The sequence below is a fragment of the Dermacentor silvarum genome, chromosome 1 (genome assembly GCF_013339745.2).
Source record: "Dermacentor silvarum isolate Dsil-2018 chromosome 1, BIME_Dsil_1.4, whole genome shotgun sequence".
In the NCBI taxonomy this organism is placed as follows: Eukaryota; Metazoa; Arthropoda; class Arachnida; order Ixodida; family Ixodidae; genus Dermacentor; species Dermacentor silvarum.
In genome coordinates this window covers 296174868-296246956 of record NC_051154.1, presented here as the reverse complement: position 1 = coordinate 296246956, position 72089 = coordinate 296174868, and the positions used below count along the sequence as shown (strand labels likewise).

Below are 72089 nucleotides of genomic sequence, written 5' to 3'. Positions count from 1 at the left end.
AAATAGACGAGGCAAGTCTGCCACTTCAAGCCTGCCAGTACTGTATCCATGACGCGTTGGAAAGTCGCAGGTGCCGAGCAAAGACCAAACGGCATGACCTTGAACTCGAACAGTCCGTCTGGTGTTATGAAGGCCGTCTTCTCCCGGTCCCTCTCGTCGACTTCGATTTGCCAGTAGCCGGTTTTGAGGTCCATCGACGAAAAATACTTTGCGTTGTATAGTCGATCCAAGGCGTCGTCAATCCGTGGAAGGGGGTATACGTCCTTCTTCGTGACCTTGTTGAGGCGACGATAATCGACGCAGAAACGTAGGGTTCCATCCTTCTTCTTCACTAACACCACGGGGGACGCCCACGGACTCTTGGACGGCTGGATGATGTCGTCGCGTAGCATTTCGTCGACTTGTTGCCTTATGGCCTCGCGTTCGCGCGCCGAAACTCGGTACGGGCTCTGACGGAGTGGGCGGACATTTTCGTCGGTTATGATGCGGTGCTTGGCGACAGGAGTTTGTCGAACTTTTGACGACGACGAGAAGCAGTCCTTGTATTGCAGGAGCAGAGCTTTTAGTTGTTCTTTCCTATGCCTGGGAAGGTTCTGATTGACGTCGAAAGTTGGTTCAGGTACTATAGTCGTCGTTGCAGGTGCACTGGAATCCGTGAAGGCGAAAGCACTGCTGGCTTGTACTATTTCGTCGATGTAGGCGACCGTGGTGCCTTTGTTAATGTGCTTGTATTCGGGGCTGAAGTTCGTGAGCATCACCCTTGCTTTCCCTGCACGTAGCTCAGCTATGCCTCTAGCGACGCAAATTTCACGGTCGAGCAGTAAGTGATGATCGCCCTCGATGACGCCCTCCATGTTTGCAGGCACTTCGGTACCGACGGAAATGATTACGCTAGAGCGAGGCGGAACGGTGACTTGTTCTTCTAGCACATTCAAGGCATGGTAACTGATGTCTGTATCCGGTGGTATCGCGTTGTGCGTTGAAAGCGTTACCGACTTGGACCTTAAGTCGATGACTGCACCGTGTTGGTTTAGAAAGTCCATGCCTAGGATGACATCCCTGGAGCAGTGCTGCAGGATTACGAAGCTCGCCGGGTAAGTGCGGTTGTTCACAGTGACTCGTGCTGTGCAGATTCCAGCCGGCGTTATTAGGTGGCCTCCCGCTGTACGGATATCGGGTCCTTGCCAGGCAGTCTTCACTTTCTTCAACTTGGCGGCGAACGGGCCACTGAAGACGGAATAGTCGGCTCCAGTGTCGACGAGAGCAGTGACGTGATGACCATCGATTAGCACGTCTAAGTCGGTAGACCGTCGACTGGCGTTGCGGTTAAGTCGTGGCGTCGGATCACGGCTGCGTCGGCTTGCTCTGCTGCTGCTACGTCGCGTCGGAAGGTCTTCGTTCGGCGGCGATGTGCTGTCAAGGCTGTTGCTAGGCGGCGTGCTGATATCTCGTCGTGATGATTCGCGAATCGTCGTCGTCGTCGGCGGCGGAGGATCTTCGGCATTGCGTCGTACAGCAACCGCACCTCCATCGGTTGCTGCTTTTAGTTTCCCGGGTATGGGCTGGGAGATCGGCCCCGGGTTGGGCCGGCATACAGGCGGCGATGTGGCGAGATGTAGCGGCCTGGTGACGGCGAGCGTGAGGGCCGTCGTGGTTGCCACTGGGCTCCGGCAAGGTAGTCGGCGATGTCACGTGGTCGCTCGCCAAGCTGTGGACGTGGCACGTTGACGGCGAACCCTCGTAGGCCCATCTCGCGGTATGGGCATCGGCGGTAGACATGGCCGGCTTCCCCGCAGTGATAGCAGAGCGGGCGGTGGTCGGGGGCGCGCCAAATGTCCGTCTTCCGCTGGGAGCTGCGCTGGGCGACGGGCGGGCGTGCTGGCGGCGGCGGCGGTGGACGACGGAACTGCGGCGTTACGGGGCCCTGGCGCGAGCGCGGAGGGGGGCCTTGACGACGGGCGACGGCGGCGTAGGTCATCGCTTGCGGCTGTGGTTGAGGCGATACCGGAACTTCTGGCACTTCTAGTGATCGCTGAACCTCTTCTTTAACTATTTCAGCGATTGAAGTCACCTGAGGATGCGATCTTGGGAATAATTTCTGTAGTTCTTCCCGTACAACCGCTCTGATCGTCTCGTGCAGGTCGTCGGCGCCTAGAGCTTGAGCTTCGGCGTAGTTTGTCAGTGCACGGCGGTTGTATTGCCTGGCTCGCATTTCAAGGGTCTTCTCGATGGTTGTGGCCTCCGAAACAAATTCTGCCACAGTCTTGGGCGGGTTGCGCATCAATCCAGTGAATAGATGCTCTTTGACGCCCCGCATCAAGAACCGAACTTTCTTTTCCTCTGACATATCGGGGTCGGCGTGGCGGAAGAGGCGAGTCATCTCCTCCGTGAAGATTGCGATGTTCTCGTTCGGCAATTGCACTCTGGTTTCTAATAAAACTTCGGCCCTTTCTTTTCGCACGACATTCGTGAAAGTCCTCATGAAGTTCTCACGAAATAGGTCCCACGTCACCAGGGTGGTCTCTCTGTTCTCAAACCAGGTCCGAGCAGCATCATCTAATGAAAAATACACATGGCGCAGCTTGTCGTCGTCGCTCCATTTGTTGAACGTCGCGGTCCTCTCGTATGTCTCCAGCCAGGTTTCAGGGTCTTCAGCCGATGATCCACGAAAAGTCGGTGGCTCCCGAGGTTGCTGCAGCAGGATGGGGGACGCTGGTGCTGCCATTTTGGTCGTTGACTTGGCCTTGATTGCAGTGGTCTTTTCGGGAAGAAGTCCGAACTCCGGCACAAGTCCTTGCTGCCTACGGCTAGCTCGCTGGTCCTTGGCGACGTTGGTCTCGTTCTCCGGTTTCGGGCTTGGGTCGCGGCTTTGCGGGGGCGTTCGGTGCATGAACGAACTAGCACCTCCACCAGATGTCACGTAGTAGTGACGGTAGAGAAAACAGTCACAAAACTGTGTATGACGAAACTGGTTGTTTATTGGGCGAACCTGTGCCCACAAAAGCAAGCTACACTCAAAGCACAACGATAGCGGCGAACACAGTCGGCGATCGTCGAAAATCTGATCAGCGGCGAAACGCGTCGGCTTTTATACCTGAGTCATCGAAGGTTCCAGATTAATCCCTGATGCCCGCGTGTCTTCCAGAAAGTTCTAGACAATTCGCGTCGCTCATACAATCAGATTGCATGGGCTTCGGTGACCACAGACGACGGATAGAAGCATTGATAACGTCCGAGAAGCTTCCAATGCAGGCGCGTCCTGCGCCGAGCGATAACGTTTAACATTTGTCAGCCAATGTTGAAAGCGGCTACCGGTGAAAGATAAACATGTGTACGTGTCAATATGCAATAATTTGCTGCGCCGCACCTGTGACGGAAAGGGGGAGAGGGGAGGAGTGCGCACACCTGCGTAGGAGAGGAGAATGAGGGAGAGTTGCGCATGCGCTGTATGGGTGTGGACGCCGCAGAAAAGACACTGCCCCGAGCATAAGATGCTCTCGCATCTGATAACAATCCGGCGCTATCATGTCTGTAGGTTGTGGTTAAGTAATACATTACAATTTTCCTTACGGATTTTACTTTGAGAAATTCAATTAGTTCACTAGCGCCTCCGCTCCACGCGGAAGGCCTGCGTGGTCGGGTGGTTCGGGATGATTTTCTCAGCCGCGAACGAGTTAAAATGGCGCTTGCGCACAGGTAGGGCCCATGGTATCCGGTTTTGTGTTCCTTGTGTTTATTTTAATGGTGCTACAATGGCTTCCCCATGTAGGTATTATCGTTGCGCATATCTTGCAACCAATTCTTGTCGTCGTTGACCTGCCTTGTAAAGTGTTCCCCACCCTAGTCAAGCTACTTGTAACAGCTTTGAGCTGGCGAATTTCTCCGGAGTGTTTCTTTATGTGAAACTAAGTGAAATGAATGAATCAAGGGTGGAGACCTGGGCATGTTGATAGTTCATGTTTAAAATAAGAACAGCACGAGAAACAGGGACAAACGAAGAAAGACACACACACCACTGACTTCCAACCTGGTTGGAAGTCAGCGCTGTGTGTGTCTTTCTTTGTTTATCCCTATTTCTCGCGCGATTATTATTTTAGAAATGAATTAAAACTGCGGTCTCATAACTTGCCCATGTGTACATCATCCTATTTTAAAGGACAGACTGATGAGGTAGTTGGTATTGCATTAAGTGTTGTGTTGCGCAGATGAGGCACGCAAAATGTCGTCGAGGACGAATAAGACACAGCGCTTATTTTTGTTTTATTGTGTTCCTCACTGTAGTTCATGCTGAAACGCGCTTTTAGATTGTTTTACAACACTGTGTTGTGAATTTGCAGGTCAAATCAATATAGTTTCCGGCAATTGGGAGTACGCAGACGCGTTAATTGAAGGTAAGTATCCTCCAATCTCTGTATCTCTTTTCACATTTCGAGCAAATCATATTAGATATAAAGAAAGATGCCTAGAAAGCTCTAAACCACGCTAGGATAGGAAATTTCGTTCTTACTTCACACATCTCATGCACTGTCCAGGATAGTTCTGAAGCCAGCATATTCAATTTCGGAAAGCTGCCCCCAAAAGTGCTTGAAGTGCAGCATCTGTCTCTGGGTAAATAAGCGTTGTCTGACATCCATGCCACGCAATGTTAGACTGTGAAAACACTGGTGGAGACAATGTTATGGAGTTCTGTATGGCGCGCATATCCTCTGGCACCGTTCCAGAATAATGGGACCCTAAAAAGCAACGCTACGATACGGTTTAGGATGGTGAAGTCTTTCTTAACTCATGATTTGCACTTTATTTTCAGAAAAACGTTTCGGTAAATGGATTGGTTACATGTGATATGCGGACCCTTTCCACAATTCGATTCGGGTTATGAAGTTCAAACTGCGTAATGTAGGTGTATCCTATTCTGCCTGGTAACCAATAAACTGTTCAGTTCGGTACTGAATTTTGCACCCGAAGCGAAGCGCGGGTACGCTAGTATGACGACAAATAGCTTAAAGTATTTTGCCTTTTTTGGGTCATTGTAGTACATGAAAAAAAAATTAAGCCAGCTAGACGCCTGTGAAATCTGAAGAAACAGCGGAGCTCTACAAGCGTGTGTGTATAGGGTAGTGGGTATGACGCTCGCCTTCGGACCGTGAGTACCCTGGTTCAAATCCCGCATCTCTCTCTTTCTGTCTTTCTCTCTCTTTCTGTCTCTCTCGCTCTCATTTTCTCACACACTTGTTTGTTCGTCAACTTGTTTCCTGTTTCATGTACTTGAGGGGTCAGGAGAACACTTTCTTACCTTCAATGATGCAAGTACGACTAAGAAGTGTGCTTCCTGATTTTATTGTATCTAGTGTGAGCGAACTGAACGGAAAAGCCAAGGAATATACAAAGGAGGTGGTAGCCTCGAATAAATTCTTAACGGCTCGATTCTCGTTGGAGTATCTAAGTGTTATAACCAAAAATATTCTCTACAAATATTTGATTGATGTGATGTTTCCAGTTCCCATGTGTAGGTCTATAAACTATGGAGGTCCGGAAAATGATGTTTTACATGATGCCTGTGAAACCAGGCACAAAGTCATTCTTTTTTAAGTTGCACACTAATACTATCCCAGTTAAAACGTGGCTTGCGGAAAAGGGCATATTTGTGCCATGGACTACAAACTGTCTACTGTGCAAAAAGACAGAAACACTTGGGCATGCATTCATAGATTGTTGGGACGCGATATTTTTGGGGGGATGTGATGCAAAGAACCCTGAAAAATGAACTACCCATAACTCATTTTGGCATAAGATACTCACCCGTGAAAAATGAAATCGGCATACCCTCCGATATGATCATGCTTCTGGGCCTCCATGGTTTGTGGAGAACACGAATGGCCTTCAGACACGCTGACGTTATCACTCGATCAGCCAAGGGAGAATTTTGTGGAAAATGTGTGTTACATACGTGATGTGTATCGATCACAAGCTCAACCTCCTCACTGGATCAGTGTACTTGATAAACTGTCACAAATGAAGAAATTTAAACGCATTAGGTGAACCAAAGTAGGCTGACCTTTTTTTTAACTATCCCTTTGCATCTGGTTGTTGCAATAAAAAGTCTAAAAAAAATGGTTGTATAGCCTAGTGGTTATAACGCTCGCCTTCGGACCGAGGGTACCCTGGTTCGAATCCCGCCTCACCGAGAAAGCTTATTTTATTTCTTTATTTCTCTTGCTTTGTGTCTGTCTCTCTTTCTTTCCCTCTCTTCACCTCCTCTCCTCATTTCACGCTCTCTCCACTTCGCTCAAAACTGCGAACACCATCGCTCCGTAGGGATCAACCTCGACATTAAACAGCTCCGCTGTTAAAAATATGGTTCATACCTTTCACAGAAGCTGTTGCCTGTTTGCTTCGTGATCTCTCATGGTCCGCTGCAGCGAAAGGCGCACGATTTGTGGGTCGGTGACCATCTTGCAGGTTTGCTTCGCGCGCGGCGTCCTATTGTCGAGCGGCGTCCTGCTGCCGAGTCGCTTCGGCGAAGTTACGAGCATTTCGGTCCGGCTCCGTAGTGTCTTTGGCGGCCAGTTGAGTTGCGAGGCGCTCAGCAGATGCGAGTGACAGAGTTCGCAGCGTGCTCCGAGAACGCGCGAAGGCGTTCTGCTTCACGCTGGCGTGTCTCTCGCCTAACCAAAGCGAGATTCGCTCGTCGACGTCGTTGCCTATCTGCGCCGCAGAGCGCAGCAATTTTCTTATTAGGCGGTGTGTAAGGACTGCTGATGCATTTTGAAGCTGCACGCCGTAGGCGGCGAGGCGTTATAGGCTAATCGGACGTGAAAGACAAATCATGAGCGGAAACTGAGTCGTCACCTCAGCAGAAGGCCTACACCGCCTACCCCGCGTTGGAGTCTCCGTGCGCTGAGACTACGGAAGCGCTCATTGTCAGCGCTCGTTAGTGTCATGATGCAATACTTCGCTTTACCGCTTCTAGATGGCGGCACCATGCATACCTGTCAAGACAGAGCATATTACAGCGAAGCTGTATACTTCTACCAGGCAAGGAAATTTTCGTGTCGTCGTAAGCAAAAAACGCCAGGCTAAAAATTGAGTACAAACAGCATATCTCCTTTGAAATGAGGCATACAGCATTCAGCTCAGCATTCGTTTTCAAAAGAAAAACCACAAAACAAGCAATCAAAACCACATGATGGATGATAAGGCACGTGTGAACAATGGGAACACCCTCCGACGCGTTCCGGTAAAGATTAGGTTTGCAGCTGCTTCAAAAGGGGTTGACGTCATTCAAAACGCTCGTGAAACCAGTGTCTCTGGTTTCACTCTTTGTAGAGCCATGTCTGTAAATTCAAGTGACGTCTCAATGGGTAATCGTTGTGGGTGTCGTTTACAGCGATCCTTCTCGCGCGTGTGTTTCCCGGTAAAGATTACGGTTGCGCAAGCTACTCCGGGTGGAAAAGTACCCAACAGCACCGAAATTATGTAGTGACGTCACCATGGTCTAGCAACTCATTCAGTTCATTCCAGGCTACCATGGGTAGACCACGGAAAGTAAAGACGCCAGAAGAACAGCCTGAATATAATGTCGTTGTGAAGTAATGAAGGGTGTGGTTAAGTACATTTCACTTGTCTCTGGTTTGACTTTTTGTAGAGCCACGTGTGGGAATTCAAGGGACGTCACAATGCGTGCACGTTAAAGAACCCCAGGTGGTCCAAATTTCCGGAGTCTCCCACTATGGCGTGCCTCATAATCAGATCGTGGTTTTGGCACGTAAAACCCCATAATTTTTTTAATGCGTAATCGTTGTGGGTGTCGTTTACAGCTTCGCTGTCCAACCACCTTCACAGCGTGGATTGGAGCCACAGTTTTTTTTTCCCGCATTCGAGCCGACTACACTTCTGCTGTAGGAAGTTGATGGTAGACCCCAGCGTAAAACACTTTCCGGTTAAAAATGTTATCAAAACTCGGTACGTTGAGCCTTATTGGTTCCTTTAGATTACAATGCAGTCACTATTTATCGATAGTTATTAATTAGTCTTGAGCCGACACAATTCAAATCTCATGACGTCACGAGAAGCTAGTGTAGGAACTTCAAGCCTGCCTTTCGTTTTTACTGCTTTTAAATCCAAATGAAATTCAAGGGTTTTACGTGCCAAAACCACTGTATGATTATTAGGAGTTCTTTAACATGCACCCACTGCACGGTACACGAGCGTTTTTGGATTATGCCCTTATCGGAATGCGGCCGCCGTGGTCGGGACCGAATCCACAAGCTCGAGCTCAGCAGCGCAGCGCCTTAGCCACTGGGCTACCACGGCAAGTTTTACGTCTTTCCTGGCTTACGAAAATTCCGCTAACAATAAGACAGACGTTTCTGGCACTCTAAAACTGCAATTTACCAGTCCGGCCGAACATTCCTCTTCAGCGTCCTTTTAAAACGAAAGAAGTCCCAGACATCCGGTGCGCGCCTTACAAAACACGACCAGCGAACACCCCATATTTATGTGGAGCTTGAGCGCTCTCCGGGATACACGTATAGCGGGCATGGTGCTTGAGTCACAGTGACCAAACAGCGCCGCTCTCTCCACATTCTGAGCACCGAGTGTTAAGCCTCGCTTTCCTGCCGTCTGGCACGCGGTGGTTATAGAGGTAATTAGAGCCTATTTTGCCATTCTGTTCTATGTGAAAGTAACCGCGACCGCGAAAGATTTCGGAGTACAGAATCTGAGAGCAGCAAACAACAAAGTTTTGTCGCATCTAACGCACTTCTTTAAGAATCCTTGGATTGACCATAAAGTTTCAATGGCTTCCGTCGCATGTAAGCATAGTGGGAAACGAGGTGGCTGATATACTGGCTCGAAATGTCTTAGAACTCAGGCCAACAAAAAAGGTTCCTAGAAATCTCCGAACATTGTCTAAAGCAAGCCGTCCGAAACTCGTTTTCACTCTTTATGGTCGCCACCTCACCAGCTATGTGTGAAAAAGGGGCTGTGAAGGCCAGAGGTGTCCGTTCTGTGCGGCCTCCGCCTGGGTCAGCACGTACTATGACATGGCTATACATGATCAGACTCGCCGCGTCTCTGATGCGTGTGACTTCTAGGACTTTAGGTGATTTTGACCACTATTTGTTGCAGTGCCTTGGGCTTGTTACAGAATGCAACTTTTTGTTTCACGCACTCGAACTTCAGGCTCTCCATTTGCTAGTGTGAACGACATGGTGTTTCCTCGTCGGTCATGATATTCAAGGAGGAGGCGTCCTGAGGTGGTGTAGACTGAGCCAATGATTGGTAACGATTGTCAAGTTAATTTCAGGGCGTTGTGTGGACGGCCCGGTGGACGACCTGGTGGGGCTCCGTGTGCGGGATGTATCATGGGCTACGGGCTTGTGTCTTGCCCCGCTTCACGGTGCCCATCGTCTTGTTCATCTGTCGCGTGCTGCACTTCTGAACAGTGTCGAACTTTTATGAAAAAGAGGCGATCGGGTGGAGCAATTGCCGGCATGTCTCGCAAGGCTAGATCCGTCTGCAGCCTACAACTTCCTTCTTCTCCTCCCTGCAGCCGACACATCTACTATGGAAACGAAACGTGCACGCACCTCATATTTCCAAGGGGATGGTACTTAATAAGTCCAACTCGCTGAGAGCGCACCAACCAGGTGCGTCTGACATGCCCTGCTGGACATGTCATGGCGCTGCTGACAGCCGGCGTCTAGGGACTTTACACGTGTCTGGTTGCCGCATGTAAGCTGCATGCTTCTTAATATTTCGGGGAAGCCTCTTAGCATTGTCCAGCAGCTTCCAGAAGTTGGTTCAGAAGCCGTGTTCCTTCAATGTTTTCTGGAATTACAAGGAGGTATATTCTCAAGATACCGTAGAATTCTTGAAATGCAACCCGGCATCGTGTGCTCATAGCTGCTGTTCGCAATAATTGAGTCAAGTGAAACAAGAAGTCACTCGAGAGCATCTATCTTTTCATCGGTTACTTCTTGGAAAATGACTTGTGAAGGTCCTGTCCTACGGCATGGCGCCCACGCGAGCTTGGGGTACCCTTTCGAAGTACAAGTGGTATTATTGATGGGAAAGCATCAAATGGCCCATTGAGCGTAAAAGCTGGTGTCTGTAGTAGCAAAGCCACATGTAAATTCCCATTGGCTGCGACGCCACGTCACGCGCGCTCCTCGACGAAGCAGAGCGGGCGAAAGTGGACACCTGCTGCCGCGCTGACGCACCAGGTATTGCGTGAGGGGAAAGGGCAGCGCTGCGACGTCACGTCACCCTCACTCTCGGAAGCATGTGTTATCCGTGGGTTCCTTGTCCGCGCTAGCTATCGCCTGCGTTTTAACTACGCATCGGTAATCGCTCTAAAGAAATTAATGTATAGAAAATAAAATAAACTCGAAAGGAAAAGTGTTGGCGATAGTGAGTTTCGAACCTATGAGCTCACGATAAGAAACCGAGTTTATTACTCATTGGGCTAAACCAGCGCCTCCTAGATAGCAGGTCTGTGCACTCTGCTTAGTGACATACTGCAACTTGGGCCTAAATTTCTATTGCAAAGCCCGGCGTGAGGAAAGCGGTGATGTCAAAATCCCCGTGGCTTACTCGGGAGCATCCCCATTAAATTCTATGACAGTAGGGCAAGGTAGCATGACGTCCCGGATCAAAGTGACCCGGCCTTGTGGTATCTAGGAGGCGTTGGCTAAGCGTCTAAACGCGCTCGCTTGCCCGCGAGGAGTTCATAACTCGAAAGACCACTCAGCGGCGTTCAACTGGACAATAATGCTTTCGCATTCACAACTCATAAGTGCTTAGGTGTCCTCGGATTTTCTTATTCTCGTTTCCTCGTTTGTGCAGATCATATCAGAAAGCGTTGGACAACATATAATGCAACGTATTGCAAGTACAAAGGAAGAAAATTCAATGGTATTCTTCAACAAAGTAGTCCCTGTGAAGAGTGGACGTGCGAATTCGAGCTCGCAAAAGTCCACATAAAAAGGTGATATATGAATAGTGTTTATCTCGCCATTATCTGTTCTTCCTCGAAATACTTAAGGTTCATTCGTTGTTTTACAATGAACACCCCGCTTAATCTATAGGTGTAAAAGCAATGCCTATGTAAGCCACCTTGCTTTGTTTTCTTTATTGCGTCTACTGCATCCAACAATCTGTGCTTTAATATATGCTGGAAGATTATCAGAGGAGACAAAATCGTAGGAATAGGAGGAGGATAACGATAACAACCACAACTTATTTTCGTGTGATAAATATCACTCACACTGCAGCCGGTGACGCAACACCGTGGGTACTGAATGCATCGGCAATGTTCCTCGAGAAATTCGCTTTTATTTGTTTAAACCCCTTATCACTTGTTAAAATATCCACGGACTATCAGACTTCTCTCAATTACGTATATAACTGTTTACACCAATGACAGAGTACCGATTGGTGCCTACACCCAAGGAGGTTTCCTCCCTGCTTACATTGCATCCACTCGTTCAGGTGGTGTTAGCAACGATTCGGTGACTGCTTGTTGTATCATGACACATTGATTTTGTCCGACGATGCTGGCTAGCTCAAGACTAGCTTTAGAAAAGCAGCACCTTTACGAACAGTATAAAAAGTCAGGTCATTCAAATAAAAATAGTTATTCGGATAAAGCACATTTTGGAATCTGTCTGAAGCGAAGCTTTCGTGGAACGGTTAATTAAACGCTGTAAAACATTTTCTACAGCGCCTTTTGCAGTGATAATAATTACGTGCGTGCCCTGCAAGACCGCAAGACGCACAGATCACCACCACGTGACCCGCGCGACCACGGATTAGAGTGTTTCCCGGATCGGCCCTATTTGCTAAGACACTTGTCTCTAGGATCGCGTCACCACTTTCGGTAAGAAAGGCATAGAGAGCGTCGCATTAATAAAGGAATTATCGTTTTAAGGAGTATAATTGTTGCACTGAGGATATTTAGGTACTCCAAGACAATTAGCTTTCAGGTCAGAGAAACATCACACAGTGTCACAGAGGACGAAATATAAAAAAATAATAAAACGATTTTGAAAAGTTCGCGAGAGTTAAACCCGAGTCTTCTGGTTTTTGGCAAGCGCCGCTTTTGCCGAACTCGTAGTTAGAAAATATCATCATTGCTTTCCTGTTTTCCTGTAATGCTTAAAGGTCTGACTCAATAATTTCACCGTTCTTGTGATTTACTATTGCTTCATTTAGATGCGCCAGCAATCAGCTTCCAGAGCACTGCAGCTGGTCTGGTGGCAACAAGACGCAGAAATTCCCAGGCTGTTGCCTTCTACGGACTTGCGAGAAACGCTACACACGCTACATATCCTACCTGTGAGCGCGGACTTCTCCAGCTGCTGTTCCATTAAACTTAGCATTCCTGCTGTAATAACAGATAAATCGCACATAAGTACGCACTGAGTGGTCCTGCTCATATCGCAATTACTGGGGGGAAAATGTGCAGAAACCATCGACTGTGATTGTCAATTTAAGCGAATAGCCGAGCGATTCTAGAAAGCTACTTGCTTTATCGAGGGAATGATGCGCTTGAAGGCGTACATTTGTTGCACTTAGAAAATTTAGGTCGTCTTTGTGTTTTTATCATTTTTGAGGCTGTGTTAGGAAACACAGCCATTAACAAGTATATCTGTAGCGGCGCCGAAGCCATCTTCTGCAACCGCCACAGGGAGAAAAGGCGGCAGCGCAAGACCAGGGCTGTCCTTCCCGAGCACTCCACCACAGCAATAAACCTTCAGACAACTCAAAGTTCTCGCGCGACAGCATTTGTTGGCAGGCGAGACAACACTGTCACGCTTACCACACGTTGTTACGTAGGCATGACGGAACCGAGTTATACCTTCAAATTGTCGCTCATTGGCTAATTTCACAACCTCCGCAACACCTCGGGACGTTCACTGAAATTTGACGAAATATTTATTTTATTGTTGCAAATGCCACATCTTGAGCTCATAAGGTTCCGAAAACTACCTCCCAATCAAAGATTTCGTAATCTGGCATTTTTATTGTTGGCGTTCGTTGCCGAACGCCTACAGCACACGCTTTTTTGCATCGGCGCCTTTGCATCGACTATGAATTCTTCTTCTTCTTTCTTGGGTTTTACGTGCCAAAACCAGTTCTGATTATGAGGCCCGCCGTAATGGAGGGTTCCGGATTAATTTTGACTACCTGGGGTTCTTTAACTTGCACTACAACGCAAGCACACGGACGTTTTTGCATTTCGCCTCCATCGAAAATGCGGCCGCAGCGGTCGGGATTCGATCCCGCAATCTCGTGCTCAGCAGCGCGCAACGCCTTAGCTGACTGAGCCATCCCGGCGGGTATCGACTATGAATATCCGACCACCAAAAGCTGTCCACGAAAACGGGCGAAAAAGCCAAAGAAATCCATTCGCTTTAAAAATTATCAAGTGGTTGAACGCTGAAGCCTCGAGGGTAACATCTGTGCCTGGCGTACTTGTCATAGGACATAATTGAATACACTCTCTTGTGAGATATCATTAGTGGGGCTACACAGAACCTTCATTCCTGGCTCCTTTTTTTTTCTTTTTCGGTATTGTGCGAAACAGCTTGCCTTCACAATGCTTACTGTTTGGGCTAGAAAATGTCACTGCAGTATACAGGGCCAAGGCCATAGTCGATGCAACGAATCGAGTCATTTAGCTTAATCGCGTTGATTTCTTATCATTCACCGCTCCCGAACGGCAGTTCCTAGTGCAAACGTAGGTGAAGCACCGATTGGACCACCATAAAGGGTCGAAATTGAAAGTAATTGGAATACAATCGTTATATGACTGCACGAAAATTTTATCCCAGATTACGACGGGGACGACGGCAAGAAGATACGCAAGCGCTGCATCTTATTTTACCCACGTTTAATGTATATACGCAATTAAGTAAGCAAATGTAATGCATGCGCACAGCTGACGCGACGAGCACGATCAGCAGCTTTCTAGCAAATAGCACAGCCACAATATGTGAACTTCTTTTCAGCCAGCTTACGGTCTGCTGACACAATTTTGCCCGAGAGTTTGTTTTGTCGTTTCATCTTCTACGACATCGGCTATCAGCTAACGTGGACGCCATTTAACTGCAATGAACTTCTCAGAAAAGATGTCTACATCCACACACTTGGCAGTGATTGGCCTGATGTACAGTCGTCATCAAGACAAAAGGCATCAGCAATTTTTTAAAGCGAAGCTTTGTACCTCTACCAGCCAAGGGTTCTGTCGTGTCCGTCGTTGTAAGCAAAAAACGATCCCGACGAACCGCTAACAATTGCAGGTATAGGAATATAGCTTACTTGAATTCAGGCATTCAGCGTAGAACTAAGCACTCGTTTTCGCAAGAAAAACCACAAAAACAAGCTTCAAAGTGATGAGCCAACATGATGGATGATAAGGGCTGCGGGCAAACAACGGAAACAGGCTCGGCGCGGTCCGTAAGATTAGATTGCAGCTGTTGCAAAGCTTATGCAGCTGCTTGAAAGAGGGTTGACGTCATTCGAAACCCTTCCAGCCTAGTAACTGCTTCGGTTCATTTTCTAGACTACCCCACTATGGGTAGACCACGGAAAGTAAAGACGGCAGAACGTGCATTCGCGGAACGTGCATTGATTTAACCTTGGCAAAGAATGTAACTACAGTGAAAACTGAAAATTTGAGTGTATATCACACCGATCATAAAGCAGTAGTAAACATTGTTGTGAAGTGAATAATAATAAAGGCCGTGGTTAAAGTTACGTTGTAGTGTGTGAAATATCAAGTGCGCCGCAGTCACCATGAGGGTGGCGTAAAAAGCTTTGCTTTCCAACCACCTTCACAGGGTGGACTGGCGGGCAATTTTTTTAAAACAACGATAACTCGTAAGGGGGGGGGGGGCAGAGTGCGGCGAGTGCTGATAGCTTCGTGTGCGCTGTGTTCTCGCAGCTTAGTTCGCGTTGGAGCGAGAGGCCGCACGAAGGACCATTCGCTCGCTGCTGCGGGCCCTATCTTGAAAGCGATCGTTTTATGTGATGGATAGATAGATGAACGGGCTTGCGGGTTTCCTCGTTGGGTTGGCATAGAAATGTTACGCATTTAAAATAGCTAAGATATTGTGGCTCTGCTCTTTGCTATAAGATTGCCGATAGTTCATGGCTTAAGTGCGTCAGGTGTGAGCTTGCCTTGAATGTGGCTTAAGTAAGCTCTGTCTTCCTGTAAAATTAGCGTTTGTCCTGTGTTTGCATTTTTCCTGTTCTTTTCCTAAAGTGCACGCTTTGTAAAACATGCAAGTAAGCAGCAGTTAGCCAAGCAATGCGTTATTTCAGGTTATAATTATAGCGCTTGCGTTTCTACCTGTCGTTGTTTAAGTTTTTTGATCTGCTCTGCGATTTCGTAGCGATCATGAATTACCAACTCATCTAATTACCAACTGATCATTTTTACATTATTCCTGTTCATTTATCTGCCAATTTTGCAAGCGAAGTGGCGTGTTCCTCGCTCACGTTATTTTAGCTTTAATGATCGAGCGTAGTAATTGGAACAGCGACACTATTATGTACCAGTCCAGAGCACTCACTGCCATGCAGAGCATGGAGCCGAATGTCGTGCTGCGCTCACTGGCACTAGGCGAGTAAAACGATGTCTAGGCTTTTGTATGTCTACATTAACAAGAGAGAACCGCACAAGTGAGGATAGTGCTGCTGCACTGTTTTATGTCCACTCGTCTTGAGAGCAATGGAATTGCGAATTTTGCAAAACATATCGCAAATGCATATGAAAACTCCAAGCCGAAGAAGCGTTATTGTTCGTAAGATTGAGTTCACGGTTGAGCGTTGCGGCTAAAGTCACAAAGCTTTCGAAATGCTTAGAGAAAGCACCGTGTTTTTTGGACTATAAGTCGCATCCTTTTTTTAATTTGTCTTGTTCGTCATACACAATGGTGTGACCTATATATGCCTAAGCCCAAGCTCGCTTGCACGACCAACATGAGTGTTTTTTTCCAGAGCACGCCACGCTGCAGAAGCAATTCAAGTTGACCGTGCCTACAATGTTTCTAAAAGCTATTCAGAGGCCGATGACGGTGACCCAGCGAAGCTGCCGACCGAAGTAGTTAACTTTTTGAATGCTTAGGAGGATGAGGCCTTCGATGGTTTCGTGTGAAGTGCAATAAATTTTGGTTTTCGGTGCCGAAGAACATTGGTTGAAGTTTTTACTGACAGAATTTATTTATGGTATAAGTGTATTAGCATGCATAGTCGCGTTTCATCATGCCGATTGAGCTGAAATAGGCGCGTCTTATGCATCGGTGCGATATACGTAGAATTTTTTTTTCTTGGAAACTCGCGATAAGTGGGGTGTGTGACTTATACAAAGGTGCGACGTATAGTCTGAAAAATACGCTAGCTGGGGTTAGGCCGCATGCCAGGACTGGTAAATCAAACTGACTCAAAAAAGAACAGACAAGAAACGCAGGAATAGAACGAGAAGGAAAGAGGACACAAGGATGAACATACAACATTGTGTAGTCTCTGCCTTTTGTACTTTCGTACTCATTTGCATTTATTACGGTGATTTTCCTTTCGAAAGTAACATATCCGACAAGAACGGCTAATAACTGATGGAGTAATAAGTTTTAAAGGTACACATGGACTGAAAGAGAGTCTGCAGTAGAGGCAGGAGGGATGTCTCGTTTTTTTTATGTGAACCTAAATCTCAGAAGGCCCTGAAAAAAGAACATGGATATATTTGTATTCATTCCGACTTATCTATATGCAGCCGTGGCAGAGAAGCTTGCCGATTTTATGTAATAAAAACGAGATGATATTTATTCTTCCACCACATCCCGTGGTAACACGGAGGACGAGCTTTGCCAAGTTCCATGGAACTCATTACAATGTCTTTAGTTCCATGAGGATGTCCGCAGCCTTCTGAAGAGTTGAGTCATCCTTGAAAAACAAATGAAGAGAGAAGGGTGTACAGCTTAATATCAATACGAATGCGTATCACGGAGGCTCTAACAATCATGGAGCACCAGCCTGTGGCGACTTAAATATTTAAAAATAATGTTACAGAACAGTTACTTCATTGACAAAGAACTATGCCTATAATGGCTGAAGATACTACGCGGACAACATTATAACCTGGCACAGGCTGTTCGTTCTGGGCAGGGCTACATGCATATGTGCTTGAATACATACGTGTATATTGTCATTTCCGTGCATATTTATACGGAACAACAATATGAGAAGCATTCGACTCGGAGAAAGTTTTGTAGCTGTGACAGTTGTGTTCATGAATACCCATAATTATTACTCTCTAGTACGTCCAATTGGTTCATTACTGCATATTTATCTGATAACGTGTGGGACATTAATTTACACGCCTTTTTACAATAAAGGAAGTTGCGGATAACCTACAGAAAGATGCAGTTGAAAGCCGGAATTCACACACACAAAAAACAACAAACAAAGAAAAAATTCAGAGCCTTTCCACTACTGTGAAGATGGAAGCAAGCGAAGCTGTGACTTTGGTGGGTCTTGTGTAGTGAATACTGCTATGGTGAATTTATATATTATCATTATTGATTATATTGAGCGTCTTTGGCATGTTCGTCATAGAGAAATGACACCGGCGTCTTCTTTTCGCCCGGCTCTATGGCCAAGAAGTGCGTTTGCTGCGCCAAGTCCACCCCATCGTCAGAGAATAGCGTATGAGCCACAGCGTTCATAGCCGCGGCACAGTGCACGGCAGCGTCAGAATCCTGTGAGATCTCTCCCGATCGCTCCCGCTCCTGCTCTCGGTGGCTCATACCCACATATCCAACGCGGGTAAGAGCCACACGTGATTTCTTTCTTACCTATCTTCTTTCTTTCTTTCCCTCCTCTATTCTCTCTTTCTTTATTTCCTTCCTTCCTTCATTCTTTCTTTCTTGTCACTGGCTTATACCCGCATATCCAATGCGGGTATGCGCCTCATGTGATTTAATTATCGTTAAGCGTGACGTAACTGACGAGCATGTGATGTTATAGAGGTCATGACCTATCAGTCGTGTTAGTCATCCGTTTTGACAGCTGTGCTAAAGCACAACTGGCGGGAAACCACCATGCACATGGAGGCGAAATTGTTGTACACGCCGGTCGGTCTACGGCCCCGATATCCTGGAACCTAGCCCTTAAAAGCTTCGCTGTAAAAATGTTCTTACGCTAAAACTGCTTGTAATAACTGGTGCCCGTCAGTCGCGATGTTGGACATATTATTAGGGTAGGTGGTCAGCGAATAGAAAACATTACTCACGAAGGAAAAGCTTTGTGAATTCTGCCTTTGTTGTTTGAATTGAGGCACTTCTGTTTGTGAGTTAAGTTTGAACGTATTTTGCCTTATCCTAATAGACAAAAAAAGAAGAAAAAGTAATAAGCAAAAGCAACAACTCTTAACCATGTGGCCAATGGATGAAGCCCTCTACCCATCTGACTCATTGGCCTTGAAAAGCTCGACAGCGACCTCCACAATCCGACCGTGGAATTATACTCCGCACTCGCAAATTTACAACTATACTGAACAGTCTGTATTGTGACACCGCCTAACCAAGCAGTGAATAACGCTTAACCGAAGCGCACGTACCTTCGCAAAACAAAACCGTATTAGATCTTGCGCAAGAGGCTTGTGGTTCACGCTGTAGAAGGCACTGGGAGGAATACCCTTCAGCTTCTGTAATATGTTACATTTTGTCAGAGCTACAACCAGACGCTCATTTGGCTTGTATTCATATATGTATGAATATAAGCCGGCTGTATTTCCTACTATAAGCCACGTCATGGTGGTGACGCAGCTTAGATGCCATAGATTGTACTTACGGGACCATACGTATACATATATAAGTGGCTACAAGGTGCAATTCAAGAGAAATAATAAAAAAAGTCTCAATATTTGCTTTCACTGAAAGTTTGATCCAATTCAACACTTTGGCACTAACCATTCTTTCTTTGTTTTCCTCTTTGAGGCACTGGCATTTTGTAAAATAGCAACACTGTTTGTTTAATAGCATGCTAAATAGTATACCCCAAAAATTATGCGAGCTTCAAGCTTGCTTATAACAGGCTAACATATTGACATGTTCTGAAACGCATCCTAGACATCGAGGAGGCAAAGCACACAAAGTGACAAATTTAAAAATAAGAATAAATATGCTTGAAAAATTGAAACTCTGCCTTTGGCCAATCGCTGCGCTTGAGCTTGTAATTACCATGAAGGCTGTTTCGTTCTGGAACAATCCTGATGGTATGGTATGGATGGAAGAATATAAATGGATGCCGATGGACAAACGGATGCCTTAACTGTGTATTATTGTGGTGAGAGATGTCACTTTGCCAACAGGAACTTCCTCGTCGCCCGGATTAAAGTGTTATATTCTATAGGTAATAAACCTATGGAGCCACCGCTCGGTTAACTGTACACGTTTTGCATAATAAGCCTGCCTTGACATCTTTTCGACACCAGATCTTCTAGACCTATGTGCTTGTGCCTTATTTTTAGGGCAGAAAGGCCGTACATGAAGTCGTTTCTCTGACTTGCATGCAGTAACAAAATGTGCTATCTGCATTATCATTTTTCCCCTGACACATTTTGTCCTGAAATACGCAGAACTAGCGGCAATAAGTAGAGATTGACGGGGAGGCCCGAAGTGGTGGCCGCTGGACTAGCTGCCATGCAGGGCACGCACGATGGCGATCCGAGTCAAGACGCGCGTGCTTTTGGCCGCTAGTGAGCAGAGTAGATTGGCTTTCCCAAGAACAGGCAGTAATCTCTGGCCCTCTCCTGTGTCTCGGCGTAATCTTTGAGGGCTTCGACTCAGCCCTCCGTTTCCATACAACTAAGCTCGGGTCGACGTGCATATAGTTTATCACTCCAACAACCCACCTTTCCGTGCTGATTATTTTGCATTACTTCAATATATTACGTCATAGCAGTAGTGCAAGTAGCGGCTGCGCGCGTTAACAGAAGTACATAGCTTGAAACAGCATGAATACAAGGCGCGAACATCCATTCAATTCATTTTATAGCGTAAGCTGTTATGGGCTCATTCCAATAGCCGTTTCTGGTCGCGATGATGCCGCCGCCACCCCGTAACCGCTATCGCCGGAAATGCGAAAAAAGGTGCCCGCTCTCCACCGGGATCGAGCCCAGGCCCGCTGCGTGGGAGTCGGATACTTTACCACTGAGCCACGCAAGCGCTTGCTATCATGCAGAAGAAAAATTCCCTTTATACGCACCCTATAGGCAGGCGTGCAGGCGCAGACGATCCGAGGCTCCGCTATTATGGTGGCGCCATCTAGTTAACATGCCTGGAACCACCGAGTGCGACGAGATGCGATCCAGACGCGATGCGATTCAGACAAGGCGCGCAATCAACGCTATCCCGATGCTAGATGTGCGCCACGTATTCTGGGTACCTCTTCGGTACAGGTTATGGCGTGTCCTCGCAAGGTACGAACCGCTGCTGAAGAAGCGAATCGTAGAGCTACGTGCGCGGCTACAACCAGGCATAATCGGGCTCAGCAGACTGCTATGCATAGAGCATTACAAGCCGCAGCTCGCCGTCGACGACGACGCCGGGTGGACAGTTTAGATCATTCTCGTCAAAATCGAGGCGAAGACACTTTGCCGCGAAGACCTTGTTGTGCGTGGTGCCGAAATTGGAGCTACTCTTGCGCCGCTCAACCAGTTTACGCTGTTACTGTGCTGCGTGTGCCGCGTAGGCCTGTGAATTTTTTTATTTGACATATACGTACAATGTAATTGCATGAATTGTTTGGACGCGTAGCCAAAGGCTAGTAATGGATTCAATATAGACGTGCAATATAGCATTTAAGTATTGGTTTTTGAACTCTTTGAAAGCAATCACCAGGAATGTTTGTATCATGCTCCCTGTGTTTATATATGTGCTTCATGACTAACGGAACAGGCTAGAAATGCTACATTGAAGGAGTGAGTCCAAATAATAGGGCTGAAATGTATCTCCAGAAGCACTCCAGCCATTTATCCATAGATGGTGTACAAGCAGCGGAAACGGTACTTGCATCTAGATAATCTGAAAACGACTGCAAGAAGTGAAAGTACGGAAATTGGATGTGCTCACTTTTGTCTTGGAAAGCCACCTAGCGAACAAGTAGTCCTTGGATTCATCGCCTTCCAAGTTGAGTTTTGATGCTTGAACGAAGAAAATGAATTGCCATAAGCCATTTAAAAAGATATTTGAACGCCCGCACCGGTGTGTCTAAACACGCAGTGTTTTTCGCATTCCGCAGATATGCACTTGACAAATCCTATGAAGTAGCTGAACGGGCTGTGCATGAATGACATGCTGTCCTTGGAAGTAGAAGCCATGAGTGAACATTGGGAGCCTAGCTTATCTCCCATTAAAACATTATACGTCTCCTAGCAACAATTTTTTAAAGTCAATATTCCACATTATAGGGTATAGTGAAACAAGTTACCTTTGGTTTATGAACGCCGTATTTATACCGGTAAATAAACGTGAGTTCACTGGAAGCATCAAGATCAACAACTAGTGGATATTAGGTGCAGCTCGCAGTAAGCATTCACACCAGTTCGCGCACTATCCGCGCATGACTGTCGGGCTTAAAGGGACACTAAAGAGAACACCAAACCAGTTTAAGCTGATAAAGTATTCTTTCAAAACTATATATTCGTGAAATGCACCGTAACGTGTTGGTTATCAGAAGAAAAAATATACGTTCAAATTTAGATTTTTTGAATCTCGCGCTGATACGTCAGTATAATGTTACGGATTTCAAAGTATTATCGCGAATTTGGGCCGATGTGGCGCAATACATTCTTCTCGAAACTTGCCAAGTTCAGTGCTTAGCTCTTCTCCTACACAATGTAGTCAATGTTTAGCGATAAAATGTAAACTAGGCCCGAGCAGGCGCTGTCAAAATCCGTGACCTCACGGTGAGCTGGTGCGGGAAATTCAAGGCGGCGTCGCCACCCGTCTTATGTTGCTGCGATTTTTCTGGCTTAAGATACGTTCACACTAGCTGGTAAAATGCACGTGGCATGCCGCAGGTGACAGAACGCGCCAGCATTGGCATGGCTACACTTGCAGGCGTCTTTCGCGCCGCGGCAAGCAAATAAATGATCAGCTATCAGCTGTATTCACTGCGGCTGTGATCCGCGATGCTGAGAGAGTTGGGGTATAGTTCCTTGCAGCGTTTGCCCACTGGATTGAATCTGCCGCTCCTCATCGACTGCCCCGATCGGCGGCAGCAGATAGCCGCCGCAGGTAAACGTTGCCGCTCGCCCGTGTTCGCGGCACGCTCTCTGCCGCCTGCGGCATGTAGCGCGCATTTTTGCCGCTAGTGTGGACGCACCTTTACCAAGCCTTTTTTCACGACAAGAGTGGCTTTTCTGGTATTGGAGAATGGTAATCTATTATTAAAGCGAGGCTTTCTATGTCTCACTGATTCGTCCGTGAGCGCCGAAAGCACACTACAGGAAAGCCAACTTAAACAATGGAACTATCTGCGCATCTGCGCACGCAATAGAACAATGGCTGCGCATCTGCGCACACAATAGAACAACGGCGCACGACATACGTATCGTAGAACACTACAGTTTACATTCGCAGTTGTACCAGGGGGGTGAATCTTCCTATACCTTTCATTGGTTCTCCTATAGCAGACGCTCAGCCGACGCTAGCGCCAAGGCGCACTTGAATTAGGCCCAGCGGATGGATGACGGTACTACGGTGGCGAAAACAAGAAAAAAAAAAAAAACAAGTGGCGCGATTTTTTTTACTGTCCCCATTTCGCTATAGCACTTTTTTTCTTCATTTTTTTATGATAACGTTGTTCCGCTTGTTTCTCCTTTCCCTCTTGACTTTCCTATCCCTCTCCCATGCCTCGCCTCACGCTCCCTCATGCCTCGCGCAATGTTTTTTTTTTATTTCTTTAGCTGTCCGCGGCACCGTCTTTTTCCTTTTTTGTCGCGGGCGTTATCAGACGCACTGCTGGAATGAAGCGCGCGCTCCGCGCTCCTCTCCTGTCCGGCCTGCCATTCGTGCTGCGTGCTTGTGCCCAGTGGATTCTTTTTCGTTTTCATGCACGCAGTCACGTTCATTATTACAATCAAGCAAGCATGTGCCCAAATTGTATTACAAATAATTCCACTTACAACACAACAGTTCTTTGGACTCACTTTATTATGTTCATTTGCGAAAACCAGAATTAGAGCAGGCAGTGCAACACACTATAGAATGCAACAAAACGCGGATGGTGTTTCATGTACGCACATGTAAAAAACATTTATTGTAATTGCTCTAATGGCGAATGCGCAGAATAGCTTCTCACGGCCTGCTTCTCGCTCGGTCCATAAAATCCACATCCGTGAAGTGCATCGAGCATATTCTGGGGTTGTTGACCTTGTCTCTGGGCAAACCCATTAGGTCCATCCTTCCAGCGTAGGTTAAAAACGCTTCCATCCTGAAGAACAGTGAAGATCATAAATTATAACATCGCAGTTGGAACATACAAAACTGAGCACGTTTCGCGTCGCGGCATAGTACTAGTTGTGATATGTCAACCTTAATTCTCAGAAACGAATTTTTAAACGATAGCAACCAACTAGCTAGAAATAAGTACAAAGCGCTCACCTACACACGCGTTCCTTGCGATACGCACAGGTGGTACTATATTTATCAGGAGCTTTACGTTCGCTGCTTGTGGCATAATGATTTACTGCATCGTTGTGTTTTCAAATCAGCTAGCTCCTGCCTCACCACCGGACAGCCATGTACGACTGCGCACAATTACGATCACAAATAAAAACCGGGAAGTAAACTGCACAGTGCTCACCTGTTGTCTTTAGGGATGCGGTAGAATTTCACGTCACATGGCTCACTTCGTCTTGATGTGTTCGCACACCGTTGAACCACACACGAACAGCGACAGCTGCGAGACATTGCGGGGAAAAGCCGACAAACGTGCAACGGTAGGGTACCACACGGACGACACTGCTAGCGCGGAAGGTTAAAACCGCAAAACTGACCGCATAATGCCAGAAAAAAAAAAAGCTGCCGGTTTCGTCGTTACCAACACGGCTGATGACGAGCGCGGGCCGCGCCAGCCGCGCCGCCGATAGTTGAAGGGGAGAGAGAAACCACAGTTGAGAGAGGGTTGACAAGAAAAAAAAAAAGGAAAAAGCCACTTTGGTTTCGCATCCATCTCATGGATGGCGCTGCAATTCGCGTGGACAAAAAACCAGCGGAGTTTTAGAGGCCTGGTTGTAACCATAAGAACAATGGGAACTGCAACGCCACGCTACGCAGACGAACTGTATATCTGCCGTTGCCGATACACGGGATCGGCCTTACGGGCACGATCGCGCTCGCGCTTACGTTCGCGTACGGCAGCCTCTTCTGTCGTGCGCTACACTAGCGGCCTACCCATGGTGACAGCCGGGAATGCATTGCGTGACGCGCGTAATGCAATGCAGATATATACAGTTCGTCTGGGTAGCGTGGCGTTGTAGTTACCATTGTTCGATCTTATCGGTACAACTGCGAATGTAAACTGTAGTGCGTGTATCGGCAACGGCAAAGCCTCTGACCGTCTACCACATCGACCAGAAGGCAATACTGTGCAAGTGTAGAGTCGTCCGTGAAAGTGTGAGTGTGTTCATGTAATCAACGGCTACATGATCTAAAATAAAGACTATGCAGCTTAACGAAATGTGTCTTCATTCAACTTCAGCGTTCAAAAATACAATTCTAAACAAGCAAACAAATAGCATCGGGTCGCTCAGCATTTTTTGGGTTCCTTGCGTGGTCGTTGGCTTTGTACTTTGATTCAGTCTGCATGGCAGCAAGCTTCGCGTTCGACCATCTTTCTTTAAAAAAGGGGCTTTGGTTTTACAGCTCCAATAATTTTTATCTTCAGTGTGCCTTTAAGTCAAGCTAGGCTTGCAGCCGGCTCGTCGGATACAAAAGTAAGCTATGGTCTGAACACCTCCCGGAACCAGAGTTACAGAAGAGTGATGGTCAAGGAAATTACGATAATCTGAAAGCCACTCACTGCTCCGCTATATTCATCGTCAAATATAGCGGCCCAACGCGAAGCCTGTGAGCAGGACATTGTAGTTTGTGTCACGCCGAATACGCATTTCTCGTCAAAAAAAAAAAAAACAACGCTAAGCAGCGTTTGGCTTGGCCAGGTTAATGGTATGAGACCACCTTCCTGAAAACGCCGAGAGCATACGGTGCCCAATCTGCCGCGGAGTAGTGTGTGCCTAGAGCGAGACAGGTCACGGTGTTTTGGGCAGGACATTGCTGGCCACCGTTCGCCGTCACTCCTCTGGCACGTGCTTACCGAGCGAGGAGAAGTTGCAGACGAGAAAGTATCCCCCCTGGGGCACTGTGGGCGCCATGCCAGCAGCCCTGAGGGAGGCGCACATGAAATCTCGCTTGCTCTGCAGTGCCCGAGACAGGTCGCACCAGTATTCCGAAGATTCACTTCCGGGCTCCATCGCTTTTTCCAAGCCCACCGCGATCACCTCCTGTGGCACGATGGGAAGTACAATCAAATCCCTGTTGTGCAGCCAGTAGCCGCAGTGGAAAATGTAGGAGCAAGTTTCTGTTTATTGAGGAGCTCTAGCGCCACAATTTTTTAATGGTGAGCACGCACTCTATTGGTCTACAAAAAAAAAAAAAACTTTGGCAGACTTGAGCAGCCCTCCAGAATCACAGCCAAAGTGTGGTACTTTTGGCCCGTATTTACTATCTTATATAATAATGACGGCATATTTCTTGGCTTTCTGTGTATTGATGGACAATCTGTTTGTTATAATTAGCCACTGGTATAATTTAATGTTTATAAGTTCGTGTATTATATTCCTGCTTTAGAAATTGCTTATGTAACCTTCCTTTGCTTAGTGCTCCCCCCACGGGGCCTGTTAGGTACTGTGAATAAATAAATAAAATGTGTAAGTTACAACGTAGCATAGTTGGAAGTTCGCCGGGCTCTCACCCTTTAACCCCCGAAAATCCTACGCCAAGATAGTGCAAAATTTTACCATTGCTTCAACGAAAGCGATTTAGAGTCCGGATATAGCAGACGGAACGTGTTCCTGCGTGCGCTTTGATTTATGGAGATTAAAGCCTCAACGCGACAGTGTCTCTGCAACATATGCCATTGTGGAGGGCTACTAATACAATGTACAAGAGCATAGGCGTTTTTTCACTCTACCAGCATCGGAATGCGGCCACCGTAGCTGCGAATCGAGCCCACGATATTGTGCTCAGAAGCAGAACGCCGTAGCCACTGAGGCACAGCGGCGGGAAATGCGGATGCTTTGAACGGTGAATCACGCTTTAAAGCCAAGCAGAGCTTGGAAGCTGTAAGGTCGCCCACCTGAAGGAGAGTGCTGAGAGCGTAGACGGAGTACTGGTGGACAAGCTGTAGGCCCTTGAGCAGGTGCTGGGGACCGTATGCCCAGCCGATCTGCACGAAAGTCGTGGATCTCTGTTGTGACAACAATCAGTTACAAGAAATAACAGCGCACGCTCATCTCGCTCACTCACGCCTGCGCACGAACGCTCGCTATCTTACCCAATCGCCCGCTAGCTCTTCCTCTCAAGCTCACGCGTTTACCATGTCGACTACTAAGCGCGTCGAGCCACAGACAGTCACACACGCACGCTTCAGCCGCGCGGCACTGAACACACACGAGCCCTAACCTGCACCCACAGGCGCACTACGTCGACAATGAAACGCTTAGGGGGCATAGAAGCACGAGCGCTAATTATGCGAAGCGACGAATACATTTTCGTGTTGAAGACAGCTTCGCTATAACGAGGTTCGCTAAGCGTGCATTACCCGGCGGCGTTCTCATTCATGCTCAGACTGTTCTCAGGCGTTCATAGCAGCACATCGCCAGGAATAGTGGAAGCGCGTAATAAAATCTTTAACCACCTGGATATATTATATCATTGGCCTAGACAATCATGTAACGGCTTCGTATCATCATAATCATCATCAGCCTATATATATGTCCACTGCAGGTCGAAGGCCACTCACTGCGATCTCCAATTACCCCTGTCTTGCGCTAGCTGATTCCAACTTGCGCGTGCAAATTTCCTATCTTCATCACCCCATCTAGTTTTCTGCCATCCTCGACTGCTTCTCTTCTCTTGGAATCCATTCTGTAACTCTAATGGTCCACCGGTTATCCATCCTACGCATTACATGACCTGCCCAGCTCTATTTTTCCCGCCTAATGTCAACTAGAATATCGGTTATCCCCGTTTGTTCTCTGATCCACACCGCTCTCTTCCTGTCTCTTAACGTTAGGCCTAATATTTTTTGTTCCATCGCTCTCTGTGCGGTCCTTAACTTGTTCTCGAGCTTCTTTGTTAACCTCGAAGTCTCTGCCCCATATGTTAGTACCGGTAGAATGCAATGATTGTACACTTTTCTTTTCAACGACAGTGGTAAGCTCCCGATCAGGATTTGGCAATGTTGGGATGGGAGAAAGGCACATGAGAATGTTCGCTATTGTCGAATGCTACAGCAGAGCTCCGTTTTTGGTGCAGTTCGTATTGACCAATTAGAGAAATGAATTAGTGGACACTAGCGAAAAACCGAAACAGCGGCACATGTTGACACGAGGAAACAGGTCGATGTCGCTCGAACGGAGGACATGGGCAACGAAAAAGGCCAATGAAAGCAAACGGCATAGTATATATATATATATATATATATAATACTATTGTAAGCTATTACTAGAGAGGCCGATTGAGAGGAACAAGCCAACTTAACGAATAGGAGACTCTCGATCCCGTCCTCTCACCAACCTCAGGAGTAAAGCGTGCATGTAACAAAGTATGCGCCCCCGCGATTAGACATAGGCGCTTTTGGCTTGGGAAGTGAATCATATCAATTTGAGTGTGTTTGAGTAGCAGTAATTAAATTGAAATATAATTACTGCAAGCTTTATACTACGGCTAGGCTAACTTAAGTGGCAAGTTTTATGTTTCTTGTCGTGCGTCGAACGCAATCAATCACGATGATTTCTTTTGTTAAATGTTTGATTTGTTTCATTGAATGGGCTACTTTTCTGAAAGCGAAGGCACATCTACTCAGTCCGTCAGCGCCGTAGACCATTTTGTGTATTCAGTACAAGCAGCAATAACAAACAAAAACAAAACATGTGCATCTATTTATTGTTTGGTATCTATTCTTTTATCGGCGGTTTGAGGTGTGTGTATAGACGTTGACGATAGGAAAGTTTCATGAAGTGCAGAAAAATTATTATTTCAGAAAAAAATGTATTGAATTGTCTACTGACCTTCCATCCAGTGATACTGAAGCTCTTTCCAGCACTTCCGACAGTTATAGTTCTTTCCCACATACCGGGAAGAGTGTCTGGGATGAAATAAAGAATGTATGCGCGCATGGAATAACATTGATAATGTTGACAATAACAAAAATCGCACCTAAAACAAGCTACATGCATTACATCCAGCGCACCGAGAGCTCAGAATATGGTTACGATAAATTCAACAATTTTGCTCTTCTGCTCAGGAGTTTGAGCTGTGAAGTCTTGACAGGAAGCAATGTATACATGGTCTGTTGCCAGTGGCGTTTTTTGCATCGGCAATTGTTTCCTGCGATAATGCGCAGCCGTTGAAGATTCTTGTCGTGGTGGTGCTCTGCGCGAAGGCGGAATCTTGCGCGGGTTTCTTCGTGCTCTTGCAGTTTTTCTGGGCTTTATTCTCATATCAAGCGCGCAGACTTTTCTTTCTTTTCCTGGAACCTTTGGCTACCAGCGGAGGCCGGCCACGGGGTGCACTCGCGTGAGCAATGGAACGAATCAATTCTACGGTAATTAATAACAGAAATGTAATAACGAAACGTAATCAACAACAATGCGGAATGACACAGGGAAAAAATTGTTCGGATAGAGTGAAGGGTTGAGGCGACCTCATACACAAGGAAGATGGAAATCGTGTTTCTTGTCGTGTTTTTTCGCGCTGTTTCCCTCTCTAAGATGGAAACAGATCATGATTGACATTAGCCTGTTCCTAAAAGCTGCTGTGGGATGTCATAGCAGAGGTTGCGGGGCTAACTTTCCCCACCTGGGTTATTTTACGTGCTCCTAAATCTATGTAATCTCGAAATCGCGCCATTAGGAGCATGGTCACCGCGAACGGCATTCGCACTGGAGAAATTGTGCATATTAGAACTTCGGAGCCAGTAAGCCGCCACTGCGAGTGACTGAGACACACGGCCATCCACAAACCTTAACGAGGCACTGGTTTCGCAGCAAATGCTAATTTCGGCATGCTTCTAATTTATTGGATCACCGTGTATGCTTTGAAACTTTTATTTCATGGCTATCTATCCTGGCTTCGCGGGATCTACGTTTTTAAACTAGTTGTGTAAACGTTTGTGGCCGACTGCACTCTCTAAGTGCATGTTCAAATAACTACGAGCCAAGTCATTTACAGTTTGCCTCATAAGGTCTCTTTTGCACTTTGCTGTAAAACTGCCAAACTGCGATCGCCGTGCTATGGGTACGGCCAAGGCGCTCTAGCGCGCACACACACAGTGGTACACACTGATACAGGAGAGACCAAGACACACAAATTCGCTTAAAAGTCGGCCCTGCGATGACTACCTCCGTCAAAAGCAGATTGCAACACGAGACAAGAAGCGTGGACTTACTCATCCTGATGTGCTTGGCACCTTCATAAATTATCCATTCGTAAACCTCGTCCATGAGACAGATGACATCGTGCTTCCTACAAAGATGGGCGATTACTTCGAGTTCTTCCCGGGAGAAAACCTTCGAAGAGCAAAACATCAATATATAACATCGAGGAAAGTTTTTATGTAGTTTTTTTAGAGTGTTTAGAGGCAATGGAACATAATTTGACAGCTTTTTCCTTTTTCAGCTATGTCTGTGTAATCAGTAGTCAACAGCATGGGAGGCGAAGATTAAGCGCGTCATATCGCTGAATGATACTTTCCTGTGAAGTAGTGCTCCGCAGTGGATCACATGATGTTACCCGCCACCATATAGGCTATGCAACTGGTACGCTTTTCCTACCGCTGTTTCACACCGACATGTAAAGGAGAAACCTATCACTCGTTACAAGTAAAACATAAAAATATACACATCAGGACTGGTGGCTCAGCTGCTAAAACAGCTTTTGAGACGCTGCATCACTGATGAATAGAGAACACTATCTACTGGTTTATCAATTTCAATAGAAACAGTCTATACGCTATACGCGGACGATCTGACGCTATGGATGAACAGAGGCAGTGACGGGCACATCGAAGAGACGCTGCAGAGGGCAATCAAAGCTATCGAGGAATATCTAGAGCCGATTGGCCTCAGGTGCTCGGCGGAGAAGTCGGAGGTCCTTTTCCTAACATCACAGACGCGGCGACGGGGAAGGGGACAGGACCCGGGGCACGGCATTGAGCTGAGGGTAAACGGTAACATTATTCGCACAGTCGACAGTATCAGGGTCTTGGGTTTGCGGATTCAAGCAAACGGCAAAAACGCCGAGACGATCCAACGACTGGAAGCGTGTACCAGCCAGACGTGCCGATTACTCAAGCGAATAGCAAACAAACACGCGGGTATGAAGGAAGCGAACCTCCTAAGGTTAGTGCAATCTTTCGTAATTAGCAGGGTCGTATACGTAGCCCCCTACCTGAAATTCACCAAAGCAGAGAAAGACAAGGTCGAGATCATTATTAGGAAGGGGATCAAGACGGCTCTCGGTCTTCCCCCGAACACATCAACGAACAAAATCTTAAGTTTAGGGGTGTCCAATACCCTAGACGAGCTCATTGAAGGGGCGACAGTATCTCAATATCAGAGACTGCTACGCACTCAGACTGGTAGAAGGATCCTGGAGCGGCTGGGGTTCGAGCCCCAGGCATGTTCCAAGCAGACAGGCAAAGTCCCACCGCGAGTCAGGGACAAGCTGAGAATACTCCCGTTGCCCAAGAATATGCACCCGGTGCATCACGAGAGCAGGCGAAGGGACAGAGCTGAGGCGCTGCAGAAAAGGCTGGAAGGCAGGCAGGATGTGATATACACAGACGCGGCCGAATACAAGCAAGGCAAAGTATACGCGGCCGTAATTACAGGCGAAAACGGAGGCCCTATCTCGTGCTGCAGCGTCAGACATTTAGGAGCAACGGAGGCGGAAGAAGTCGCCATTGCGCTGGCTTTGACTCAAAAGAATGTGAGAGTTATTGTTAGTGATTCCAAATCTGCAATCAGAAATTTTGATGCGGGCAGGATTTCCGCCGCAGCTGTACACATATTAGCCGTCGGACAGCCCCCGGCGGAGCAGGTTTCGCTAATCTGGACACCGGCTCATCAGGGTTTGCGAGGGAACGAGAAGGCGCACGCGCTGGCCCGAGGTCTCACTTTCCGGGATTCCAGCGCTGTCTCGACAACACCCCCAAGCGAGGAACCCCTACAGACCGCTGACGATCTGAGCACTTTTCAAGAAATTCTTAACCATTATAAGCTGGGGCGTAAGACTTACCCGAGAGCGGATAAGAACCTTACCAAAAGCGAGGAAGTTATGTGGAGGAAACTGCAAACAGGGGTATTTCCGAACCCACAACTGTTGAGCAAATAGCATCCCTCGGTGTATAGCCCTCGGTGTACGCATTGTAATCGTATAGCGGACTTAGTCCACATGGCTTGGACCTGTCCTAACTTTGGTGAGCCAGATAGATGCAGATAATCCTGGGAGTCCTTGCTACTCAACGAAGAAGAAAATGCACACCTTTTACGACAAGCTGCAGTAGTGTTAAGTATAAAAAAATTCCTACGTGGCGTAGTATTTATTAACTTTAGAGCACATGTTCCCACTGCGGAATTGAATCTGAGGAGTAATTAAGTCTTGCCTACCTTGCAGAAATCCCGTGCTTAGCACCAGTTCCGAGAAACATGTCATCGCATACAGTGGTGAAATGCACTGACCTTCCAGTTAACACTTATCAGCGATGCATATTCCACAGTGCTGAATTCTAAGTGTTCATGCCTTGAGTGCTAAACGGCTTCAAATTTAGACCTATATAACATGTGCCGTGAAGTGTTGAATTAAGAAATGATTATCAATTAACTAGCAATTTAGTAATTAGTGATTATGACACATTTACTCTTATCGACGGCTGTTAGCCATGCGTTGTTGAAAAAAAAGACATTGTTTCATCTGCATTGTTGAATCAATTTTGACTCGTACCACTAAATACATAGGCAGTACCGGCTTACCTTTCCCGTTGGATTGTGGGGTGTGTTGACAACAATCATCCTAGTTTTAGAGTTGAACTTCGAGGTCAACTCGTCTGTGTTCAGCAGCCAGTCAGCACTGGAAACTTCTCCATGCTTTCTCTGAACAAGTAACAGAATGAAAAAAGAAAAACAAAAAGAAAGCTTCAGTATTAGTTTCCATTGATGTAGCACAGGAAATCTTGGTATGATAAAATGAGTGTTTATGTAGCAAGCGAAACTACATAAACACTCATTTTATTTAGAACGACATGCTTGCGAATTGTTTGCATGTTAAACGCTAAGCTCAACATTTGCAAATAAATCTCCCACACCATGGGAGGTTTGCGTTTATTATCAACCAATATGCACTGAAGTTGAGGCTTTAGTGCTGCTGCAAGTGTTATTATTAGCAAGTATCCGCGTGCTTGCTTGAGCTTAGCGAATGGAAATCCAGTTGGTGCATTTATTATTTGAAAGAGTTGCAGAATAAATGGCAATGTGGTGACCTAACCGCTGGTTGCGTTTTTGCAGGCAGGGACAGGCCGGTATCACAATGCTCATAGTGTTCAATAGTGCTCAATAGGTTTCTATGTATAGAAGTTACATTTCTCATGGAGTACCGATTTTGCCAACTGTTTAAAAGACACTCTGCCCGACACCATAGCTGTACCCCTGTAGTACTATTGGTGCTTCAATAATTTTCTAGAGCAGCGATTCTCAAACTGTGGTCAGCGAAACACAAAGTGTAGAAGAAGGCACTTATCGGGTAGCCGAAGTCCTTGCCTTTCAATGAAAACCATGGTCCTTATTAACATCTGAACGCCAAATGAATCCAGTTACGTGTGTTCAACTTGACATTATTGAAGTCACGTTTTCGTTGAATCTTTTGCTGTCACTAAAGTAAAACAAAAATCAAACCCAAATCAGTAATATATATATATATATATATATTTGTAACAAACCGTAGTGTGGCTCCAGGCAGGATTCAATCAGTGAACCGACAGGTAACGCGACAGGTTCTAAAAAGCGAAATAAGTAAAATGTAGAGCTTCTTGCCATCGAGAGCCCTCTGACGACAAGCCATGAACTCATTTTAACAGCGGAGCTGTTTAAGGCCGAGGTTGAACCGTCCCAATCATTGATCAGTTTTGCGAAGCGCCCGCCAGCCACAGGTGGTCGGAGAGTGGCGAGGATGAGAGAGGAAGAGCGTGCGCCGAGCGACAGGTAGGCGGAGCCAAGGAGAGACAGCGGCGTAGCGGCGGCGAGACGCTTTCCGGGGAGCGATAGCGGGGGAGGGAGATGGGGGGGGGGGGTCTACCGAGCAGTATAAAACGAGCAGTATAAAAGTTTGCACTGTCGGCGGAGAGCAGACGGGTATGGCGAGGACGAAGAAGCAACTGTCTCCGGAAGAAGAAGCGGCGAGGCAGGAAAGACGACGTGAAGCTGCTCGAGCATGGGCCCAACGACGACGTGCCGACCCAGAGTTCCGAGCAAGGGAAGCCGAGGGTAAGCGACGGCGAAGATCCAAAGACCCCGACTTTCGAGGGAAGGAGGCGGCGTCGCGGCAATGGTACGAAGAGACTCATCTGGAAGTAAAAGCCAAGTTGAAGCCACCAGCTCCACTGTTTCATCAGTCTTCGCGACGTTAAGTCAGTGAAGCTGCGCTGATTTTTTATTCCTTAAACTACAGGCTAATGAGACATCTACAAGAACCATATACAAATCTGGTAGCCAGGAGGGCTCCCCATATTATCCTCGTTTTCTTTAACAGCGAAGCTGTTTATGGCTAGGCTTCCGTGCATTTTCGTGTGCGTGTGCAAAAATTGAGACCGATCCTGGTGATAGTGCAGAAAGGGTGCAAGCGCAATGGCACATATCGCTCTTGACTCCCGATGGTGGGCTCCGGGACTTGTAATGCACCCTTGAACTACGCTTGTCACACCTGGCATCCAAAGAGGTCCCAGGAAGAAGGGTAACAGAATTTTTATTATTGCTTAGTGACAAAACATCATAGCGAATGTGTTACAAAACCGGTTACTGGTTTTGTAACACCTTAGCCATGGCACCTTAGCCGAAAAGGCCAACCCGCGTCAGCCCTGTCTACGTTCGGACCGCCCTCTCTTTGTCAGCGTTCCATTCGCATGCGTGCCTAGTTTCCTGCGGCTCTCCGTCGCGCGTGTGTATAAGACTATAGGTACCGTTCTCTATTTTGAATTTCACTTCTCTCGTCGTAATGGGGAGACTGCATGTAGTGCGGACTTCCGGTGACGATTGCATTCTTATCTTTGTTCCTGCCGCCGCTCTTCGTAGGCACGTTGGTCCTCGGAAATCCGGGTTACACGCGGCTTCCCCGTTCTGTGTCACTTCTGTGTCGTGTGCTACATAGCTTTGCTGGTCATCTACCTTCACAGAGAAGAATGTCTCATGATGTTTTAGCACAAGGGGTGGTTAAAAAATTCGCAGTTTCTCCCGAAAGTCGAAGCATCAATTGTGATAGCAAATTGGTAGAGAGCTAAACGGAGTAAGGATAGTAGTTTATCGGCTGCATAAACCTGGACACATTCACTTACTAACTGAATTAACAAGTATGGTGTCAGCGCGCACAAGCAAACATGAATGGATCACACTCGATGACCGCAGACAACCACTGTCAAAACGCTGGAGTAAGAAAGCGCGGCTGCAGCTGCAGACGAAGGTTCGGGCGGTCTATCGCTTCAACGGAAACTGAGCGGCGAAAGCACAGTGCATACAAAGGTAGAGCCGTGCGGAGATCGCTTTCACGATACGGTGGGCGCAAGAGCGCGCAGCCGCAAAAAGTATAAGTACGCAGTTGCTAGCAGAGTAGATGCCACATCCCCTGCCTCCCGCGCTGCCTTCCCGCTTTCCTCCTTTCGCGTCAGAGATTGAGTCGCCAGTTCCTTTTCCGCCCGGCCGCAAGATATGAATTTGGTGCCGCAGCTAAACGTCACCTCCCCTCCTTCCCTCCCATCCCCCCAAGGTCAGAAGACGTCGCTTTTGCTCTCCGCCGTGCGTTCGCTCTCCGTGAAAGCGCACGTCCCTCGCACGCTTTCATCGCACATACAGCAAACGGCGCGCGGCGACTATTTATCGCCCTTGGATTTTATACGGAACCTCACGGCGACGACGACGGATGAAATCCGCTTGTAGTGTCCATATAATTGCTATCTCAATAAAACTAATATTTGCTTCGTAGCGTCTTAGGTAAGGGACAATATTGCTATTTGGCTATACAGCGAAATCGTATATCTGTACTGTACTAGTCATTTCTGAACGTGTCTGTAGTTTCCACAAGCAATCGAGCCACAGGCAATAACGACGCTCTCGCGACACCTACTACTGCTTTGAAAGCAACGGTTGTCTTGGATAAAATCACTAGAAAGGCGGATAATTATGGTGACCAGCGAGAAGGAAGTTGACCCATTAGAGATGTCGAAAAAGAAGGCACGACCACGGCTTTTTTGACTGACGAGTTATAAAAAAATATGGGTTAGATCTTCGCACTATTTTCAGGGGAATATATGCTTTTCAGGCGCAATGAAAGCTGAAACTTACCCGCAGCGGTAGCCTAGTAGCTATAATGTTCTTATGCTCAGCGATATATCACGGGTTCGATTTTAGGCAAAAAGGCTTGCGTGGTTATATTTAGCCGCGCGTTAAAGAACCTCATGTGGTGAAAATTAAACCGGAGAACTACGCTACGGCGTGCCTCACTGCAGTTCTGAGAAGTTAAAACCAACAACTTAAGACTTAAACGTCTTATAGTGACCCGCAGCAAGTGCTCACTTCACAGGTTCTTCTAGTGTTGATATCGAAAATTGGTAGTATGAACCTTGCTTAACAAGGGCTGTTTTTTAGAGGCATTCAAACATTGTTTCAACAAGTATCCAAGATTGTGCCACTCATGGGCCACCTAGGTGAAAGCTTCAGCTGCCGACATTGAGCATTTGTTTTTCTAGTTAAATTATAATATAATCTACGAAAATACATTCGTACGTAGGTTAGAGTATAATTGCGAAGTTCAATTGCGAGGCTTTAATTTTATAACTCAAATATGTTGCCTGCCTTTGTGATTGCCGTGCTCGTATAGGACGCGCCAGACTGCTGCTCTGCTCATGCTCTTTAAAATAAACCTGTTGTAAGAACTCCTAGAGAAATTCTGAGACTTGTCTGCTAATGAATAAGCATTCTTTGGCTTCGCTGTTACTTCGCTTTTGCTTACTAGCTTTTCCTAGCTTATCCATGTCTACCCATTGCTTTTCCGGTGCCATATAAATGAAATCCGTGCACTTAGCGGTGTGGAGATGAGTTGCCAGGAAGCTGCATGACCCCTTCAAAGCGATCGTGTTGCCAACCAGTTTCACCACAACGGTTTTTATTGCGATAGGAATTATATGGACACTAAAAGTGGATTTCTGCCGTCGCCGTGAGGTTCTGTATAAAGTCCAAGGACGATAAAATCGTCGCCGCGCGCCGTATGCTGTTTGTGCGAGTGAAAGCGCGAGAGGGACGCGGGCTTTCATGGAGAGCGAACGCACGGCGGAGAGCAAACGCGACATCTTCCGTCATGCGAAGGGCCGTGGGGGGATGTGAGGGAAGGAGGGGAGGCGACGTTTAGCTGCGGCACCAAATACGTATCTTGCGACCGGGCGCAAGGGCAACTGTCGACTCAATCTCCCATGCGAAAGGAGGAAAACGGAAAGGCAGCGCGGGCGGCAGGGGGTGCGGCTTCTACTCTGCTAGCAACTACGTACAGCGGTGAGCACTGTTAGGGTGAACACGCGAGCGCGTGGCCGACGGCACTATCAGCGCCGCGTAACAGCCATCGTTGGAAACATTGCACATGCGCAGCATGTGCTTTGCGAAACACTCTTTCCAGCGCGCGCATCACGTCATCGATACGCTTGTTCGTCGTCTGCTAGCCGCATTTTTTGTTCGCTGAGCTGATACCTTCTGCATTTCAAGGTCCATCTGGATTGAAGATTGGCGCGTGAAGGAAAAAAGTGAGTGTAAGAGGGATAATTATTAAACTTTTTATTCAAGAAAATTGCACTTTTGCAATTCAAGGTAAACAAGACCATGAGAACAAGTATAAAAACATGAGCAAATCTAATAGCGAGTCATGTGACCACTTACAGCAACGACTGCAGCTATTCTGGACGGTAACGAGTCGTAAAGTGATCGAACATATTCCCGATCGGCTTTCAGCCTTTCCCACTCGTTGCTGACTTGCGCCCACAACTGGTCCGAAGTCGCGGAATAAAGGGGCTTCCTTGCCAAAGAAGCTTTCAGACGGCCCCACACGTTTTCTATCACATTCAGGTCCGCTCCTTTCGGAGGCCATTCCAGTAGCTGCATGTGCTGCTCCGCCTGGAACTCCTTGACAGCCCGCGCCGTGTGTATCGGTGACCGGTCCTGTTGGAACAGGTAATCACCGTCTGGGAATAAACTGCTCGCATATGGCAACAGCACATTGTTCAAAATGTTGCAGTATTGTTCCGACGATAAGTGTCCACGTATACGTTGCAGGGGCCCTAAACCATATCTTGAAACAGCACCCCACACGTTCACACTCGATCTCCCACTGGCAGAAACACCTTGCACGTTGTCCGGGTCGTTCCTGCGTGGCATTGTGACGTTAACTAAAACAATTGCTTTTCAAAGCAGGAAGTTTGCCTCACCGTGTGCCTGGTAGTCTCCAAACACGCAATCTTTGGTCTTGTCGCGTCGAAAACGTCGACTCATCCGAAAAGATGACGCGACCCCACTCTTCTGATGTCCATGCTTCGTGCAGCTCAGCGAACTGCCGTCGTGCGTCCTTGTTTGCCGCCGTTAGTAGTGGCTTCTGCGCTGCGACGCGACTGCGAAGGCCCGCAGTACGCAGGCGACGTCGAACAGTGGTGTCCGAAACGTCCAAATCTAAGTCCTCGCGTATTGCTGGGGCTGGCAAGAAAGGGTTACGAACAGCAGCTGCAACTATGAGGGCGTCTTCATCGTCTGTGGTAGCTTTAGGGCGGGGCGCGCGGGGTGCATCCTGAATGCGACCTTCATACTTGTAGGCTTGAATTATCCTGTTCACAGTCTTCAGGGGCCTATTAACTAAAGCGCCAATATACCGCTGGGAATAACCTTTCAGGGAAAGATCGACAATTGAGCGCCGTTCATCATCGGGAACCCTAGCCATAATACGATCTGGCGACAGAATGAACGGCTGCGAAAGATGTGTGGTTGTTTTATATACGGCGTTGCATGCACAACAACTTTGAAGGGAACGAATAGACACGCCCCCATAGATATACAAGTTTTTTTGTCTTGTTCTGTTCAAGCACAGATGTTTAAAGAAATCTTAAAATGCAGGATGCATGGGCTTAGAAAACAAAAATGCGGCTAGCAGACGACGAACAAGTGCATTCATGACGTCATGCGCGCGGTGGAACAATTATTTCGCGGAAGGCGTGATGCGCATGCGCAATGTTTCCAGTGATGACCGTAACGGGGCGCTGACAGTGCCGTCGGCCACGCGCTCGCGTGTTCACCCTAACAGTGCTCACCGCTGTACTTGTGCTTTGCTCAGCTGCGGGCTGTCGCGCGTACCGTATCTTGAAAGCGATCTCCACACGTCTCTTTGTACGCGCTGTGCTTTCGCCACTCAGTTTCCGTTGAAGTGATAGACCGCACGAACCTTCGCTCACTGCTGCTGCAGCGCCTGCTCACACCAGCGTTTTGACAGTGGTTGTCTGCGGTCATCGAGTGTGATCTATACATGTTTGCTTGTGCGCGCTGACACCATGACACTATTAAATGGTTAAATGCTTGAACTTCAAAAATTACGCATTGTTGACCAGATACAAGGCATTAGACTTTTCGGGTGACAGACAGATTTTGCTGGGGTACTCGCCAAAGAATACTTACGCATTATTACGACTGTTTATGGCGAATGAACACGCGGTCCTATTTGCATTTGCTTCAAAAGAACGAGCCTGTCGGTGGTCGCAGCACATATCATCGCTTATTTTTTTGTACCCTCAATACCATATCTCTCCTCATTTTTCTTTTTCCCTTGAATTTTGATAGCGGCGTACATGGTATTCCTGGCATATTTGTCGCTGAGAAATGCTGTGCTTTGGGTATTGTGAAGGGGAGTTCTGTTCACTCGCTCAGACTTTGGAGCCCTTGAACGCAACATAAACTCCTCTTGTCAGCGGAACCGTACCTTCAACACTCTTGGCCAGAAAGTGTGTATTGTTGCAGTTACAAGTAATGATAAAGAATAGTAACACAATTTACCGCCAACTTTATGTATGTATGTATGTATGTATGTATGTATGTATGTATGTATGTATGTATGTATGTATGTATGTATGTATGTATGTATGTATGTATGTATGTATGTATGTAGTGTATGTATGTATGCATGTATGTATGTATGTATGTATGTATGTATGCATGGATGTACGTATGTATGTACGTACAGGTGCCCACAAAATAACTCGGAACGCCGGACCGGTGGCCTTTCGCCGTCGAAGCGTGCCGGCGAAAAAGTAGTGCCACGGTCTGCGCATGCGCAGTCTCCCTAGCAAGCTCGCCTCGCTCCCCAGTGCATCTAAATAGGAGTTGCCTTGCTCCAAAAGAATAGCGTTGGGTACCTTTTAGCGTTGTTACATGGGGGGCTGTGGCGATGCGGTTTCTGAAACGATGTGTGCGCGCGTGTGCACGCGATGGAGCATAAGCGCCCGTGCGTGCGTGTTGATGGGCATCGGTGCCTATTAAAGCGAAAGGCTTATCTGAGTCATTAGTCGCGGAATGTGACCATCGTCGACAACACTTGCGGTAGCCGAAATCAGAAAGCTGCATACTACACCTCTGCGGTTCAGTAAAGCATGTAAAAGTGAATTAAACACCAACTAGCTGAAGGTAATTAAGAGTAATTCAGAGTCCGAAAGACTAATTAAAAGTAATTAGGGTAATTAATAAGACCAAAACACGGACATCATACGAAGCCTTCATTAAAGCGTGCTAAAGTAAATTACTAAGTAACCAAGAATAATAACGTTTAATTAAGAGTAATAAAGGGTTGCGAACAGTAATGGAGACTACCTAACATCAATTCGAGACTCCGTGGTAAGACTGGTGACCCCAAATTACGGCTAATTAAGAGTTCCAAAGAATAGTACATACTAATTAGGATCAATTCAAGACTCCTAACAGCAAGTAAGAAAATAATTAAACCAAATTACGACCAAATAATTGTCTTTTAATGAAGTAACCAAAATAATCAAACAATCGCAAATGAAATGACGTCAACGCAATAATGACTTCGCCTTCAAAGTAGTCTTAACAATTGATAAGGGGGCCCACATAATTTTCATCTTTTCTTTTTCTTTGGCACCTTCTATCTTTTCCATACGCCTGGCCTGCTCAATCACTATATATATTGGCTATGCGTGACTGTGACTAGCGCGGGAAAAGCCTGCCGTTTTCGTCTGACGTAGTCGTGAGCACGTTGCGCGGCCGTTTGATAACGAGATACGAAGATAGAAACCGCGGAATTGTCACGAAATTACACCCTTTTCCTATCGACACAACATGGCGAAGAGAGTGCCAATCGACGTGCGCAGAAGGATAGTTGACCTATCTTTCAAGGCATTCCTCAACGTGAGATATGCCGCCTCACGCAGAGGTCTATTAGTGCCGTGAATAGAATCATTCAGGCCTACAGGCATGAAGACGACTGACTGGAAGATGCTGCTCGACCCGGACGCGGCCGATGCACGTCGGAAGAGTCCGATCACCTCATCGTTGCTGCAGTGGTTGCGGACCCTTTCCAGAGCGCCCAAAAAATTGAGACCGCTCTCGACCTTCAAGTCTGTGAAAAAACAGTAAGAAGGCGCCTGCGAGAAGCCGGACTTAATGGGTTTATTGCCTCCCAAAAACCACACTTGACGGAGCGGAAAAAACGCCAGAGTCTTGATTTTGCCAGGGTGCATGAAGATTGGACGGCGGAAGACTGGAAGGAAGTAATCTTCTTTGATGAGTGCACGTTTTCTTCGAGGCGGGACCAACAGCGCCGCGTTTGGATACCATACAACTGCAGGTGTTTGTCTTTTGATGATTAATTTTTGTCCACATTTCCCCAGGCGCAGAACACGTTTCCCACGTAGAGGCACCATTTTTCTCCTTAATTCTCTTTCTGCAGATACAGGATATATTTCTGAAATCCACAGCAGCGGCCGGTGTGCTGTAAAGGTCTGGGGAGCAGTAAGCAAAGATGGCTTCGGCCCGCTGGTGCGCATGTCCCCATCTTTCACAGCTGAGGCCTATTGTGAAATTCTCCACGGTCAATTGCTTCCGTACGCTCTGGACGGATCATTTGATGGTTGCTTCTGGTTTCAGCAAGACCTCAGCCCAGTACACACCGCCAGAGCTGTGCGAAAGCTCCTGGAAGAACTTGCTGTTCGCACACTTGACTGGCCTCCAAAAGGCGCATGTTTCAACATAATCTAAAACGTGTGGGAAGCAATTAAGCAAAACATGTCTCACATGAATCTGGGAGCCGCCAGTGCTGACGAACTGTGGCTCGCCATAACCTGCGAATGGCAGCGCGCCTTGGCGAGAAGGACTTCATAAAAGCGCTCTATGAGTCCCTCCCACGCCGCATACATGCCGAGATTAACGTGAACGGTGCATGCGCGCAATATTGATGCTGTCGCCTCACTTGCTTATATTGGTGCATGAAGCAAGCATGGTAAACTGCATGGGAAAGCCAGCAAATTTGAACAGCTGGAGGACACTTTATAACGCCAACTGGAACCTGCACGGCAAGAGTTACCATTCATGACAGGACCTACCATGCCACCTTCGTTACCCTCCAACAGTGTTCGCGAGACGTCATTCTCGGCATAGACTTCCTGATCCACCACGGCGCAATCATCGGCCTAAAGTCAATGTAAAAAAAACACTGTCCCGTGATCAAGCGATACCACCGGAGAGCTCTCGTGGTCACCGTCAGTTGTGCTGACTTTCTCATTTAAATAACCCTTCAGGACGGCTAATCTGATGGTGTCTTAGACGCCTGGAATTTGACATTACCGTCGTGTATACAGCTCGGCATGGAAGCACTCTGACGCGGACTGCCTATCACGCGCTCCCATTGACCAGCTGCCCCAAGCCGACGACGCCTTTCAAGGTACTACAATACACGCGCAATACTTCGCTGAACAGCAAAGAGCAGACTCAGAGCACGAAAGCCTCATCGAGTATTTGGAAGGCAACAACAATGTTGTCCCTAGAGCGTTTAGTCAAGGACTGTCTTCGTTTTCAGTGCAACATGAGATACTTGTAAAAAAGAACTTTTCACCAGCCCGAGCCCACTACATCTTTTTATTGTTCCGAGTGCATTGCGTCCAGAGGTGCTGCACATCTTACGTGATGATCCGACCGCTGGACACGTCAGATTGTCCCGCACTCTGTAAAGGATACAGGCGAAGTATTACGGGATATGCCTGACCACTGACGTCACCCATTACGTCAAGACATGCCGACAATGTCAGCGACGAGACGCCACTGACAAGTGGATTCGTCGTGGTGGCAGTCTACCTTGCTCGTTTCGCCGAAACATAAGCCCGAAATATATACAGTGCAGCCAAAGTGGCTGAATTCTTTCGTTGAGAACAACACCCTGTTGCAACATGGTTCCCCAAAAGTCAACGGTCTTTACTGCAGAGCTCACCCAAGCTATTCTGCAATACAGCCATACAAGCCATAGGATGACAACTGCCTACCACCCGCGGACGAACCGCCTTACGGAGCGGCTCATCAAGACCACCGCCGACGTTCTTGCAATGTATCTCGACGTCGAGCACAAGAAATGGGATGCGGTCCTACCACATACGAACGTTCGCTTACAACACGGCAGTACAGGAAACAACGCAGTTCACGCCGTTTAAGCTGGTGTACGGCAGGATCCCGACGACGACCCTAGACGCCAAGCTGCCGCGTGTCACCGAGGAGGGAATTTAGACGTCGCGGCCTATCTACAGCGCACCGAGAAAGCACGACAGCTCGCCCGCTTGCGCATCAAAATCCAACAAAAACCAGACAGCCGGCGCTACAATCTTAGAAAACGCTACGTGGAATATCAGCACGGCGACCGTGTTTGGGTGTGGACTTCCTATACGCCGACGAGGACTTCGCGAGATCGGACCCTACAAAATAATTCGTCGTCTTGGTGAACTAGATTACGAGGTTGTGCCCCATGGCGCAACGCAACCACAGCGGTGCCGCGCACGACCCGAAATCGTCCACGAAGTGCGCCTTAAGCCATTCTACGCGTGCTAAAGGACTTTTTTTTTTTACTATTTTGCTTTTCGTGATACCTTCTGTCTGGGGTTTTACGTGCCAAAACCAGTTCTGATTATTAGGCACGCCGTAGTGGAGGGCTCCGGATTAATTTTGACCAGTTGGGGTTCTTCAACGTGCACTACAACGCAAGCACACCGGCGTTTTTGCATTTCGCCTCCATCGAAATGCGACCGCCGCGCGGCGGGGATTCGATCCCGTGATCTCGTGCTCAGCAGCGCAACGCCTTAGCTGACTGAGCCACTGCGGCGGGTGTGATACCTTAACCACGTGCTTTTGTTTTAACTGTCCTGTTCTCTTTGCAGCATGCATCGGGACGATGCTTTTTCAGAGGGGGGCATTGGCACGCGTACTTTTTCGTTGTTTTTTTTCGTGGCGACCGATCGTCACCAGCTTAATTAAACAATATCACCGCTTCGCGAAGGCTGCGCCTGTATGCACAGCAACTTTCCGAAATGATGTCGAGCGCTCTAATCAGAATCCATGCACGACGCGCGTTGTCGAGCATATCCGGATAGCTAGCGCCACGATTTGCGATAACGCTAGAACACTCGATGCTTTATGTAATGAAGAGCCGACACGCTTTGCCAAGAATCAGATTATCGACGACCCACGATCATGCTCGCCCCTATCATCGCGCTGTAAGCGCTTCTTTTTGCTGGGCAGAAGTTCACCCAATAAACATTGAAGTTTTGATACCGGTGTGTCAACTGTTGTCTTCACCGATACGACCACATGATATTAGGTGAAAAGAGGAATTTTTATTTCCTATAGACAAAATAAACCCAGCGTTCTGCCTTTTCTTTAGCGGCACTCTGCTGTCCAAACTAATACGATTGAGGCGAAAGCCTTAAATGGCTCGTCAGTCGCAAAATCTGACCGTCCGTCATCGTAGTTGTCGGCGTCGACACTGTGGTATAATTATCAGACAGCGTCATACGACACCTCTACCCTCCATTAAAGCATGTCAAAGTAAACTGCAACGTAATGCAAAATAATTAATAGCAGTCCAAGAGTTTCAAAGAGCAATTAAAAGTAATTAATAATTTGAGTCCGAAAGATTAATCAAGGACAGCTTAAGAGTCGCGAAGGTTAATTAAGATTAATTAAGATTAAGTAAGAGTAAGTCAAGGGTGCCAAAGAGCCATTAAGAGGAACTCAAGAGTCCCAAACAGTAATTCAGAGTTATTAAGACTAATTCGAGTTCCAAAGAGCATTGGGAGTAATTAAGAGTATTTCAAGAGTGCTAGCGAGTAATTACGAGTACTTCAAGAGTTCCGAAGAGTAATTGAAGTGTCCCAAGGACCAATTAGGAGTAATTCTACAATTCCAGAAAGTAATTAGCAGTAAATAAAATGCTTCAAGAGTCACAAATAGTATTTAAAGTGTTTCAAGAGTAATTCAAAGGTTCCAAAGGATCGAACAATAGCAAATGTAATCACGTCAACGCATTAAGTCTTTCGCCATCAAAGTTGTCTTAGCAATCGGTAAGGGACCCCACTGAATGTTTTTTTTTTTCATACGCATATAAATCCCACAGCTGAACACCCCATTGATTAGCAACGTTTCACAACACTGGACAAAAAATATAATGTTTGCGCCAACTAACGCAGACACGCGATCAAATGTTACAGTACTCCCTACTAAATGTGCAGCGAAACGGCCAGTTTTAGCAAATAAATAGTGCACTATGCGATGTTCATTGTGACTGCGAAGCATTGAAGATACCTTTATTATAGTGCCGCATTCCTAAAATTCATTCCCGTGGATGAAATTGGCGTGTTGGAATACGTGTCTGATGTCATTTTGGAAACTTTTACTGCTTAAAGTCATCCTTGTTAAAGGAGCCGTCGTGTTCCAGTCAAAGTTCTGATCTTATTCCCAAGTAGTAAATGCGGCTCGCAATATAATTGCACAAGGACTAAAATACATCGCCCAACACGATAATCAGGTTGAAAAGTGCGCTCCAGTGCTATTATAGGCGAGCCGTGGCGCTCGCCCACATGAAAGATAATCTATGAATTCATAGCTTCTTCAGGCGAAATAATTAACTCAGATATGCAAGTCATAAGGTATAATTAAAAGTAGAGCACGGCGAACTCACAGGCCACCACTCAGTTATAAACGCTCATGATTTCCATCCACCCAACCTATCCAGATAGCATGACTATCTCTTAGAATGAATGAAGATTCCGACGAGAATACGCCACAAGGATTACGCGTGTGTTTAGAGACTGATCTGCATAGCGCGCGAGCACGCTGTCGCCTACAGGCCTCGATCCATAATGATTTCATAAGGATGTCGATTACGTGACGTCCGACGTTTAGAGACTAACTATAATATCAATTTAAAATATCTCGTGTTTCCCAACCTTTATACTTGCTGTAGTCCCTTCGTGCGGGAAGCATGTGGCAATTTCTAAAGCTTCGTAAATATGTGTTGGTACCCCTTTAGGGTGGTTGATGACGGCGAAGAATAAAATGATTGCTTGATTGGTCGATTGATTGGTCGGTCAGTCGTTCATAGCTTTGGAGAACTGAGGGTGCACTGGGAGCCCATGGCATGGTTTGCAATCACACGTTGGGTCACATGCCAAGATCATCCCGTGTACTTTTAGCAAAGCGTGTACCGTGGCAAAGCGTATACTGTGTCATTATACAGGTGAAGAAGACGAAGGATCAATATTGTGCTCACAATATACACTGCCAATATCTGTTCCTTGCGCACGGTACCATTATACGTTGCAGCTGCAATGAACAGAGGTATATTCGTATACGTTGGAACTAGGAACGAACAAGGTTTATAGCTTGCAAAATCACAATATTGTTTACTGTCATTACACTCACGATTAGATTACTCTTCTATTTATTAGTGATCGATATTTGAAAACGCGGACAAGCGTATGCACGTAGGCAAGAGATCGTATGGTGATAAATCAGATCATGCATATCATCGAGTAAGTGCACTAGCTAAAATACAACGGCGATCTTGCTGTTACGGTATGTGAATGACCAGCTAGATATTCAACATGAAAGATAAGTTTTTGTTCTGCCTTACGGGACGGAGGGGAATGAAGACGGGAACTCCTCCGGCCATCAGCGCCATGGGCTCGTAGCAGTCGAAAAATGGTTCAATGATGATCACCTGTATGATGAGCAACGGTAAACAGTTTGTCGCGTAATACGCGGGCAAACCAAGGACGTGCTGTCCAGCTTTTTATAACTGGTAATGATATCGGATGCCTGCGTGCCCGTGAATCAAATATCTGTGTTGCGAAACTTTAGTTGTCAGACTAAAAAGTTTACCCAATTAACCGTAAACGTTTTGTACCTTCTTTTGAACAAGCGAAGCGGTACGCCGATGATTGCCTGATTTTGCTCATCTGACCTCAACCGACTAATCACGATTCAAGCAATAGTTGATCAACTGGAAGATTTGGCAATCAATCACCCAAACCTTGTTTTTACGCATACGCACGTACACGCAAAAAAATTTTAATGGTGTGTGGCATAATGACTCCTGGAAGCCAGTTCTCAATATTACGTGCTTGGGCTATGCGAAGCAAACCTTCTCGCTCTCTCTCTCCATTTTTTTCACATACAATAACTCAAGCCCGCACATGAACTCAAGCCCGTACATCGTTCATCGTGCGTTCAATTCCGGTTTCAGGGGACCTTAGAGGCGGTTAAATACGATTTATGTTATAATTGTGCATAATTAATAGACATAACAACGACATGATCATGGACAACAGCCATGTCATGCACATGGACATGGACTTAACAATAAACATAAACAACGGCCAGCACAAACCCCGCAGTAAAACACACCTATGCGTTCGCCCTTTTCTCGCTCAAAGCTGTGTTTCAGTAGTCGTCATAGATGGCTAACAGACAGCTAAGCAGACAGCGGCCATCCTAAGTCTCGTTCCGATTCGGACGAAGCCGGCAAAAAAAAAGAAAGCTTTGCGAACGCAGGATCGAAGATGGAAAGGATGCAGGCTACTTTGCTGTCCAGACAAGATGGCGGCTAAGCTAAATGCTCGGAAACTCAACAAAAAGGTCGCCTGCGCACAATAAGACGTACTCGCGCCTTTTTATGCGCTTACTGTAAACTACGCCGTGTTTTTCATAGGTTCGCACCCGTTGAGTGGTGATGAAATACAGAAATATGTACTTTCAGCTTTTTTCTTGTCAGCGCGAGGTGGCATCAAGTCGCCTAAACGTCTTCCAGATGCGCCCCATTCGGTTTGAAGCTGTCAACGTAGACAGTATCCAACGCGCGCCAGAATTGAACCGCACCCCAAAATGTAGCATCGTATTCCAAAGTACGTTTTTCCCACTAGGACGAAGTTGTGCCAGTGATCTTGGTACCAAATTTGTTGCACCGCACCTACCTCATCGCCAGGGTTGACAAGACCTTGGAAGGCGGCGAAAAGCGCTTCGTAGGCTCCTGACGTGACAAGCACTTCCTCCTGCGCGTTTATCTCGCGTCGCGTGAGGCCAGAGTACATCTTGGCGAGTGCCCTGACAAGGCGCGGGTGACCCTGAAATAAAAACGAAACGGAGTGAAAGGAGGGCAAGGATGAGACATGTTTCTGAAAATATAACTTGGAGCGTTCTGCAGCCACTTCCAAGCTCGAATAAATCGTCAACGCTCGTAATTTAGCGAGGAAATAACGATACCAAGTTGGCATCATCTTTCAAGACTGTCTTCATTCCGCAGGCGAAAAAAATTGTTGATTACTGGAGACACTGAAGGCTAAACTTTTCCTTGTCCAATTTTTGCACTGAAACCCCACGGACGGCACGTCAGTGCACGTTGAGAATTCCAAAATATCTTCTCTTATTTGAGAAGTTTTCGTATGGCAAATTTGAACAAAGCTTTCTAGATTGCATCTTCGGTCCCTCTAGAATGCAATGCGCTCCTTGTTTACTGGTAAACGGTAATTAGACCCGAGGAGACGCTGCCAAAATATATGACGTAATGGCGTGGTAGAGTGGGAGCGCTGCAGGGTGGCGTCACCACCCGCCTTTCGTTTCTGCGTGTTACTTGGCCCTTACCAAGCCTGCCCTCACAGTAAGAGGCGCCGTTGTATACTATTAAAAAAGCGTAGTTTACAATTACAGATTAAGTTAATACTACACAGTCTTAGTTTCATGTGCGTAGGAACTTTGCGCACGCCAACCTTAGTATTATACTTGCGTTACGCCCCCCGCCACACTTCCCGAACGATTAGTTTCTTGTACAGAAAGTGTAGGCTGTGTCACCTTCGATCTACACAAAATATGAAGTACAAGCAAATATTCGTCATCTATGGCCTGTAAGATATGCTAGTCGTCATGGCTTGCTGAGGGCGCTCGCAAATCTTGAAGGCCGTGCCCGGCTAGCACAGCCTATTTTGTAAAGCCTGAAGCTAAAAAAAAATTCAGAATGGATTTCGGGAAACCCCGCCGAATGGTCACGAATACCTTGCTGTCGAAGTGCTATGGTACAAATGTTAAGAAAATACAAGCATTAGTCGGAACAAATAGGCCCAACAGTGCACAACGATGACTTGATAGATTCGAAGCAAAGGGCACCCACATCGCTGGACGCAGCAATTCTCGCGAGAGCCGCACGCCGAGGCCTTCAGGTATATGCAGGGCATGGAACGCAAACGCATAGACTTAGCGTGCGCACATGAAAAGCGAAAAGTTTCTCTACGTTCACTACACTCGAATTTCGATCACGCAAAACATTTAAGAACGCATGTATACAACGCACGGGAAACAATAACTGTCTATTGCTCTTTAGTGTTCCTGCAAGAATGTACTCTGTTTTGGATACCCTGCAACGTATTGAACAACTGTGATTCTCCCCTAGACAGCCATGGCAAAAGCGTGCGCAAATCTTGGCCCCGGCGGCAGCATTTTGATGGAGGGGACATGCAAAAACGCCCGTGTGCTTGCGTTGTATAGTGCACGTTAAAGAACCCCAGGTGGTCAAAATTAATCCGGACCCCTCCACTACGGCGTGCCTCATGATCAGAACTGGTTTTGGCACGTAAGACCCCAGAGAGAAGAAGAAGGAGAATGCGCAAATGAACAAGATCACAAACGATCGGAACGTTCACTGTGCGGAGGTGTTTTCGCTTCAACCGGCTACTCGCGGCGCATGTATGGCGCTCAAAACAGCTTCGCCATTTTCTGATTAAATTAGTTTCGAGCCTCAGAACGCAACATGTGACGTCTCGTTTTCTGCATAAGCTAATGGGGGGAACTTCGCAAGCTTCCAAATCAAATGCATCCGCCATAATGCCTTTGGACCGGAGGATAATACTGAAATAAACTAAAAATATTGAGAAAGAATGGCGTCTGTCTCTCGCACGATATTGTTTCCACGGTTAGAACACCACCTCATGGAAGTGTGCCCCGATATATCAATTAACGAGCAGTGTGTGAGTATTCGACATTTGAAATCCCAGTCTGCTATTAGATTCCAATTCTAGAATCTAGTAGATTCGTGAATTCACTATATGCGAAGTTGCCGAATGTTCGCTTCTGCTTTAATAATAGGGATGACAACGCTTATGGGAGTCTACAGGAATATGTAATTTACAGAATGCCTTGTATATAGGGTTGGCTGATGCTAACTGAGCACTTGGATTTTATTGACGTACATTCGCATCTTGCGGAATCACTTTCAACAGTGATTTAAGCAAATAAAGCATTTTCCCCACAGGCCTTTCTAATCACTAAATATTTATTAAAGTCATCCAGCCCTCTTGCTATTCTCGTAAGGCTATTGTGCTTTATATTATCAGTTTTAAACATCTGACCTCCACGTGGCTAATTTAGCGAAATGTGCGCATCGGATGTAAGGTGTACCCTGAAAGACAATGTAATTCTGTCACACAGCGCAGCCGCACCACCATCGGGCCAAGAAAGCGGCTTATTAACAGGCTCCTCGGTGGCAGCGAATATTATAAGTGTATACACAGGAACTCCAGCTTTTAGAGAGCACTATAGATCTCAGTTATCTTCCGGTGTCTCTATATGAATCCGCTCAAACCAGCACCGCATATAGACAGAACCGGAGAATAAAATCGAGAGAACACTGTTTTACTTAAAGGCTGTCTTCAAATACAGCAAAAGATGCTGTGTAAAGCGTCACAAATGTTATGAACGAAGCATAAATCACGAAGTACTGATGTCACACTGCGAAGAGGACGGTAAAGGAACCGAACAAAAGTAGAACGCCATGACAGGAAGGGTTTCATTGGCGGCGGAGGTGCTAGTAATAGTAGAAGCACTTCTACTACTTTTATCACATTAAATATTGTAACACCCTTATGAGTGTATAAAGAGTACCTGGTTTGTCCCATGGCTAACGTACACCATAACCCTCAAGGCGTAAGCTCGAATCGTTGATGGAAACAACTTGAACTGTTACAATGAATGATCCACGCTATAAAATGTGATCTTTCTGCAAGTTTTAGCAAGAACAAAGCTGCGGCAAGCTCAAATTATTTTTTTATATGATTGTACGCCTTCCATAATGGCTGATCTAAGCTTCAATGCAATACACGCATTGTAAGGAAGAAGAACGGCACTAGAAATTTCCGTCGCCACCGTGTGTCCCGAAGCCAGTTCACCCATCCAGTTGGACAATCGTTGCTGCCGCTGTGTTTTTGTGGCTGTCGCTCGACGACTCCAATAAACCTCGCCACAGTATGAATTGTTTGGAGATCATTTAGCAGGCGAAAATAAAAATAATACCGCCCAACAGAGGCCTCAAGTCCTGCAATTATGATATAGCGGGTGGCGTAGTATCTCCGGTGTGCTCTGTGGATTGGGGCCGTTGCCAGAGCATGCCAGGCATAGTGTTCGCATACAAGAACGGCTGTTCGTGATTTTCACTTTTTGTAACAATACACCAAGTAAGCTTCGCCACATTGCGCCACTGCAATGCGGCGAAACTGTATAACCTCCTTGCCGGGACTTCTCTTTTGTACAGCTCTTGTTGCTGTTTCCTATCAAACATTACGCCGGGGGCAGCACCTTCGCCTGCCACCTTTCTTCTTTTTCTGCGGTGCGCTTAAGGCAGTAAAATAATCGTAAAATACTCGCCAAAGGTTCCACAGTGTGCACACTGGCAGCTCGCAACAGAAAACTACGAAAGATAAATCGCAACATCGAAAAAAAATGTCACAGTTTCGCCCTAAGGGCGAAGCGATGAATACGATAGCAACACAGCAATGTCGTACGAAGTAAGGTGAGCGGCTTTGGTAGCAATATGAATTGTAGTAAACATGAGCTGATTAAGTAAGCAGGTGTGCTGCGGCGCAAGTAGACCGACATGAAGAGAGACTCGATGACCACGAGAAGGCGCCTGTGAAACGGTGGTGTTGATGAGAAGCGCTTCCCGTGGGCAGCGCGTGCGAAGGGACACACCTGTAGCGCTGCACTGCCGATCCGGGCAGCATTGCATGTGTAGCGTGCGTTGGAAAATGTGGCCCGACTATTACTAACTGATTGAACAAGCGTGGTGTGAGCGCGCACAAACAAATATGAATATATCACACTGAATGACTGCAGACAACGACCGTCAAAACGCTGGCAGCGAGCGGATATATACGCCGCAGCAGCGGGCGAAGGTACGTGCGGTCTATCGCTTCAACGGAAACTGAGCGGCGAATGCGCATAAAAGTCAGAGCCGTGTGGAGATAAGAGACGGTGCGGTCGAACGAACGACGAGCGCGGTTGTTGGCAGCGTAGAAGTGCCCCCCCCCCCCCCCCCTCTCCTTCCGGCGCTGGCTTCCCGCTTCCTTGCTTGCGCGTGGGAGAGATAAGAGACTGTGCAGACGAGCGACGAGCGCGGTTGTTGGCAGAGAAGTCCCCCCCCCCCCCTGCTCCCTCCGGCGCTGCCTTTCCGCTTCCTTGCTTGCGCGTGGGAGATTGAGTGCGTTCGCTCTCCGTGATAGCGCGCGTCCCCGCACGCTGCCTCTGGGGCATACGGCGCGCGGCGAAGATTTTATCTATACGGAACCTCACGGCGACGGCGACGGCGACGACGACGGCGACGACGACGCCGATGGCAGAAATCCGGTTCAAGTGTCCATATAATTGCTATCGCAATAAAAAACGACGCATTCGAATGGCGACTTCGCATTTGCATTGACGGCAGCTGTCCGGCGCACCATCTCGCCAAAAAACGCCACCATTCGAAAGGGTGGTGCTGCTTGTTTCTGAAAAGGTCCATTCAGTTTTCGTTTTGACGACTTCTTGTGGCAAGTAAACATGAAGATAGCTGCGGCAAACAACAACAACAACAACAACAACAACAACAACAACAACAACAACAACAACAACAACAACAACAACAATAATAATAATAATAATAATAATAATAATAATAATAGGAAGATTAGACTACAAGGCGATGAGAGCGGTGACTCAAAAGCATTGCTACTCACAAATCCCCGAGTGTATTGGTGCAGCTCACTGCGGTAGTCTGGGTGCTGCAGTGCTTTTACAACAAACTCCGGTGGCCGGAAATCGGGAAATCCATGACCCAGGTTTATAGCATCCGTCTCGTGAGAAAACTCGGCGAACTCCGTCCTAGTGCATTAGAGTGAAAAGAAATCATATGCTGGAAAGTTGTCCACCTGGGGCGTACTTAGCCAATGCTAGTGATGGTTTAAATGTAATTGTACAAAAACAACGATATAATGCAGTGCGCTATATCTACGGTTTGGTCAAAGACGGAGCGTGCCGATGTGGCCACTGCTGAGGCACTCCTACACCACGCGCTGGGTAGGCACGTCATTCTCACGGTCAGTTTCTGCCATAGCTTTGCGTACACCGCAAGAAATGCGCCTACACTACGGCCACTGCCAGTATAGCCCACATAAAACACATAATAGGTCCGGACAAAGGAACTGATCACTAAGACCGGGGACTCAGAACGACTTCGACAGCGACGACTCGGATGAAGGCTCATTAAGAAATAAAGGTTATATATATATATATATATATATATATATATCTTACGTGCAGCATAATATGATTGGTACTGCGTACATGTCCACGCCAAGTGTTCGGATTTTTATTCCCCTGGAGCAAGACAAGGAAGCTCGCACTAACACATGCTACTAAGTAACAATCCTCTTGAGTGGAAGCGTAACAAATTATCAGGGGCAGAATTCATTCACAAAGCTTTTCGTTCGTAAGTGATCTTTGCCATTGGTTGGCCGTAGCTGCTAACAATATGTCCGTGATGGCGATTGGCTCCCATCTGCCCTTACGAACCATTCTCGCGTAAGATCTTTCTTACGAATACAGGCCCAGGGGGTCGAATTCACAAAACTCTTCTTTTGTAAGTGCTATTTGCCATTGGCCAGTCGCCTTATCTATTAATATATCCAGCATCAGGGTTGCATAGAACTTGTCCTTACGAACAATACGAACGTAAGAGCTTTTTGATGAATATGGGCACAAGGGCCGAATTCAGAAAGCTTTTCGTTCCTAAATATTCTTGGCCACTGTCCGGCCACATTTGCTTAGGATTTGATCAGCATCAAGTTTGGCTGAAATGTTTTATTACAAGAAATTCTGGCGTAAGAGGTTTTTCTGAACATGCGGCGAAGTACTTAGCGTTTTTCTGCATTTCGTGCTTAAAGTAGAACAAGTCGACAAGCACTTCGACTGAGCTTTTTTAACTGCAGTGGAATGGCCAAGGTAGCAGCGACACCATGGTGCTGAATACTTGTTGCCGCCTAGCACTATGGGGAGCAAGAATATTATAGGGAATAAAGAAGAATTATTGCCTAGGTATCTTGAGAGGTAGGCTCACGTTCAATTGATGCATTGTTAGCATTTACACGATGAAACAAAAAATCTCGTAATAAAGGTGACACAATACACGCAAGTAGAAGTTGGGACAGCTCTGTACGTCCCTAATATCGCAGAATGTATACCATGCATACATGAAAAAAAGAACAAGAAAACGCGAGTTATAGTCGAAAATATGATGCCCTCTTTTCTTTTATTGATACGTAATTTAAGGCACTGTCTTTGGCACCGGCTAGTCCTCTTCGCTGGGAAAACAAAACTAAAAGCGTACAAAGCAAGAACAAAAAACAACACTGAAATACACAGGAGATCATCGAACATAACGAACATTCGTGAAGTCCCTCACACGAGTAGAGGAAGGCACAGAGGAAAGAGCACGAGGACGACAATAAGAGATGCACACGCAGTTCCGCAAACAAGCGAAAGTTCACAAAAGAGCCTGAAAACATGCGCACAATTGCAGAGTTTTGCGGACAAGGTGGCAGATGTGTCTACACATAAATTAAAATTAAATTCTGGCTTATTGCATGCCAAAACCATGATCTGTTTGTGAGGCACGTCATAGTGGCGTACTCCGGATTAATTTTGACCCCCTGGGGTTCTTTAACGTGAAACCAATGCACAATGGGCGTTTCTGCATTTCACCCCCATCGAAATGGGGCCGCCATGGCCGGCACTTGATCTCGCGACCTCGTGCTTAGTAGCGCAACGCGCTAGCCACTAAGCAACCACAGCGGGTCACATGTCCATAAAGGAATCCATACCATACAACGAAATCAAACGACCTACACCTATATGACCTATGACGTATAATGCCTATGGTATTTAAAGATTTTAATAGTGGGCTCAGTTCCGAACGTCCACTCACCACACGCTATCTCGCAGTCCCTGGATGCGCTTTGCCACCTCCATCTTCGCCATTTTTTGCTGAAATAAAAATATATATTTTTTTTACTGTAATGGAAAAAACTTATGGAAAATCAATTCTGTGGAATCTCGCAAGGTGGAGGAAGTATCATGAAAGGGAAAAATTGTCATCCACCCGAATGTAACAGGAAGGTAAGAAGGAAACCAATATGGGTTTCTCAGAATGAACGCTTCGCAATTGAGGAAACATTTGAATTCTTCCTCAAGAGCGAAGCGTTCTGTCTGAGAAATCCGTATGGGTTTCCTTTGGCTTCGTGCTACATTCTATGTAGCACCGCATGCGAGCGGCGCAAGCAAAGCGTGCGCCGCTCGCGTTGGAGCTCGGTTTAACGGCCACCTGTGTCTAAAACGATGTGTCTCTCTGAATAAATGACGTAGTTTGTGACGTAGTATGCGCCTGTTAAGGCGCACTCTAGGGAAAGGGTTGGCGCAACAGCGCGAACGCGCTCGTGCGACTGCTCACGCGTTCGCCATTGTCTTCTTCCACAGCTGGCTCCCATTGCCGCTCATCATTGCAGCGTAGAACTTCACTTCTGTCGTCGGAATGGGGAGGCTGCGTTTACGGGGGTATGAGCCATTGCCGAAGGGGGTATGTCCGTCTTACGTAACGGACAGATTTAATAACAGAGGTAATTCGAAATTCCGTCTTACCTCTGTGTCTTGCGCTAAACAGCTTCGCTGGTCACCCACCTTCACGGAGTGCATCTTATTATGCGCATGTGTTTGTACTATGTTCTGATTGCTGTACTTTCAGTGATGCAAGCGTTTTTTTTAATATATTGCCCCACAGTCATTTATTAAACTTTGTGTTGAAATGTGCAAAATGTGGCCACCCAATAATGGCCAAGATAGCTAGCAACATCGGAAAAAATATGATGAAGATCCAATGCCCTTGTTGGAATCGACATGAGGCGAATCTTTCACGCAACGGTCAAATGAATTCTGTAAAACTAACTACAATGTGTACGGTTTTCTTTATTTCATCCGATGCAGCACGGACTCATATGCAATTCTGTGCATTTTTCTTTGCTACGGTTTTTGCAATCACTTATATATATATATGTTTGTTATTCCCAAAAAAGATTTAGTTGTGAGTTAGCGCTCGTCCTGTCTTCTTCCGCCTCCGTCCGTGTCGTCTTCGCGCTTATATCAAGAATATGTTACCGTACCAACTCGCCCAACTATCCATTCTTATGCTCATATGCAATGTTTGCTTATGCACCGCACAGGCCACAACTTTAATGTAATGTATACATAGCACGGTGAACTCACTCAAACGTCAGCTCACTAAGACTTGGACCTAACCGTAAGGGTGAGTTCGTCTGAGCCTGGCTGAGTAGAATTTTGGTGAATATAACTAAGAGCAAGCTCGGCCGAGTAGAATATTGATGAATATGGGTGTGAGCAAACTCGGCTTAGTAAACTTTTAGTGAACATGAGTGAGAGCAAGCCGGGCTGAGTATAATTTTGGTTAATATGAGTTAGTCCAAGCTCGGCTGACTAGAATATTGGTAAATATGAGTCAGGAGCAAGCTCGGCTGAGTATAATTTTGGTGGATATGAGTCAGAGCAAGCTCGGCTGATTAGAATTTTGGTGGATATGAGTCGGAGCAAGCTTGGCTGAGTATAATTTTGGTGAATATGAGTCAGAGCAAGCTCGGCTGATTAGAATCTTTGGGAATATGAGTCAGAGCATGCTCGGCTGATTAGAATCTTTGGGAATATGAGTCAGACCACGCTCGGATGAGTATAGTTTTTGTGAATATGAGTCAGAGCAAGCTCGGCTGAGTATGATTTTGGTGAATATGAGTCAGAGCAAGCTCGGCTGAGTATGATTTTGGTGAATATGAGTCAGAGCAAGCTCGGCTGAGTATAATTTTGGTGGATATGAGTCAGAGTGAGCTCGGCTGAGTATAATTTTGGTGAATATAAGTCAGAGCAAGCTCGGCTGCTTAAACTTTTGGTCGATGTGAGTCAGAGCAAGCTCGGCTGATTAGAATTTTGGTAGACATTAGTCGAAGCAAGCTCCGCTGAGTATAATTTTGATGACTATGCTTCGAGCACGCCCGGATGAGTATAGTTTTGGTGAATATGAATCAGAGCAAGCTCGGCTGAGTACAATTTTGGTGAATATGAGTCAGAGAAAGCTCGGCTAGTATAACTTTGGTGAATATGTGTCAGAGCAAGCTCGGCTGATTAGAATCTTTGTAAGTAAGAGTCACAGCAAGCTCGGCTGATTAGAATTTTAGTGGAGATGAGTCGGAGCAAGCTCCGCTGAGTATAATTTTGATGAATATGAGTCAGAGCAAGCGCGGATGAGTATGATGTCTGTGAGTAGGAGTCAGAGCAAGCACTGCTGAAGAGAAGTTTGGTGAATATGAGTCAGAGCAACCTCGGCTGATTAGAATTTTGGCGGATATGAGTCGGAGCAAGCTTGGCTGAGTATAATTTCTGTGAATATGAGTCAGAGCAAGCTCGGCTGATTAGAATATTTGTGGATATGAGTGGGAGTGAGCTCGGCTGAGTAATGATGCGAAACGGTTATGCGAGTTTATGAACTAATGCATGTAATTGCAAACTCATTAGCAACATTGCCTCCGTATTGTTGGGCACGGCCTATGCCTCGTGATGCGTCTGCACACTTTATGAGATGTGGACGTGCAAGAACCATGCGCACTTGAAAAGATGCTATCATTCACATGATGGGATGCAAGTGGCAGAGTTCACTGCACAATTTTGATCTGCTTTTGTTTAATGTGTTATCTACTGCTCATAAAAACCGGTTGTTTGCCTGCTTTTCACATTGTTGCATATGTTTTACGGGAGGTGGGGATAGAGATGAAAGGAAGGCAAAGTTGTTTATGGCGAAGTAGTTTCTTAGAATACAGCAATATATGAAGACCAGCATAAACAAAAGAAATTGCAAGACACTGAAGTACAATATGCAATTACCGTTTAATGTGAGGGTTAATACAGCTGCTGTAAGGATACAAAGTATGCAACACATTGAAGGTTTATTGGTTTCTGTGTAGGAGAAAAATGATACAACAGAAAAATGAGGTAAAAATGTTTAAATAATGCTTATCACGCAATAATGCTTCGAAAACAAATTGACGATGCTGAGTATTCCCAGTGAAAGCGCTAAATAAGCTATTGTAGAAAATTCATTAAGATATGTAGTTTGCATGTTCGCTATGCGAGCTTGATAAGCAGCCGTGTCTCGTAGCGGAAATAACAGAACCTTGAAAGGAGATAATTCATTGGGGAAAATGAGCGTGAAAGTCGAAACCAACTGACTGCAACTAAATGGTCGCGCGTATAGCGGGAAAATTTGACCGCCGTACTTGACCATAGTTTCATATTGTTTAAAGTTGGTCCGTAAAAGCATACCGCGCTACAACTGTGGCGTTTTCGTATATCACGAGTAGCTTGTACAACCAGAAAATTGGGACGACATCCGAAGGCCATTGTTTTCCCTGTGAGGGACACCTCGTAGTATTTACCAACTGGCAGCGCATGTGAATAACGAAAAAGCACGCAAAAGTACATACTATCAGCACCCGAAGCCAACGTAAGAAAATCTTCACGTGATTGGCAACGTAGGTTGTCAACAAACCCATGGAAATTACCGAGCCGAATCTGACCTATGAGTTTTTATCTACCTTGTTCGCGTGTCGGTGCTGATGGTACGTACCGCTTGCGGAATCCACGGCTCCACTCAATTAGTTGCACTATTCCAGGAGGCTCGTTGAAGCAACATTTATAGATAAAAAAAAATAATCTATAAACGTTGTGTTGAGCGACCGACGCCATTTCCCAAAACAACCCACGAAATAGCTCTCAGCGAAATTTCGGCGAAAAATTGCCGCGATCGCTGCGATCGGTGCGACCAACTGGTCGGTCACAGCCGAAAAGGGGAGGTGGGCAGGGGGGGGGGGCGGCACTGCGACTGCGATTTCCGTCGCATGCGACGGAAATCGCACTTCCGAGTGCGATGAAAATGGCATCATGTGAAACGGGCTTCACGTAAACAGAATGTAGCCTTGAGGGGCGCGGCTTTGCGCTCGCTGATGGCTCCCAGTTTCGGTTGCGCGCGCTCTGATAGCCGAAAATCGTCGGGTCACAGTTTCGCGAACAATCGCATTTTTCCAGATCCAAAATTTGATATGGCATGTACGGAGAGCTTGTGTTCAATTTCCCAATTACGAGGAGAGCGCTGAAACTAAACGTTTAAAAGGTAATAATAGACTTTTGTGAATTAGCGACTAATTACCCCGTATCACTCGTCACACTGTGGTCGCCACCACTGACGGCGTGTCACCGATGGGACCGTCCTTTAATTTCGAAACGGTTATATTAAATATTACTTAAAATCTTTGTAGAAACACCTGGTGTAGCTGTATAGTGTGCTGCTTATGCGAAGCGCTCACCTTCCTGATTAACGTCCTACAGAACGATCAGTCTTAAGCACTTTGCTAATTGGAGCCAAAGTAGAGCTTTAAGGAAGCGGGTCTGTCTTACTTTTGGACGTCGGGTTGCAGGCACACTTGAGGAATTCCGTTACACTTCAGCTTGCCTTCTTTATCGCCTCGATCTACTGGTATCACTGGATCGTCGTTGCGCACTTATAACAATGGGCGGCCACCCTGACGCGGCAGGAAAGCATAGCCTTCGTAATTTGCCGTCGAAATAATGCGGTGTAGTTGTGGATTCGCTGACTCATAAATGCAACAAAAATATGAGCGTGTGGACACCATGCACCTGCGTCGGGCATGTGTAGTGGTGGTTTCAAACGGCACAGATGGTTTATGACCTGCTCACAGGAAGAGACGTTCCAATTTTCGCCAGCTGTTACCATAGCATGCATGCTAGTCATTCGCTTCTTTGGGAAAACTCTTTTATAGTGTCGTTTTGTCTCTAAATTGCATAGTTTTTTTCACCAGACAGTAACGAAATAAGCGAAACTGGCTAGCAAAAGACTAACCCGCGCAAAAAATTGTGTTTTCACATTTCAGGCAGATTGCAACAATTAATTTACTCGTAGATGTACACGTACAGAGAGGGGGTGGTAGGCACGTCAATGTGACTAGAAGATTTGTAAAATTGGGAACACATAGTAGGCGAGAAATGTTTTTTGATGATATTAAAAAGACAGCAAATAACAAAACTAGCACAAGCACCTTACGTACAATTGATGCTCAATCGTACTTCAAATGTTTTTATTGTGATAGAAATTAGGCGGACGGACGAGGCACATCGTTGCAGTCGCCGCATTGTGCTGTCAGGGTATCGAGGTGAATGCGTGACCCACGCGCGGATACTTACGGATACTTAGAAGGTCTCTAGAGGCGCGACAGACACACAGCGCGTTCGCCTGCAAGACCTGGATACGCTGGATACGCGCTGTTTTTGCTTTTCAACAGCAGTTAGCTTTCCTTCGGCGTCACGCGAACAAGTCATCTCCGCGTATGGTTAGAACACCGTTCGTGGATCTTCAGTGGTACGCTAAACCTTGTTGTCGCTTTCAATTATTCACCCTTTGAGCAAAACTGTCCAATTTTTCAAGTCAAGCTTCTATTGCCTCAAAAGTGTTAGCGGTGGTGGTGGTGTCACACTAAAGCCCGGCTGCTCCCAGAGTAGAGCAGATGCGGGGAACGCTGCGCCAGCGCCGGATCACGGACGCGCCTGAGCAAACAGGGTCGTTTGCTGTGTCGCGGGAGGGAAAGGGAAGGAAAGTGGGATCGCTGCGTGCTCCGCCGGGCTTCCCTCGCCTCAGATCAGTCTCGGCGGCTGGATGGGATGACACCATGTAGTGCGTTCCGTCGAGGAGCAGGCTGCATTTGAGCAATGGCGCCGCGAACTCGCTCAGGAAAGGGCACGTCGTCGACGTGCCGATTCTACCGTGAGGGCTTCCGAAGCCCAGGCAAAACGCCAGCGTAGAGCCGCTGACCCTGAGTTTACGGGCAAACAAAGCGGGACGCCTGCGACAGCCTTGCCTTGCCCACGACCTACTCAAATACTGACCTGCTCAGTTGGCTGGGTGTCTATAGAGCAGCCTGCGCCGCTTCTCGTTCGAGACTTCGCCGCTAAGGGGCGCTCGAGTTACCCCTCCCGTAGAGTTACAGGGGCTCCCTTCAGGGAGCCTAAGGGAGCCTATACAGTAATTCTACCCTCCCGAGCATTGACGGGCAATGGGTACAGCACACGCGGGCGCGCTTTACAAGTGCTTCACTCACGCAACGTGCTCAAATTTAGGCATATTTTGATTTATTGCAATGTTTGTGATAGTGAGAATGTTTATCTGCACTTCATCCAACATTTCAAAGCGTTTATTTACAAAAGAAGCAACTGCACCAAAACCGGTTCTTCAGCAAATAACTGACGTTGCGCACGTTTCTTTACTTTGTTGACCGTGCGAGTGAGAAATGGGCTTATTTGTCGTGCGCGATCTTAGCGAATCTTATTATGCGCTCTTCAGTGTAAATACTACACTTACACCCTCCTGTGTAAATACTATTTCCAGCCATCGCTTGGAGGGCCGTTGAAATGCTTTTTTTTCTTTTTTTGTATTTCTTAATCCGGCAATAGTACATCAGCTTCAGCATCTACCTCATGCCCGTATACATAGGAGAACTCCTGTCTCGGTTACTGCAGCCCACCTTTCCATGTCATAATGATCCCCACAGTCACAGCTAAGATGGTAGAGCATGTGACTTATAGCTATATAGCTTTCCACACACCACTGAAATATCGCTATATCCTCTGCGGCTCTTACTACAAAGCTGGCGCTGAATGTTTTCATGTTACTACATTTGTTCTGGACCATTCAACAAATATTTTGGGTCCTGGTCAGTGTCTAAGGTGCATTGTACTGTTAAAGAAAGTCAATAATCTGCAATAAAATTCCAAGGCCCAGTGTGCAAGTCTGGGCACAATGAACTTCGCAATCTTCAAACTCTCATTGAAGATTAGTAGTGCATCGGTTTGCACCAATTCATGACTTGACGCTCTGTGACAGGCCTTGCGGCGCGTAATGTATACGAACGAGGACCTTTCATTTACTTCATTAAATTCGATTGTATTACGTACGTGCTTGCAGCTCGTTCCACTTCCTTTTTGCTGATTACATGCGGCTCGCTTTTGGTACGGCAGGTGCCACACGTGCACCTAGGCTACAATGGATAACAGTATTGAAAGCAGTACCTCTTGCCTTCAATCATTATGTCATATTCTTTCCTCAAAACATCTCAAGTGAAGTACCTGTATCCTCCCAATCTGAAGTTGATTGTGGGGATGTCGGGCCGTTTCAGTTTATACCTTATAACGTTTGTTATAACGTGTTTGTTTATAACGTTATACGTTTGTTGCAAAAATATTTCGTACAACCCTTGCCTCGCATGCTCGCAATGCAAATTTGATACCGGTGGCGAAATTATTTGGGAAATGCTACTAAGTGACAATAAATGTACGGGCACATCTTTTTAATCATAGAACACCTATGTATAACAATAATATATAATATTATAACAATTTAAGGCACGTAGCTGCATTTTCGGCACGCCAAATAACACTAGGGCAGCCTCACTTTTTCTAGAAACTGCATGCCTTGATCCATTTTTTTTCGCCCAGGGGCGTAAAGCGGGAACTCAATGTAAGGCACATGCTAGGTGTCTTATCTTGCCGTGATTTACACAAAGTCCCGCAGCAGTGCGGCATTATTGTTGATTTTGCTCAATCAACGTAGTTTTGCTCCTTTTCTTCGTCATACAAAGTGCACAGCAGCGTAAACATCGCGGCTTGGCGCGAGCAGACGACAGCAAAAGTGCTGCGCAGATGGGGCAACTAGTAGCGCCATAAGGCTCATAGTGGCAGAAATATGAGCTAGAACAGGCGCGCTGGTGTTCTGCTCACTGGTCAGGTCAGTAGTACAGTAGGTCATGGTCTTGCTACAAGCTTCGCTTACCCCCATTTTCTCGACAGGGGAAGGGCTCTGATTTGTTTTTTAGTCAATCCCATGTGAAGAGATTTGATAGTTTTCTCGCGTGTTGGAAAAGCCTGATCGAAAAGAACATGACAATGAAAACTTGAAAGCGCAAGCACGTCGTGAAAATTCGCCGTGAAACATGACAATCGTCATGAAGCGTGCAATGCGGGTGTTAAAGAGACTTATTGGCACAAACATATAGCAGCAAGCCACAAATCAATACACGAAACGGTGGATTATCTTACTTCCCGAAACATGTCAGAGCGTATTGCAACCCGCGACAGCAACGCAGTGGCTATGGCGTTGAGCTGCTGAGCTCGAGGTCGCGGGTTGAATCTCGGCTGCTGCGGCCGCATTCCGATGGAGGCGGACTGCCAAAACGCTTGTGTATACCGTGCACTGGGTTCACGGTAACGAATCCGAGAAGGTCATAATTATTTTGGAGTCCCCCACCACGGCGTGCATCATAATCAAATTGAGGTTTTGGCACGCAGTACCCCAGATCTAAAGTTTTTAGGACATATTACAAGATTTAAAAAGAGAAGAAAATGCGAGATCAGACAGAAGCACACGTCTTAAATATTCTGTCCCTAAAGTGAGCAATAAGGCTTGATCTGTACAACTTCTTAACCAGAATTAAAGCTAGTGATGCGAAAATGTGGTTACAATCGTCAATCGCTCTTGCCAAAAAAAAAGAAGTGATTGAATGCATTTGTGTAGCAGAAATCAGTATTATCTTAAGACGATGATCTCTACGAGGCGATCACATTTCGATGGGAGCGAAATGCTAACGCTCTGGTTTACTTAGATTTCGGATGCATCTTAAAAAACTCAAAGTGGTGTAATTAAATCCAGAACCCCCTATTACGGCGTTCCTCATAATAAGATTGTGCTTTCGGCACTTAAGACCCAAGAATTTCGAAACACGGTCGAGCAGAAAATTCTGATAAAAAAGAAAGGGTCAATCCAGTGTCAACGCTGAGGAAGACAAGGCCGGCGTACATTGTTGTTTAAATGATTGAATGAATAAATGTTGAATCAAACGTTGTCACGTTGTAGTGACAGTCAAGAACACCGTGGCAAAACTGTGAACGATGCAACTAACTTTGTAAGGGGGGTACTTGTGCCCCTAAAAGCAAATGACATTCAGCGCACAACGACAGCGGCGAACACAGTTGGCGATCGTCAAAAACCTGATCAGTGGGTCAAGCACGTCCGCTTTTACACATGACTCATAGAAGGTTCCAGCGTAATCGCTGGTGTGCGCGTGCCTTCCAGAAAGCACTGCAGAATTCGCTTCACGTGTACAATCAGGTTACACAAGGCTCGTTGACAACAGAAAACCGATAGAACGATCGATGACATTCGAGAAACTTCCGATACATGCAGGCGCGTTCTGAACCGAGTGATAACGTCATATATGTCATCACCTTCGAGAAAAGAATTTACAACTTCAGTGACCAAGATTCCTTTACATTTTTGTCTTGTAAAGCATATGCAGTTAGAACCTTTAAGGTGATTGAATTAGAATAACTGTAACAAAATTTTTTATATTATTTAAAGTTTGCTGAAGTATGAGTATTGCGCAACAGACATAACGATGAAATGGTAGGAACGAAACAAATGCCTCTTGGCAGGTATGTAATGGGGACAATAAACTGTGCAATCAACCGCCACGACAGCTATACCCTGGAGCGAAAGTGCGTTATCATCAAAAGACCGAAAAATGTAACTCGTGGCAGATTTTTTCCCTAAACAATGGCCCATAGTATGAAAAGTCACCGCTCAGTTTTGGTTACTCCGCTTCATTGCACAGCTTAATGTATAAAGAAACAGCACGCAAATTTTCATGCAAAAATATTTCTTACAAAAAAAGCTATCACTGCACGCGTAACTATGCAATGCAAAGAAAAGTCGCAAAGGCGAAGCATCGATTGCGATAGCAAATTAGTAGAGAGCTATACGAAGCAAGGTAGTAGTTTAATGGGCGTATAAAGTTGTAATCATTCGCTTACTAACTAAATAGACAAGCACGGTGTCACGCGTGCACAGGTAAACATGAACTCATCTCGCTCGATCACCGCGGAAACTCGCTGTGAAAACGCCGGAGCGAGAAAGCGTGCAAGCACCAGCGGGCAAATTGACCTGCGCGCTCTCTCTCGTCTCGCTTCAACGCGAACTAAACATTGAAAGCACAGCGCATAAGAAGGTACCGGCACTCGGTGCATGCACTTTGTCCCCACCGCAGATCGCTTTCAAGATACGGCACCTGCGCGGCCCTGGTGTGAGCAGCAGCCAACGGAGTGGAATTCACCCCCCCCCCCCCCCTCCCTCTCCCTCTTTGTCGCCTCACCCCCGTGCCTTGTGCGCGAAAGAACGCGCGCTTCCGGCCTGCCTTTCTTCGTCGCGTGCGCTACATTGAGCCGCGATTGCCGGCTCATCCCCTTACGCTTTCACTCGCACACACAGCGTACGGCGCGCGGCGACAATTTTATCCCCGTTGGACTTTATACGGAACCTCACGGTGATGGCGATGGCGATGGCGACGACGACGGCGACGACGACGGCAGAAATGCGCTTGGAATGTGCATATAATTGATATTGCAATAAAAAGAAGAAAAAAAAGTTTTGGGAAAATTAAGTTTGAAGATAAACAAATGTCTAGGTATTGAAAGTCCTCTATTGAAAGTTTTTACTCATTCGAAAACCACAAGTGTCCCATAATGCTTCTGAAAGCTTTTATAACGTACTAAAACAAATTACATTGCGTAATCTTCAAAGCAAGCGATATCTCTGACGAAATTGTTGATGTTTTGAAATAAAAAAGAAAAAAAGTCGCAGTTTCGCCCTAAAGGCGAAGCATCGATTGCGATAGCAAATTAGTAGACAGTTATACGAAATAAGCATAGTAGTTTTATCGGCCGTATTAGGTTCTAAATATTCGCTTACTAACTAAATAAATAAGCACGATGTCACGAGCGCACAGGTAAACATGAACACATCTCGCTCGATGACTGCGGGAGCTCGTCAAAACTCTGGAGTGATAAAGCGCGCCAGCGGCAGCGAGCAAATTGATCTTCGCGCTGGCTTTCGCTTCAACGCGAACTAAACGTCCAAAGCGCTGCGCATACCGGCACTCGGCGAATGCACTTTGCCCCATCGCAGATCGCTTTGAAGATGAGGCACGGCGGGCGCACACTTCGGCCACATCGCAGATCGCTTTCATGATAGGCGCCCTGAGAAGCAGCCGCAAAAGCAGAACGCTGCTTCTGCGAAGCAGAAAATATTCATCACCTATTCATCACTGTGTCCCACAATATCCATCAGTGAAGACAGTACTTCACTGGTGGATTGGATTCTGTCTCAGCAATGGCTCGCGCGAAAGTTCTTGGTTTGCTATGGGACACAGTTGCTGACAAACTGATTCTAGACATAGAATCTCTGTTGCAGCTTCTCTAAAAAAAGAACGACACCAAGAGATGTGTCCTTCAGACGACCGCATGGATTTTCGATCCATTAGGGTGGCTATCACCGTTCGTCGTTAGGATGAAAGTCCTCTTTCAAAGATTGTGGGAACACGGCACAGAGTGGGAAGAAGTTATGCCTGAGCAACTTAGACACGAATGGGGAACTTGGCCCGATGAGCTGAAATGCTCTCTGGTGTTTTCACTTCCCATGTGTGAGCTGAAGTTATTATCGAACAAGCCTACAAGCTCCCAGCTTGACGTATTTGCTGATGCCAGTTATATTGCTTATGGTGCCGTAGCTTCTCTGAGAATTGAAGATCAATGCGGTAACGTCTATGTTGAGCTTCAATTTCGAAGTGTAGAGTAGCTCCAATCAAACGGAACACGTTACCATGTTTGGATTTGATAGCAGCGGTTCTGGCTTCTAGAGCCCTAAAGTTCTTGCGGGATGCTCCAGAGTCGAGGCATTGGAAAATAGAAGAGCACCTGTGGACGGACTCAACTGTAGCGCTTTCTTGGATACAAAGCTCGGCAACTAAGTGGAAGCAATTTGTTTATAACAGAGTTAACGAGATACGTCAGGTAACAGATCCGTCCCAGTGGCATCACTGTCCGGGAACACAAAACCCGGCTGATCTGCTGACGCGTGGGCTTTCGCTTACAAACCTTGGAAATAGCCATCTGTGATGGAAAGGACCTAACTGGCTTCTACGTGCGGCAAATAGTTGGCCAACGAAATCTGACGTTCAAGATTCTGGACCGGAAGATGAACAAGTTGCTTCCGAGTTACAAATAAACGTTCTTGTACTGGTGAGCGTGATAAGAGAGCCACTTTTCAGTGCTGAACGATTCAGTTCTTGGTTACGAATGGCAAGAGTGACAGCATGGGTAAAACGCTTCGTGGACCACTGTCGATCGCCAACGTCGCACACAGAAGGATCACTTACAGCTACTGAAGTTCAAGAAGCTGAGAACATCTGGTTCAAGCAAATGCAGACAGATACCTACGCCATAGAGAGAGCCCAACTTGAAGTGGGACAAGACCTCGACAAGACGTCTTCTATAAGAGACCTGCAGCCCTTTGTCCACGAAAATGGCGTCATGAGGATTAGAACTCGCCTTAAAAGCGCCGATGTCACATACAACGAAAAGACGCCTATGCTGCTGCCGTGCAACCACCCGGTCACGCGACTCTTCATTTTTCAAGCGCACAGAACTGTGCTCCATGGCGGTGTCGGTGACACCTTAAATGAACTTCGTGCATGGTTGTGGGTGCTGAGAGTGCAACAAGCAGTGAAAATAGTGATTAGAAAATGTGTGATTAGTGCTCGGCTCCGACTCAAGGCTGCGCGTGCACCGGCAGCCCCTCTTCCCAATGATCGTGTGTGCAATTCGCGCCCCTTTGAGGTTACGGGAGTTGACTTTGCAGGGCCAGTTTTTGTGAAAGACAGCAGTGGCGTTAAAGTGTACATAGTGCTATTTACGTATGCAGCAGTTATAGCAATTCACCTTGAGCATGTGGTTGGACTTATTGCAAATGCTTTAGTCATGGCCTTCAAAAGATTTTGTGCAAGACGTGGAACACCGCGAATAGTGTACTCGGACAACGCTACTACATTTAAGAAAGCTGCACGCGAGCTAGCATCCATGCACCAGTTGTGTGAGGAAAGAGGAAGTCAGCCAGTATTGCTCTACCCACGGAATAATTAGGAAATTTATTGCAGAGAGAGATCCTTGGTGGGGTGGTTATTGGGAGCAGTTAGTTAGGATTGTGAAGATGTGCCTTCGCAAGTCATTGGGAAGGGCGTCTGTTGACCTACAGCAATTGGGCACTTTGCTGACTGAAACAGAAGCCGTTGTGAATTCCAGACCCACAACTTTCATTTATATCTTCTCCTAAAGAGCCAGACATTCTAACCCCGTCTCATTTTTTGTTAGGCAGCCATCTCTTGCCTAATCCTAAAACGTCGGATGAACGGGGAGAAAGAAATACTGAGCGGCTCAGTTTGTGGGTCCACAGAAAGCTAATAATGGAACGACTGTGGAAGCGATAGCTTCATGAATATCTCCTGACACTTCGAAGCGTTCACTTGAGGAAAGCATCAAAAGCTTATAGCATCAGTAAAGGTGATGTTGTGATTATTCACGCAGAGAAAGCTCCCAGAATGTTCTGGAAGACTGGTGTAGTGAGTGACTGCATCCAAAGTAAAGATGGCAACGTCCGTGCATGTAAAGGTAAAATACCCAGTGACTCACATATGATCCGACCTGTGCAGAAATTGTACCCTTTAGAACTCGGCACCTCAGGCCTCAGAGTATGTTAAATATTAGAGGAAGACGACGGGGAATAACGCGCTGAGCGCAAGTTGCTCGTTCGGGATCTCGCGCTTCTGGACTGATTCAAACGGCCAGTATGGACGCGTTGTTGCTTTCGTTCGGGCAATAAACTTATTCTTCCCGCCCGTCTACTGTTAAGGCTCCTTTGTTTTACAAAGGGCAATCTTAACCAAAAAGCTTTCTCCCACTTATATCGAAGCATTTTTATTACCTGACAAAGTGTACAAAATTATTATTTCTAATTATACATATGTACTCTTGAGTACTAACACTGTTCATTTTTGCTATTGTAAACGCAAAATAACGTTCAGCATCATCGACCTCTCACGTGACCTCTGGCCTAGAATAAAAATTTTTACCGTTATCTCCGCGTGCACGTTGGCACTAATTCATTGGTTCATACACTTAAACTGGTTGCTTATTTTGTGCTAAAACCAATTTATTGTGCTTCGATATCTAGGCCGATGAAGTCCACAAGGAATCGTTGGTCGTGAAGGGTGGTTGCGGCGTTCAGCCACACGGAGGAAGGGGTAGGTGGGAGGGATGAAGGTTTCGGTAAGGGGGCTAGTTTTGGATGGCATTGCCATAGGATATGTGATGTGTTGGGAGGATAGACACCACAGTGGCTACAGCGAGGAGAGGTCTTCAGTAAGTATGCCTTGGAGGAGGTGTTTCCGTGCGGGAGTGAGCAGGGTGTTCGTCTGGGCTTGTTGGATGAGTGTGTCTTGTGTCTTTGTAATGTCTTGGTGTAGCTTATAGGGTATATCCTGCACTCGTCTCTAATGGTGGATACACATGCGAGGGCAAAATCCCGCTTGCTCCACGGACCAAACAGTCACGTGATCACTTGAATCTGGCGCAGCCGAGTTAGGTCGCATTCCAACAGCCGGAGCGCCGTTTGTGGAATCCGCGTGCTTACTCTCGACTCCAACGCTTACCAGCTGCGCGTTTGCATAATTGGTGCGCTCTATATTTCTTAGCGCTGTGAATCCCTCAACAAGAGCCAAAAAAGTAACGGTTGCCTCGTCACTTAGCGTTTTCTTGTGCACCTCACTCGTGTTCAGGTCACACAGGCTGCGCGGTCTGAGTAAATAGAAATGCGCGCGCAACCACGACGCGCCTTTCCCGCTGCACCATAACAAAAGAACATAGGGTCACTGCTGCACAACAAAAACACACGTAGCTTCAAGCCGACAACACGCCATCGTAGCCGCGCCAATCCGTCCAATGTTGATAGATTTGACGCTGACTACGCTAAATTCAGGTCATACGACCGCCAAACGGACGGACGCAAATACAAGCGAGCATTTTCAATCAGGACCGCGAGCAGAGGAGGCCGGACTAGGCGACGGCGGCACGTTTTGATGACGCACGGGTCACGTGATATGCTATCCGCTGCGAAAATTCCTCCTCCGTCCGGTCGTGTGAATGCACCTTAAATGGGTGCAATTGTGGTGGAGGTGAAGGTGAGATGAATACATTTGATCGGAGGATGTTGGGAGCCTTGAGTATCGTATCGCAGGCAAGCTGATTAGCTCGTTCATTCCACAACATCCCCTCGTGACCAGGAATCCAGACAATCGCTACCTGCCGATGGAGACATTATTGTAACTAATGTGTGATATGTTTAGGAAAGTCGTTATGTATGAGTTTTCTACATGCTGACATTGAATCAGTAAATATGATGGGTGTAGTGATAAGTGGTACTGGGAGATGTATCGCTGCTACTATCGCTTGTAATTCTGCTGTGGTCGTATCAGTGTTTGAAATTAATTCACTGTGCATCGTCCGAAGGGTGTGATATACAACCGCTATAGCAGTGCCTTTGTCTTGAACACTAGCAGCTGTATAGTAATATGTGTCATGTGGGTTGCGCCCTATGTATCTTTTGAAGTATGCTACTCGCTGTGTCCGCCTAGCCTTAATAATCACAGGGTGCATGTGTCTGGGGAGTGGTGCGATCTGTAGCAGTGACCTAGTTTACGGTGGAAGTGACAGTGTGGCTGGTATGGGTGTGGGTGATGGTTGAAAGCCCACACTGTGAAGTATTTGTCTACCCTGCGCAGTCCGTTGGAATCGCAGTTCTTGTCTCCGTTTGTGAATGGTGATTATTTCGGTGATGGTATTGTGACATCCCTTGTCGGTAAGCAGTTCTGTGCTCATGCTGACGGGGAGTCCCAATGCTAGCCTGGTAGCCTTGCGAATTAACGCATCGATGCATGCCGTATCTTGTTTGCGGAGATTAGTGTAAGGCAAATGGTATCGAAGTCTGGATATAAGTAACGCGTCGCAGAGGCGTAGCATGTCTGCTTCTTTTAGTCCGCGGTTTCTATTAGATACCCTTCGCATCATGTGAAGAACTTGCTCTCCGTGTCTAAGCAAGTGTTGTATAGTAGCGGCGGGGCCACCGTGTTTTTGTACATGGAGCCCTAGAATCCTTAGACATTTGGGCTGAGGTGTGGGTGTGTCCTCACACATAATTATGATGCATGGGGGTTTCCTCCTGGGGTTGTGCACCAGGAGAAGTCCTGATTTTTATGGAGCACATCGGAGTCCAATTTGTGCAGCCGCAGCCAGGACGTTGTTGAAAGCATGTTGAAGGGTGTATTGTATGAGACCTGGGGATCCTCTTTTTATCCAGATCGTGATGTCATCGGCATAAATTGTGTATTTGATATCTGGAACTTGTTCTAGTGCCCTGTGTTTGTACACATGGAAAGGTTGAACAACATGGACGATATGACTGATACTTGCGGTACGCCTTTCTGAGGGTGCGGGTAAGCCTTTGACAGTCATGCTACCTACGCTAATCGTGAAGGTGCGTTCCTTCAGA

At 46.7% G+C, this 72089-nt stretch overlaps 1 protein-coding gene across 1 annotated transcript; it reads right to left on the bottom strand.

The window, feature by feature from the left end:
• Positions 1 to 16893: 16893 nt before the first annotated feature.
• LOC119441775 (kynurenine aminotransferase) lies at positions 16894 to 55462 on the bottom strand. The gene is made up of 11 exons (XM_049661188.1): positions 55410 to 55462; positions 53164 to 53308; positions 48103 to 48252; positions 46764 to 46850; positions 32330 to 32449; positions 29746 to 29866; positions 28367 to 28443; positions 26431 to 26520; positions 25390 to 25576; positions 21141 to 21211; positions 16894 to 16950 (listed from the first exon to the last, which is right to left on the bottom strand). The coding sequence occupies exons 1-11, from the start codon at positions 55460 to 55462 to the stop codon at positions 16894 to 16896; spliced, it is 1158 nt and encodes a 385-aa protein (XP_049517145.1).
• Between the last annotated feature and the right edge of the window lie 16627 nt (positions 55463 to 72089).

What these genes read in the sequence shown, in the direction of transcription:
- LOC119441775 (XM_049661188.1), bottom strand. Translation starts at nt 55,462, where the DNA reads ATGGCGAAGATGGAGGTGGCAAAGCGCATCCAGGGACTGCGAGATAGC. An exon ending in TTGTCAACCCTGGCGATGAG is followed by an intron (nt 46,851 to 48,102) that starts GTAGGTGCGGTG and finishes CTCATCATACAG; the next exon opens with GTGATCATCATTGAACCATT. An exon ending in TCAGTATCACTGGATGGAAG is followed by an intron (nt 26,521 to 28,366) that starts GTCAGTAGACAA and finishes ACTTTCGTGCAG; the next exon opens with ATCGGCTGGGCATACGGTCC.